This window comes from Arachis hypogaea, chromosome 19 (genome assembly GCF_003086295.3).
Source record: "Arachis hypogaea cultivar Tifrunner chromosome 19, arahy.Tifrunner.gnm2.J5K5, whole genome shotgun sequence".
Classification (NCBI taxonomy): Eukaryota; Viridiplantae; Streptophyta; class Magnoliopsida; order Fabales; family Fabaceae; genus Arachis; species Arachis hypogaea.
In genome coordinates, this window is record NC_092054.1 from 34,976,653 (window position 1) to 35,048,741 (window position 72,089).

At 39.1% G+C, this 72,089-nt stretch overlaps 1 protein-coding gene and 1 non-coding gene across 2 annotated transcripts; one reads left to right on the plus strand and one right to left on the minus strand.

The window, feature by feature from the left end:
- Positions 1-11,717: 11,717 nt before the first annotated feature.
- On the minus strand, positions 11,718-11,825 carry LOC112781628 (small nucleolar RNA R71). Its single transcript, XR_003192393.1, has one exon. It is a non-coding gene; the product is annotated as a small nucleolar RNA R71 (small nucleolar RNA).
- A 22,766-nt stretch (positions 11,826-34,591) lies between these two features.
- LOC112778238 (uncharacterized) lies at positions 34,592-35,605 on the plus strand. The gene has a single exon (XM_025822576.1). The coding sequence runs from the start codon at positions 34,592-34,594 to the stop codon at positions 35,603-35,605; it is 1,014 nt and encodes a 337-aa protein (XP_025678361.1).
- Positions 35,606-72,089: the final 36,484 nt, after the last annotated feature.

Sequence of the window (72,089 nt, forward strand, 5' to 3'; positions counted from 1 at the left end):
AAATTGGCGGGTTAAGAAATTATTATAAGAGATACGTTACAAGTACAGTTCTTAACCAACAAAAATCTGCTTATCAATTTAGAAGGGTTGTCACAAAATTAGAATTAAAATACTGGGAGTATGAGTCCCAGGTCGTCTCCCAACGAGTTGCAGAAAGATGTGCTATTTTATTAATCAGATGTTTTCTAAAATGGTTTGAGTTGATAAACAGGAAATTAAATTAGAGAATTTATGTAATTTAAATAAAAACCTTGACCGGGAGTAGATTAGTCGGAAGTCCTATCCTTGTTGGAGTTCTTCCAAGATCAATTGATAATTGAAGGTTGTTCTGCTCAGTTATCCCTTACCAGATAAAGGAAAGTCAAGCAAGTTGGAAGTCAGTTTCTATTCACAAGCTCTAATCCTCTTCCTTGGGAAGGACTAGTGTTAGTGACTAGAGGGCGACCCAATGATAAACCCAATTATAATTTTACTCTTGAGCATTCCAACTCAAGGTCCTCCTTTCAATCAACTCCTAATCAAGTTATAGAACTACTCGCTCATTATGAATGTAAACTTCACAAAATAAGAAAGGGAAGTAAAGAAAGACATGATAAATAATAATAATCAAAGAGACCAATTAAAAATAAAAATAGTTCTTGTATTAATAAATTCTAAAAATAATCCAATAGTAACTCTGAATAAATTAAGGATATGAAAGAGTAAGTGACAAGTAAGGAAACAAACTAGAATGATGAAGTCTTGACGGAGGTAATAACTCTTCTCAATATCCCGATCCAAAAAGCAATAAAAATCAAAATCCTAAGAACTATGAATGTGTAGAGAGAAAACCTAGAGGAGGAGTAAAATCAGATCTAAAACTAGAATTATGCGGAATGAATGTCGTTCCCTCGTCTCTGCATGTTTCCTGGCCCTAATCTGCTTTTCTGGGCCGAAAACTGGCTAAAAACAGGGCCCAAAATCGCCCCTAGTGAATTCTGTAGATTCTGCAGATCGCGCACGTCATGCAATCGCGTCATCCAGCATTTTGCCTTGCCATGCGTGCACGTCGTCCACGCATTCGCGTCACTTGTGCAGTTTCCAATCCATGCGCTCACATCAGGCACACGAGCGCGTTACTGCAATTTCCCCTGTTTCACGCGGTCACGTGAGCCATGCGTCCGCATTGCTTCTCGTTGGTCATCTCCTTAATTTCTTGTGTTCCTTTCATTTTTGCAAGCCTTCTTTCCAATCTCCAAGTCATTCATGCCCTATAAAGCCTGAAACACTTAACACACGGATCACGACATCAAATGGAATAAAGGAGAATTAAAATACAAAATTAAAAGTCTCTAGGAAGCAAGTTTTCAACCACTGAGTAATTTTTGGGAAGGAATTGTAAATACATGCTAATCATATGAATAAGTGGTAAAGATTTGATAAAACCACACAATTAAACACAATATAGACCATAAAATAATGTTTTATCAGGTCCCTTTCAAGCTCGAAAGGAGTGAGTATCCGGAGATCCGACATGAGATTAGAAGAAAAGGATGGGGAGTTCTCTCCAATCCTATTCAACAAGTCAGAATCTTAATGGTTCAAGAGTTCTATGCAAATGCATGGATCACTAGGAACCATGATCAAAGTATGAACCCAAATCCAAAGAATTAGCTCTCAATGGTTCGGGGGAAATACTTAGATTTCAGTCCGAAAAATGTAAGGTTGCCGTTCAACTTGCTAATGATGCAAGAAAACGCACGCCCCTACACTAGAAGGGTCAACTTTGATCAAAGGTTGGACCAAGTCCTCATGGACATATGTGTGGAAGGAGCTCAATGGAAAAGAGACCCAAGAGGCAAGCCGGTTCAATTGAGAAGACCGGACCTTAAGCCTGTAGCTAGAGGATGGTTGGAGTTCATCCAACGCTCTATCATTCCTACTAGCAACCGATCCGAAGTAACTGTGGATCGGGCCATCATGATCCATAGTATCATGATTGAGGAGAAAGTGGAAGTTCATGAGATTATACCTCAAGAACTCTACAAGGTGGCTGACAAGTCCTCCACTTTGGCAAGGTTAGCCTTTCCTTACCTCATTTGTCACCTCTGCAATTTAGCTGGAATTGACATAGAGGAAGACATCCTCATTGATGAGGACATGTCCATCACTAAGAAAAGGATGGAGCAAACAAGAGAGCCTACTCATGGACTTCAATAAGAGCATGAGGAAATTTCTCATAATGAAATCCCTGAGATGCCTCAAGGGATGCACTTTCCTCCACAAAACTATTGGGAGCAAATTAACACCTCCCTAGGAGAATTAAGTTCCAACATGGGACAACTAAGGGTGGAGCACCAAGAGCACTCCATCATTCTCCATGAGATTAGAGAAGATCAAAGAGCTATGGGGGAGGAGCAACAAAGGCAAGGAAGAGACATAGAGGAGCTCAAGAGCACCATTGGTTCTTCAAGAGGAAGAAGACGCCACCCTCACTAAGGTAGACCCGTTCCTTAATCTCCTTGTCTATTTATTCTTTCTGTTTTTGTTCTCTATGTTTTATTTTTATTTATGTTTGTGTCTTCATTACATGATCATTAGTGTCTATGCCTTAAAGCTATGAATGTCCTATGAATCCATCACCTTTCTTAAATGAAAAAAGTTCTAAAAGCAAAAGAACAAGAAGTACATGAATTTCGAATTCATCCTTGAGATTAGTTTAATTATTTTGATGTGGTGGCAATACTTTTTGTTTTCTAAATGAATGCTTGAACAGTGCATATTTTTGATATTGTTGTTCATGAATGTTAAAATTGTTGGCTCTTGAAAGAATAATGAAAAAGGAGAAATGTTATTGATAATCTGAAAAATCTTAAAATTGATTCTTGAAGCAAGAAAAAGCAGTGAAGAACAAGGCTTGCGAAAAAAAAGTGGCAAAAATAAAAGAAAAAAGAAAGAAAAAGAAAAAGCAAGCAGAAAAAGCCAAGAGCTCTTTAAACCAAAAGGCAAGAGCAAAAAGCCAGTAACCCTTTAAACTAAAAGGCAAGGGTAAAAAAAAAGATCCAAGGCTTTGAGCATTAATGGATAGGAGGGCCCAAAGGAATAAAATCCTGGCCTAAGCGGCTAAACCAAGCTGTCCCTAACCATGTGCTTGTGGCGTGAAGGTGTCAAGTTAAAAGCTTGAGACTGAGTGGTTAAAGTCATGATCCAAAGCAAAAAAAAGTGTGCTTAAGAACCCTGGACACCTCTAATTGGGGACTCTAGCAAAGCTGAGTCACAATCTGAAAAGGTTCACCCAGTTATGTGTTTGTGGCATTTAGGTATCCGGTAGTTAAAAGCTTGAGACTGAGTGGTTAAAGTCGTGATCCAAAGCAAAAAAAAGTGTGCTTAAGAACCCTGGACACCTCTAATTGGGGACTCTAGCAAAGCTGAGTCACAATCTGAAAAGGTTCACCCAGTTATGTGTTTGTGGCATTTATGTATCCGGTGGTAATACTGGAAAACAACGTGCTTAGGGCCACGGCAAAGACTCATAAGGTACCTGTGTTCAAGAATCAACATACTGAACTAGGAGAATCAATAACATTATCTAAATTCTGAGTTTTTATAGATGCCAATCATTCTGAACTTCAAAGGATAAAGTGAGATGCCAAAACTGTTCAGAGGCAAAAAGCTACAAGCCCCGCTCATCTAATTGGAGCTAAATTTCATTGATATTTTGGAATTTATAAGTATATTCTCTTCTTTTTATCCTATTTGATTTTCAGCTACTTAGGGACAAGCAACAATTTAAGTTTGGTGTTGTGATGAGCGGATAATTTATACACTTTTTGGCATTGTTTTTAGGTAGTTTTTAGTAGGATCTAGCTAATTTTTAGTATTTTTTTTATTATTTTTCAAGCAAAATTCACATTTATGGACTTTACTATGAGTTTGTGTGTTTTTCTATGATTTCAGGTATTTTTTGGCTGAAATTGAGGGACCTGAGCAGATATCTGATTCACAGGCTGAAAAAGGACTGCAGATGTTGTTGGATTCTGACCTCCCTGCACTCGAAATGGATTTTCTAGAGCTACAGAAACCCAATTGGCACGCTCTTAATTGCGTTGGAAAGTAGACATCCTGCGCTTTCCAGAAATATATAATAGTTTATACTTTGCTCGAGTTTTGACGATGCAAACTGGCGTTTAAACGCCAACTTCCTGCCCTATTCTGGCGTCAAACGCCAGAACTGAGTTACAAGCTGGAGTTAAACGCCCAAACTGGCACCAAAGCTGGCGTTTAACTCCAAGAAGAGTCTCTACACATGAAAGCTTCAATGCTCAGCCCAAGCACACACCAAGTGGGCCCGGAAGTGGATTTCTGCATCATTTACTTATTTTCTGTAACCATAGGTTACTAGTTTAGTATAAAAACTACTTTTAGTGATTTATTTGGGGATCTTTGGATGTTTAGTCCTTAGACTTTTATGCTTTTGTACACGTTCAGAGGCTGGCCATTCGGCCATGCTTAGATCTTTTTCACTTATGTTTTATCAGCGGTGGAGTTTCTACACCCCATAGATCAAGGTGTGGAGCTCTGCTGTTCCTCATGAATTAATCCAAAGTACTATTGTCTTTCTATTTAATTCAAGCTTATTCTTATTCTAAGATATTTATTCGCACCCAAGAACATGATGAATGTGATGATCAAGTGACACTCATCACCATTCTCACTTATGAACGTGTGCCTGACAAACACTTCCGTTCCGTTCTACATGAAAACAAGCTTGAATGCATATCTCTTAGCCTCCATTCTGAAAGATCGGAGTCTTCGTGGTATAAGCTAGAATCAATTGGTAGCATTCTTAAGATCCGGAAAGTCTAAACCTTGTCTGTGGTATTCTGAGTAGGATCTGGGATGGGATGACTGTGACGAGCTTCAAACTCACGAGTGTTGGGCGTAGTGACAGACGCAAAAGGATCAATGGATCATATTCTAACATGAGTGAGAATCGACAGATGATTAGCCATGCGGTGACAGCGAATTTGGACCATTTTTACTGAGAGGACGGACGGTAGCCATTGACAACGGTGATCTCCCAACATACAGCTTGCCATAGAAAGGAGTATGAATGATTGAATAAAGGCATTAGGAAGCAGAGGTTTAGAAGGAAAGCATCTCCATACGCTTATCTGAAATTTTCACCAATGAATTACATAAGTATCTCTATCTTATTTTATATTCTATTTATCTTTTAATTACCAAAACCTCATAACCATTTGAATCTTCCTGACTGAGATTTACAAGGATGACCATAGCTTGCTTCAAGCTGACAATCTCCGTGGGATCGACCCTTACTCACGTAAGGTTTATTACTTGGACGACCCAGTGCACTTGCTGGTTAGTTGTGCGGAGTTGTGAAAAGGAGTTGAGATTACAATCATGCGTACCAAGTTTTTGGCGCCGTTGAGATCATAATTTCGTGCACCACTTGTGCATATCTTGCTATTTCAACCCGCTATGATTTTCAATTGATGCCTTTTACATTCTATGTTAAGGCATTCTTTAACGAAAAGAAACAAATGATTGGACAATATTGTTAATTGTAAGTGGCCAATGTACAATTTTGGAATTGATATTTGAATTGTAAATCATTTGTTATTTGTTGGAAATTTAGAAAATTATGTGCACAATTGATCAATTGTTAAAATTCAGTTTAGATTACAAAGGTGAGTTTGACTATAACTTTGCTTTGCTTAAAGATTTTGTCTTTATGATAAAGATATTTTGCTTCTTGATTTAAAAAAAAATAGAAGATGAAGAATACTTTGGAATTTTAAACTTAGTCTATGAAAGTGAATTTTTTTTTTAGAAAAGAAAATTTAGCTTATTTCTTTATAATAATACTGTTCCGAGGGTTACCTAAAACTGTAGGTCGATCTCGGACGAGATCTGCGGTGGTGGTCGGAGCTGTCGTGTCCGACCTATTGGACCTGGTGCTGCTGCTGATCCTTGGTCACCGGAGGGTGGTAGTACCTGCAAGAGACTCCGATGCTTAAGTTAGCATGGGCTTTGAGCAGTTTTGTAGTAGAATCAGAGTATGAGTTATACCTGGGTTCTCCAGTGTATTTATAGTAGTGTAGGCTGACCTTTTCGGATAAGATAAGTTAGTTATCTTATCTTATCTTCTGTGTGAAGTCATCTTATCTTTAAGGGGAACCGCCCTAAACTTTCTAGGCTTTAGTTGCCTTTAGATTGGGCTATGTCCCTTTATTTGGGCCTGCTTGGCCTCCATGTAGTGATTTGGCCGAGCTCTTTGAGAAGAGGTCGGGAATTCCAGACTTAAAGAGGTCGGTCGACTTTGTCTGTTAATCAGCCCAGGTCGTACAGCTCGACCCAGGACATGAACAGTGCCCCTGCTTGAGCGTGGTCTTCCTTTTGAGGTCGAGCCTTTTTTGGACTTTGATCTCTTTTAGAGAAGTTGAGCTCGAGCATTTTTGTCGATCTCGTTGTAGAACTCCTACTAGTGGCTTGAATGCGGAACATTTCCTCTTTTAATTGTTGCGCGTGTTTTTGTTTCTCTTCTGATCCTCCCCAGCCGACCTCTGGTGCTGCCTCTCCTTCTACTGCCGGTCCTCTCCCCAAGAAGCAAAGGACTGTTGAGCCTTTCAATCTGGATGCCCCTGACTTTGATGCTGTGGGGTTTGTGGATAACCAGATCGCTCCTTACGGTCGACTTCCCATGGATGACGTGTCTATTCTGCACCACCTGGATTTTATCACCAGTAGTAGTATGCGGATGGCGCATATGGGTGCGACTTTGTTCGCTCAATCCAAGATTCTCTTGTTCATACGAAAAAGGCCTTCATGCAGGAAGCCAAGTCAGAGTTTAACAGGATCAAGGGGTTGAAGGATGAGCTAGACGCCAAAGTGGCCAAGCTGGAGCTGGATGTAGAAAAGGAGAAATCCAGGGCTGTTGCTGCAGAGGCTGCTGCGAATCTGGCCGAGGAGATGGCCAAGAAGTCGAAGAAGAGTTATACTTGAACTTATGGCGAGTTACTGGAGACTAGGGAGAGGCTTGACTCAGCCCGTACTGACTATGTTGAGCTTCAGGGCCATCTTGTAGGAAGCGTGACAGATGCGTATGAGAACCTAAAAGCTCAGGTCCGAGTTCTTGCTCCCGAGCTCGACCTGAGTCTTTTTTGTTTGGATAACATTGTTAAAAATGGTAAGATTGTTCCTGTGCCGGATGAAGATGAAGAGGAAGGTCCTCCCCTAGAGCCGCCGATCAAAGCTTCTACTGCCGCGACTTCTTCAACTGCTGCTACTGAGGTCGGCCACCTCGAGTCCGACCCCGACATCGAAATCTTAAATAGGGAGGATGGTACTATGGATGCAACTCCTATTAAGATCATTCCTCCCTCTACGACTCAGGATGTTACTGCTGGGGAGAGTTTGAACCCTTGATGACTTTTCTTTGATGTATTTTTGTATAGCCTGGTCTGTAGGCTTTTAAACTCTGCTTTATTGTAATTGAGCCCTAGTGTGGCCTTGAAATTTTAGTTGCTTTTCTTAGCAACTTTATTTAGGAAAAAACAAATGCTTTTGAACTCCTGAGGTCGACCTTCGGGTGGCTGATGAGCGGATAATTTATACGCTTTTTGGCATTATTTTTAGTATGTTTTTAGTAGGATCTAGTTACTTTTAGAGATGTTTTCATTAGTTTTTATGTTAAATTCACATTTCTGGACTTTACTATGAGATTGTGTGTTTTTCTGTGATTTCAGGTATTTTCTGGCTGAAATTGAGGGACTTGAGCAGAAATCAGATTCAGAGGTTGAAGAAGGACTGCTGATGCTGTTGGATTCTGACTTCTCTGCACTCAAAGTGGATTTTCTGGAGCTACAGAACTCAAAATGGCGCGCTTCCAATTGAGTTGGAAAGTAGACATCCAGAGCTTTCCAGCAATGTATAATAATCTATACTTTGGCCAAGTTTAGACGACGTAAACTGGTGTTCAACGCCAGCTCTCTGCCCAATTCTGGCGTCCAGCGCCAGAAAAGGATCCAAAACCAGAGTTGAACGCCCAAACTGGCACAAATACTGGCGTTCAACTCCACAAATGGCCTCTGCACGTGGAAAGTTAAGGCTCAGCCCAAGCACACACCAAGTGGGCCCCGGAAGTGGATTTATGCATCAATTACTTACTTATGTAAACCCTAGTGACTAGTTTATTATAAATAGGACCTCTTACTATTGTATTAGACATCTTTGATCAGTTGTATGCTATCTTAGATCACAATTGAGGGCTGGCCTCTCGGCCATGCCTGGACCTTCACTTATGTATTTTCAACAGTAGAGTTTCTACACTCCATAGATTAAGGTGTGGAGCTCTGCTGTTCCTCAAAGATTAATGCAAAGTACTACTGTTTTCTATTCAATTCATCTTATTTCGCTTCTAAGATATCCATTCGCACCCAAGAACGTGATGAAGGTGATGATTATGTGTGACGCTCATCACCATTCTCCCCTATGAACACGTGCCTGACAAACACTTCTGTTCTACATGAAATAAGCTAGAATGAATATCTCTTAGATCTCCTAACCAGAATCTTCGTGGCGTAAGCTAGAATGATGGCGGCATTCAAGAGAATCCGGAAGGTCTAAACCTTGTCTGTGGTATTCTGAGTAGGATTCAATGATTGAATGACTGTGACGAGCTTCAAACTCGCGAGTGCTGGGCGTTAGTGACAGACGCAAAAGGAGGGTGAATCCTATTCCAGCATGATCGAGAACCGACAGATGATTAGCCGTGCTGTGACAGAGCATGTGAGCATATTTTTCACTGAGAGGAGGGGATGTAGCCACTGACAACGGTGATGCCCTTGCATAAAGCCAGCCATGGAAAGGAGTAAGACTGATTGGATGAAGATAGCAGGAAAGCAAAGGTTTAGAGGAACGAAAGCATCTCTATTCGCTTATCTGAAACTCTCACCAATGATTTACATAAATACCTCTATCCCTATTCTATTATATATTATTCGAAAACACCATTATCAATTTATATCTGCCTAACTGAGATTTGCAAGGTGACCATAGCTTGCTTCATACCAACAATCTCCGTGGGATTCGACCCTTACTCACGTAAGGTATTACTTGGACGACCCAGTGCACTTGCTGGTTAGTTGTATCGAAGTTGTGAACCATGGTATTGGCACCATGTTCTTGGCGCCATTGCCAGGGAAAGAAAGAGCCATGAATTTTACATAATCAAAATGTAATTACGATTGCGCGTACCAAGTTGCTCACGTTGCCAGGGATTGTTTGAGCCTGGACATCACAATTTCGTGCACCAAGTTTTTGGCGCCGTTGCCAGGGATTGTTCGAGTTTGGACAACTGACGGTTCATCTTGTTGCTTAGATTAGGTAATTTTCTTTTCGTTTTGTTTTCAAAAATTTTTCAAAAATTCTTTCAAAAATTTTCCCATTTGTTTTCGAAAAAAAAATTTTTTTATTATTCAAAATTTTTAAGAATGAATTCTAGTGTTTAATGAAGCATGTAAAGCCTGGCTGGCTGTAAAGCCATGTCTAAATTTATTTGGACTGAGGCTTGCAATTTGTTATCAAGAGCAATATACTCTGGTGTTAAATGCTGAAGGTTGGCTGGCCATTGGCCATGTCTAGTGTTTTGGACTGGAGCTTTCTTTGAAAGCTTGGCTGGCTAGTGAGCCATGTCTAATTCCTAGACTGAAGCTTTAGACTAAGAATGCAAGTTTCCTGGAATTCATATTAAAAATTTTGGAATCCTTATTTTTCTTTTTTCAATTAATTTTTCAAAAAAAATCCAAAAAAATTAGAAAGTCATAAAAATCAAAAATATTTCTCTGTTTCTTGTTTGAGTCTTGAGTCATGTTATAAGTTTGGTGTCACTTGCATGTGCATCTTGCATTTTTTCGAAAATTTCCATGCATTCATAGTGTTCATCATGATCTTCAAGTTGTTCTTGGTAAGTCTTCTTATTTGATCTTGATGATTTCATGTTTTGTGTCTTTTCTTGTTTTACATGTGCATTTTTCGTTTCTTAGAGTCTAAACATGAAGGATTTCTAAGTTTGGTGTCTTACATATTTTCTTTGCATCAAAAATTTTTTAAAAATATGTTCTTGATGTTCATCTTGACATTCAAAGTGTTCTTGGTGTTCATCTTGACATTCATATCATTCATGCATGCATTCATGGTTTTGATTCAAAATTTTCATTCATTGAGTCTTTTTGTTTTTCTCTCTCATCATAAAAATTCAAAAATCAAAAAAATATCTTTCCCTTTTTCTCTCATCAAATTCGAAAATTTGGATTGACTTTTTCAAAAATTTTTAAATCAAATTTTCAATTTGAAAATCTTATCTTTTTCAAAATCTTTTTCAAAAATCAAATCTTTTTCAAAATTCTTAGTTATTTTCGAAAATTTCAAAAATATTTTTCAAAAATCTTTTTCCTATTTTTATACCAAATTTTCGAAAATAACATAATCAATTAATGTTTTGATTCAAAAATTTGAAGTTTGTTACTTGCTTGTTAAGAAAGATTCAAACTTTAAGTTCTAGGATCATATCTTGTGATTTTTTTGTGAATCAAGTCATTAATTGTGATTTTAAAAATCAAGTCTTTTTCAAAAAAACTAATTTCTATCATATCTTTTCAAAAATATCTTCTCATATTATCTTTTTCAAAAATTTGATTTCAAAATATCTTTTCTAACTTCCTAACTTCTCACCTTTTCAAAATTTGTTTCAACTAACTAACTAACTTTTTGTTTGTTTCTTAACTTTTTCAAAACTACCTAACTAACTCTCTCTCTCTAATTTTCGAAAATATCTTCCCTCTTTTTCAAAAATTTCTTTTTAATTAACTAATTATTTTTATTTTTATTTTTGATTTTAAAAATTTTCGAAAAATACTAACATTTTTCAAAAACCATTTTCGAAAATCACTAACTCTTTTTCAAAAATATTTTTCGAAAATTCTCTCTCTCATCTCCTTCTATTTATTTATTCATTCACTAACATCTCATCTCACATCTCTGCCATCCTCACAGTTGTGTTTCTTTCTTTACATCATACTCTTTGTCTCCCTCTTTTCTTCCACTCACAAAGGGATCCCTATACTGTGGTATAAAGGATCCATATTATCATTATTATTTTTCTGTGCCCTCTTCTTTGTCATATGAGTAGGAGCAAGGATAAGAACATTCTTGCGGAAGCAGATCCAGAACCTGAAAGGACTCTGAAAAGGAAACTAAGAGAAGCTAAAATACAACAATCCAGAGATAACCTTTCAGAAATTTTCGAACAGGAAAAGGAGATGGCAGTCGAAAATAATAATAATGTAAGGAAGATGCTTGGTGACTTTACTGCACCTAATTCCAATTTACATGGAAGAAGCATCTCCATTCCTGCCATTGGAGCAAACAACTTTGAGCTGAAACCTCAATTAGTTTCTCTGATGCAGCAGAACTGCAAGTTTCATGGACTTCCATCTGAAGATCCTTTTCAGTTTTTAACTGAATTCTTGCAGATATGTGATACTGTTAAGACTAATGGAGTAGATCCTGAAGTCTACAGGCTCATGCTTTTCCCCTTTGCTGTAAGAGACAGAGCTAGATTATGGTTGGATTCTCAACCCAAAGACAGCCTGAACTCTTGGGATAAGCTGGTCACGGCTTTCTTAGCCAAGTACTTTCCTCCTCAAAATCTGAGCAAGCTTAGAGCTGATGTTCAAACCTTCAGACAGAAAGAAGGTGAATCTCTCTATGAAGCTTGGGAAAGATACAAACAGTTGACCAAAAAGTGTCCTTCTGACATGCTTTCAGAATGGACCATCCTGGATATATTCTATGATGGTCTATCTGAGCTATCAAAGATGTCACTGGACACTTCTGCAGGTGGATCCATTCACCTAAAGAAAACGCCTGCAGAAGCTCAAGAACTCATTGACATGGTTGCTAATAACCAGTTCATGTACACTTCTGAAAGGAATCCTGTGAGTAATGGGACGCCTATGAAGAAGGGAGTTCTTGAAGTTGATACTCTGAATGCCATATTGGCTCAGAATAAAATATTGAGTCAGCAAGTCAATATGATCTCTCAGAGTCTGCATGGAATGCAAGCTGCATCCAACAGTACTCAAGAGGCTTTTTATGAAGAAGAAGCTTATGATCCTGAGAACCCTGCAATAGCAGAGGTGAATTACTTAGGTGAACCTTATGGAAACACCTATAACTCATCATGGAGAAATCATCCAAATTTCTCATGGAAGGATCAAAAGCCTCAACAAGGCTTTAATAATGGTGGAAGAAACAGGTTTAACAATAATAAACCTTTTCCATCATCCACTCAGCAATAGACAGAGAACTCTGAACAAAACACTTCTAATTTGGCAAACTTAGTCTCTGATCTGTCTAAGGCCATTGTAAGTTTCATGAATGAAACAAGATCTTCCATTAGAAATCTAGAAGCACAAGTGGGCCAGCTGAGTAAAAGGATCACTGAAATCCCTCCCAGTACTCTCCCAAGCAATACAGAAGAGAATCCAAAAGGAGAGTGCAAGGCCATTGACATAAGCACCATGGCCGAACCTGTGAGGAGAGGAGAGGACGTGAATCCCAAGGAGGAAGACCTCCTGGGACGTCCAGTGATCAATAAGGAGCTTCCCTCTGAGGAACCAAAGGACTCTGAGGCTCATCTAGAGACCATAGAGATTCCATTGAACCTTCTTATGCTCTTCATAAGCTCTGATGAGTATTCCTCTTCTGAAGAGAATGAGGATATTACTAAAGAGCAAACTACCAAGTTCCTTGGTGCAATCATGAAGCTGAATGCCAAATTATTTGGCATTGATGCTTGGGAAGTTGAACCTCCCTTGTTCATCAATGAACTAAGTGATCTGGATCAACTGACATTGCCTCAGAAGAGACAGGATCCTGGAAAGTTCATAATATCTTGTACCATAGGCACCATGATCTTTAAGGCCCTGTGTGACCTTGGTTCAGGAATAAACCTCATGCCCCTCTCTGTAATAGAGAAACTGGGAATCTATGGGGTGCAAGCTGCTAAAATCTCATTAGAGATGGCAGACAGTTCAAGAAAACAGGCTTATGGACAAGTAGAGGACGTGTTAGTAAAGGTTGAAGGCCTTTACATCCCTGCTGATTTCATAGTCCTGGATACTGGAAAGGAAGAGGATGAATCCATCATCCTAGGAAGACCTTTCCTGGCCACAGCAAGAGCTGTGATTGATGTTGACAGAGGTGAAATAGTCCTTCAATGGAATGAGGACTCCCTTGTGTTTAAAACTCAAGGATCTCCCTCTGCAACCATGGAGAGGAAGCAGAAAAAGCTTCTCTCAAAGCAGAGTCAACCAGAGCCCCCACAGTCAAACTCTAAGTTTGGTGTTGGAAGGCCACAACCAAACTCTAAGTTTAGTGTTGAACTCCTATATCCAAACTCTAAGTTTGGTGTTGGAGAGTTTCAACAAAGCTCTGCACATCTGTGAGGCTCCATGAGAGCCCACTGTCAAGCTATTGACATTAAAGAAGCGCTTGTTGGGAGGCAACCCAATGTTTATTCATCTAACTCTATTATTCTTGTTTTTCATGTTTTCTTAGGTCCATGATCATGTGGAGTCACAAAATAAATATAAAAATTGAAAACGGAGTCAAAAACAGCAGAAAAAAAATCACACCCTGGAGGAGCATCTGTCTGGCGTTCAGTGCCAGAACAGAGCATGGTGCTGGCGCTGAATGCCCAAAATGGGCAGCTTCTGGGCGCTGAACGCCAGAACAGGCATGGTTCTGGCGTTCAACGCCAGAAATGGCACACAAATGGGCGTTGAACGCCCAAAATGGCCACCAACCTGGCGCTGAACGCCCAGAGTTGTGTGCAAAGGCATTTTTACATGCCTAATGGGTGCAGGGATGTAAATCCTTGAACACCTCAGGATCTGTGGACCCCACAGGATCCACTCAGGATCTGTGGACCCCACAGGATCCCCACTTACCTCCACTCACTTCTTCTCACCACTCTCTTTCACACAACCCCATAAACTCTCTTCCCCATCACCTCTTCACCACTCACATCCATCCACTCTCCCCCATAAACCTACCTCAGAAACTCCACCTACCTTTAAAATTCAAAACCAATTTCCCACCCAAACCCACCCATATGGCCGAAACCTTTCCCCCTTCCCTTCCCTATATAAAGCCCTCCATTCTTCATCAAATTCACACAACACACCCCTCTACACCCTTCTTGGCCGAACCACGTCACCCTCTCCCTCTCCTCCATTTCTTCTTCTTCTTCATCTATTCTTTCTTTTATTGCTCGAGGGCGAGCAATATTCTAAGTTTGGTGTGGTAAAAGCATAAGCTTTTTGTTTTTCCATTACCATTGATGGCACCTAAGACCGGAGAATCCTCTAGAAAGGGGAAAGGGAAGACAAAAGCTTCCACATCCGAGTCATGGGAGATGGAAAGGTTCAACTCCAAAGCCCATCAAGACCACTTCTATGATGTTGTGGCCAAGAAGAAGGTGATCCCTGAGGTCCCTTTCAAACTCAAAAGAAATGAGTATCCGAAGATCCGACATGAAATTCAAAGAAGAGGTTGGGAAGTTCTAACAAATCCCATCCAACAAGTCGGCATCCTAATGGTTCAAGAGTTCTATGCTAATGAATGGATCACCAAGAACCATGATCAAAGTAAGAACCCGAATCCAAAGAACTATGTTACAATGGTTCGGGGGAAATACTTGGATTTTAGTCCGGAAAATATAAGGTTGGCGTTCAACTTGCCAAACATGGAAGAGAACGCACGCCCCTACACAAGGAGAGTCAACTTTGATCAAAGGTTGGACCAAATCCTTATGGACATATGTGTAGAAAGAGCTCAATGGAAGGTTGACTCCAAAGGCAAGCCGGTTCAACTAAGAAGATTGGACCTCAAGCCTGTAGCTAGAGGATGGTTGGAGTTCATTCAATGCTCAATCATTCCCACTAGCAATCGGTCTGAAGTTACTATAGACCGGGCCATCATGATCCATAGCATCATGATTAGAGAAGAGGTGGAAGTTCATGAGATTATACCTCGAGAACTCTACAAGGTGGCTGACAAGTCCTCCACTATGGCAAGGTTAGCCTTTCCTCACCTCATCTGCCACCTATGCAATTCGGCTGTGATTGACATAGAGGGAGATATCCTCATTAAAGAGGACAAGCCCATCACTAAGAAGAAGATGGAGCAAGCAAGAGAGCCCAGTCATGGAGCTCAAGAGGCGCAAGAAGCTCATTTCCATGAGATCCCTGAGATGCCTCAAATGCACTTTCCTCCACAAAATTATTGGGAGCAAATCAACACCTCCCTAGGAGAATTGAGTTCCAATATGGGACAACTAAGGGTGGAACATCAAGAACACTCTATCATGCTTCATGAAATAAGAGAAGATCAAAAAGCAATGAGGGAGGAGCAACAAAGACAAGGAAGAGACATAGAAGAGCTCAAGGACATCATTGGTTCCTCAAGAAGGAAACGCCACCATCACTAAGGTGGATTCATTCCTTGTTCTTATTTCTTCTGTTTTTCGTATTCTATGTTATGTGCTTATCTATGTTTGTGTCTTCATTACATGATCATTAGTAGTTAGTAACTTTGTCTTAAAGTTATAAATGTCCTATGAATCCATCACCTCTCTTAAATGAAAAATGTTTTAATTCAAAAGAACAAGAAGTACATGAGTTTCGAATTTATCCTTGAACTTAGCTTAATTATATTGATGTGGTGACAATGCTTCTTGTTTTCTGAATGAATGCTTGAACAGTGCATATGTCTTTTGAAGTTGTTTTTTAAGAATGTTAAATATGTTGGCTCTTGAAAGAATGATGACTAGGAGACATGTTATTTGATAATCTGAAAAATCATAAAAATGATTCTTGAAGCAAGAAAAAGCAGCAAAGAACAAAGCTTGCAGAAAAAAATAATAATAAAATAGGCGAAAAAAAAATTTTAGCAAGAAAGAAAAAGCAAGCAGAAAAAGCCAAAAGCTCTTAAAACCAAGAGGCAAGAGCAAAAAGCCAATAACCCTTAAAACCAAAAGGCAAGGGCAAATAAAAAGGATCCCAAGGCTTTGAGCATCAGTGGATAGGAGGGCGTAAAGGAATAAAATCCTGGTCTAAGCGGCTAAACCAAGCTGTCCCTAACCATGTGCTTGTGGCGTGTAGGTGTCAAGTGAAAACTTGAGACTGAGCGGTTAAAGTCAAGGTCCAAAGCAAAAAAAGAGTGTGCTTAAGAACCCTGGATACCTCTAATTGGGGACTTTAGCAAAGCTGAGTCACAATCTGAAAAGGTTCACCCAATTATGTGTCTGTGGCATTTATGTATCCGGTAGTAATACTGGAAAACAAAGTGCTTAGGGCCATGGCCAAGACTCATAAAGAAGCTGTGTTCAAGAATCATCATACTGAACTAGGAGAATCAATAACACTATCCGAAATCTGAAGTTCCTATAGATGCCAATCATTCTGAACCTCAATGGATAAAGTGAGATGCCAAAACTATTCAAGAGGCAAAAAGCTATAAGTCCCGCTCATATGATTGAAGCTCTGTTTCATTGATAGTTTGGAATTTATAGTATATTCTCTTCTTTTTATCCTATTTGATTTTCAGTTGCTTGGGGACAAGCAACAATTTAAGTTTGGTGTTGTGATAAGTGGATAATTTATACGCTTTTTGGCATTGTTTTTAGTATGTTTTTAGTAGGATCTAGTTACTTTTAGGGATGTTTTCATTAGTTTTTATGTTAAATTCACATTTCTGGACTTTACTATGAGATTGTGTGTTTTTCTGTGATTTCAGGTATTTTCTGGCTGAAATTGAGGGACTTGAGCAGAAATCAGATTCAGAGGTTGAAGAAGGACTGCTGATGCTGTTGGATTCTGACCTCCCTACACTCAAAGTGGATTTTCTGGAGCTACAGAACTCGAAATGGCGCGCTTCCAATTGCGTTGGAAAGTAGACATCCAAAGCTTTCCAGTATAAAATGTATAATAGTCCATACTTTGGCCAAGTTTAGACGACGCAAACTGGCGTTCAACGCCAGCTCTCTGCCCAATTCTGGCGTCCAGCGCCAGAAAAGGATCCAAAACCAGAGTTGAACGCCCAAACTGGCACAAATACTGGCGTTCAACTCCACAAATGGCCTCTGCACGTGGAAAGTTAAGGCTCAGCCCAAGCACACACTAAGTGGGCCCCGGAAGTGGATTTATGCATCAATTACTTACTTATGTAAACCCTAGTGACTAGTTTATTATAAATAGGACCTCTTACTATTGTATTAGACATCTTTGATCAGTTGTATGCTATCTTAGATCACAATTGAGGGCTGGCCTCTCGGCCATGCCTGGACCTTCACTTATGTATTTTCAACGGTAGAGTTTCTACACTCCATAGATTAAGGTGTGGAGCTCTGCTGTTCCTCAAAGATTAATGCAAAGTACTACTGTTTTCTATTCAATTCATCTTATTTCGCTTCTAAGATATCCATTCGCACCCAAGAACGTGATGAAGGTGATGATTATGTGTGACGCTCATCACCATTCTCCCCTATGAACACGTGCCTGACAAACACTTCTGTTCTACATGAAATAAGCTAGAATGAATATCTCTTAGATCTCCTAACCAGAATCTTCGTGGCGTAAGCTAGAATGATGGCGGCATTCAAGAGAATCCGGAAGGTCTAAACCTTGTCTGTGGTATTCTGAGTAGGATTCAATGATTGAATGACTGTGATGAGCTTCAAACTCGCGAGTGCTGGGCGTTAGTGACAGACGCAAAAGGAGGGTGAATCCTATTCCAGCATGATCGAGAACCGACAGATGATTAGCCGTGCTGTGACAGAGCATGTGAGCATATTTTTCACTGAGAGGAGGGGATGTAGCCACTGACAACGGTGATGCCCTTGCATAAAGCCAGCCATGGAAAGGAGTAAGACTGATTGGATGAAGATAGCAGGAAAGCAAAGGTTTAGAGGAACGAAAGCATCTCTATTCGCTTATCTGAAACTCTCACCAATGATTTACATAAATACCTCTATCCCTATTCTATTATATATTATTCGAAAACACCATTATCAATTTATATCTGCCTAACTGAGATTTGCAAGGTGACCATAGCTTGCTTCATACCAACAATCTCCGTGGGATTCGACCCTTACTCACGTAAGGTATTACTTGGACGACCCAGTGCACTTGCTGGTTAGTTGTATCGAAGTTGTGAACCATGGTATTGGCACCATGTTCTTGGCGCCATTGCCAGGGAAAGAAAGAGCCATGAATTTTACATAATCAAAGTGTAATTACGATTGCGCGTACCAAGTTGCTCACGTTGCCAGGGATTGTTTGAGCCTGGACATCACAATTTCGTGCACCAGTGGCCTTCTGATTTTTTATTGTAGTAGCTTTTTGGTATGTTTGTTTACAACCTTTGATGCTTCCAGGAATCTTTAGAGTGTTGGACTTTGCTATCCGACCTCTTTTGATTGCCTTTTGTGTTTGTTCGCTTCCCGCTTTAGTAGGAGTGACCTTTGAGGCTAGCTTTGTTCGATGACTTGCTAGTATTCTCATGGAACCCTTTTAGTCTGAACAATTTTGATAGCTTTTTATGAGGTCGTGGCTTTCTAGGACAAATTTTGTCCTTTCTAGCGCACGCCTTTTGTTAGTCTGACTTCTCTTGTCGATTCTTTCTCGAGTTATTTTTAGTAATCCATTTTTAATCAGGGTTGGCCAGGCCTCTTTCTATGGATTACTTTTTATAACTATTGTCGCTTTAATGTCGATTGGTCCGACTTCTTCATGTCAGTCCGTTCTAAGTTATTTCTAGCAATCCATTTTTTCTCAAACCTCGTCAGGCCTCTTTCTATGGATTACTTTTTATAACTTTTGTAGCTTTCATGTTGATTGATCTGACTTCTTCATGTCTGTCCGTTCTAAGTTATTTCTAGCAATCCATTTTTTCTCATACCTCGTCAGGCCTCTTTCTATGGATTATTTTTTATAACTTTTGTCGCTTTTATGTCGTTTGGTCCGACTTCTTCATGTCGGTCCATCCTAAGTTATTTTTAGCAATCCATTTTTTCTCAGACCTCGTTAGGCCTCTTTCTATGGATTACTTTTTATAACTTCATGCATTAACCTGTTTTGATCGCTTTTTCACCTTGCCGATTTTGTAGAAATCTGGCGGTGAGTTTGGTTCTCACTTGGTCAACCTTGTCGAAGTCGGGCGGTGAATTTGGTTTTCACCTTGCCGATCTTTGTAGAAATTTGGACGATGAATTCGATTTTCATCGTGGTCGGGCGATGAGTTTGGTTTTCACCTTGCCGACCTGTAGCTTTATAATCGGGCGATGAATTTTAGCGTTCAGATTAATACGTCTTGGTAGAGAAACTTTGTAGAGAATCTGAAAAGCTTTATTCCAATAGAAAGTAGACATATAGGTAAACAAAATATACACATGTGGGTGCTTACCCTTCTAAGTCAGGCACTTTTGCGGATCTTGGCTTGGTGCCTCATTAAAAAACCTTTTTCAGGAAAAAGAGTGCACCTTGACCTAAGATCTTTCATCACCTTCTAACTATAATACCTTCTTAGGTTGCAGTCGTGCCATGACCTTGGTAGCTCTCACCCCTCGAGTTCGGACACCCTGTAGTAGCCTTTTCCTAGTACCTCTGTAACTCCGTATGGTCCTTTCCAGTTAGCTGCTAGCTTCCCCTCTCCCAGTCGACTTGTTCCGATATCATTTCGGATTAGGATGTGGTCATTATTGGCGAAGCTTCGCTGTAATACCTTCTGATTGTATCTTGAGGCCATTTGACGTTTTAGCGCCTCCTCCCTGATCCGAGCTCTTTCTCGGATTTCTGGAAGCAGGTCGAGCTCTTCCCTTTGGAGTTGGGAGTTAGCCTCTTCACTGTAGTGGATCATTTTGGGTGATTCTTCTTTGACCTCCACTGGGATCATTGCCTCCATTCCGTAAGCCAATCGGAAGGGTGACTCCTTTGTGGTGGAGTGTGGAGTTGTTCGATATGCCCAGAGGACTTGTGGAAGTTCTTCAGCCCAGGCTCCCTTTGCGTCCTATAGTCTCTATTTTAACCTGGCTAGTATGACTTTGTTGGCAGCTTCTGCTTGCCCATTAGCCTGGGGGTGTTCTACAGATGTGAATTGGTGCTTTATTTTCAAGTCAGCTACCAACTTTCTGAAACCTGTGTCTGTGAATTGAGTGCCATTGTCTGTGGTGATGGAGTGAGGAACCCTAAACCTTATGACAATGTTTCTATATAAGAATTTTCGACTTCTTTGAGCAGTGGCATTAGCTAGGGGCTCTGACTCAATCCATTTTGTGAAGTAATCAACCCCTACAATGAGGAACTTGACCTGTCTTAATCCTTGGGGGATGATCCGAGGAGGTCGAGTCCCCATTTCGTGAACGGCCAAGGTGATGTTATGCTAATGAGCTCCTCAGGTGGGGAGATGTGGAAGTTAGCATGTTTCTGATATGGTGGACATGTCTTTACGAGCTCTGTTGCTTCCTTTTGCAAAGTCGGCCAAAAGAATCCGGCTCAGAGTACTTTTTTGGAGAGAGCTCGTGCTCCAACATGGTTGCCACATATGCCACTGTGTATTTCTTCCAAGACCTCCTTTGTGTTGGAGGTCGGCACACATTTTAATAGGGGTGTCGAGATCCCTCTTTTGTATAAGATGTTGTTTATGATGGTGTAGTATTGTGCTTCTCGTCTCAACCTCTTCGCCTCGTTCTTATCTGCAGGGAGTGTCTCTGACTTGAGGTAATTGATTATGGGGGTCATCCATCCTTGATCCTGACCTGATATGGCTAGGAACTTTTCTTCCTCTGAGATTGATGGATTTTGCAGTATTTCCTGGATGAGGCTTCTATTATTGCCCCCTGGTTTGGTGCTGGCTAATTTTGAGAGTGTATCAGCTCGAGCGTTCTGTTCCCAACGTATATGGCGGACCTCATATTCCCCGAGTTGTTCGAGCTGTTCCTTGGTTTTGTCCAGGTACTTTTTCATGGTAGGGTCTTTAGCTTGGTAGCTCCCTGCTATTTGCGAGGTGACTACTTGCGAATCACTGAAGATGAAAAGCTTTTGAACTCCCACTTCCTTAGCCAGTCTCAAACCAGCTAGTAATGCCTCGTATTCGGCCTGGTTGTTTGAAGCAGGGAACTCGAATTTTAGGGAGAGTTCGATTTGGGTTCTCTGATCGTTTTCTATTATCACACCTACACCACTCCCGGTTTTGTTTGAAGAGCCGTCTACATAGAGATTCCATTTTGTAGGAGTTCCCGGGGTGTCAGTGTACTCAGCAATGAAATCGGCCAAATACTAGGACTTGATGGCTGTCCGAGCTTCATATTGCAGGTCGAACTCAGATAGCTCGACTGCCCATTGTAGAATTCTTCCAGCTAAGTTTGTCTTCTGTAGAATTCCTTTCATGGGTTGGTTAGTCCGAACCTTGATGGTGTGAGCTTGAAAATATGGGCGAAGTCGTCGAGAAGTTAGTATGAGAGCGTAGGCGAACTATTCTATCTTCTAATAGTTTAGTTCAACAACTTATATGGCTTTGCTGATGAAGTAGATGGGTTGTTGCCTACTTTTGTCTTCTCTGACTAGCGCTGAGGCTATTGCCCGACTTCCTACTGCGAGGTATAATATGATTGCTTCTCCTTCCCGTGGTTGAGTAAGAATCGGTGCTTGTCCCAGGAATTTTTTGAAATCCTGGAAGGCTTGCTCACACTCTATGGTCCATTCAAATCTCTTTCCCTTCCTTAGTGTGGTGTAAAAGGGGAGAGATCTTATGGCCGATCCGGCTAGAAATCTGGACAAGGCTGCCAATCTTCCATTGAGTTGTTGTATTTCTTTGACACAGGTCGGACTTTTCATGTTGAGTATAGCTCGGCATTTATCTAGGTTTGCCTCGATTCTTCGTTGTGTTAGCAAGAAACCCAGGAATTTATCGGCTTCTACTGCGAAGGTGCATTTTGCGGGATTAAGTCGCATGCCATGCTTTCTGATGGTATCGAACACTTTGGCGAGGTCAGACAGTAATGATTCCTCACTTTGTGTTTTTACCAACATGTCGTCCACATATACCTCCATGAGTTTCCTGATATGGTCGGCAAAGACCTTATTCATTAATCTTTGGTAGGTAGCTCCTGCATTTTTGAGTCCGAATGGCATGACGACATAACAGTAATTTGCTTTTGGGGTTAGGAATGAGGTTTTTTCTTGATCAGGTGGGTACATTGGGATTTGATTATATCCCGAGTAAAGGTACTTGTATCCAGAGGAGGCATCTACTAGAGTGTCTATGCTTGGGAGTGGATAGGGATCTTTTGGACAGGCTTTATTAAAGTCGGTGTAATAAGTGCACATCTGCCATTTCCCATTTGATTTCTTCACCAATACAACATTGGCTAACCATAGTGGGTACTTGACTTCTCTTATGAATCCTGCCTCCAGTAGAGCTTTGATAAACCACTATTTCATGGTTTATCTTGTGCTCAATTGAGTGGTTTTTATTAACTCTTTACCCACTCATTCATACTATATGCATGGTTTTACATTTGCCTTCCTAATTATGTGCTTTGATTGAAAGCATGCTTCTTTGGCCTTGAGTTCCCTATGTTTAATCCTCTCTTATTACCATTAGATGCTTTGATATGTGTGTTAAGTGATTTCAGAGATTACAGGACAGGAATGGCTCAGAGGATGGAGAGGAAGCATGCAAAAGTGGAAGGAATACAAGAAGTTGGAGAAATTGCTAAGCTGTCAAGCCTGACCTCTTCGTACTCAAATGGCTATAACTTTAGCTACAGAGATCCAAATGGTGCGGTTCTAGTTGCATTGGAAAGCTAACGTCTGGGGCTTCGATTTGATATATAACATACCATAGTTGCTCTGACGCTAGGTGATGCGAACGCGTGCTCCACGCGAACGCGTTGCAGTGGCGAAAATCAACGTGGCAGATTTCTTCTCCATCAATTTCTGGGCTGTTTTCGACCCAGTTTGCGGCCCAGAAAACATAGATTAGAGGCTATAAAGTGGAAGAATCCATTCATTCATAAGAATCAGCTCATAATTCATAATTTTAGGATTAGATATAGTTTTAGAGAGAGAGGTTATCTCCTCTCTCTTAGGATTTAGTTTTAGGATTTAGGATTATTTCTTCTTCATCATAGGTTCAATGTTCCTTTAATTTAAATTCTCTTTTACTTTTATTTTTTCTAGTGCTTTGACCTGTCTATTTCTCTGTTTAAGTATTTATGTTGCCAAATTGTCTTATAAACCTTTTCATGTTAGGATCTTCTTTATTTAATATAATTTGAGGTATTTCAGGCTTATGATTGCTCTCTTTAATTTATTGATGCTCTCGATTTATCCAAATTATTTTCATTCAAGTAGAATTTCTTCCCTTTTGGCTTTGGTTAAGTAATTGGTAACACTTGAGTTGTCAAATAAAGCAGTGGTTGAAATTGGGAGTTGCTAATTGAATTAAATTCCAATAACTCTAGTCCTTTCTTAGGAATTGACTAGGACCTGAGGATCAAATTAATTAGTCTACTTGACTTTCCTTTGCTTTATTAAAGGTTAACTAAGTGGGATTACAATCCAATTCTCATCACAATTGATAAGGATAGGACTTCCAGTTCTTATACCTTGCCAAGAGTTTTATTATTTATTTAAATTAATTCCTTACAATTTACTTTCTTGCCATTTACTATTCTTGCTTTTTATCTTATACATTAAAACCCCAAAAAAATATATCTTTTTCCATAACCAATAATAAATCATACTTCCCTGCAATTCCTTGAGAAAACGACCCGAGGTTAAATACTTCGGTTATCAATTTCAAAGGGGTCTGTTACTTGTGACAACCAAAACTTTTGTAAGAAAGGAATTCTTGTCGGTCTAGAAGCTATACTTACAATGCGAATTTATTGTGAAAATTCTAGATCGCGCGAGAGTTTCGTTCTTCAAGCTTGTACCTGTTCTTCCACAGCTTGGGATCTCTCTGGTCCGAGCTTCCGGCGCTTCTGTTGTACTGGCCGAGATCCTGGGTATATTGCCAGTTTGTGGCACATTAGTTTGGGATCTATGCCTGGCATGTCCGCGGCCTTCCATGCAAAGAGGTCGGCATTATCCCTTAGGAACCGTATCAGAGACTCCTTTATGTCTCTTTTCAAAGTCGCCCCAATATTTGTTGTTTTATCTGGGATATCTCCGATCTGGACTTCCTCGATCTCGCCCTCCGGTTGTGGGCGAAGTTTTTCCTAACCTCAAACTCCTCCGAGTTTGATACTGTTAATTTCCTCTCCTTTGCCTCTAAGGTTCAGACTTTCGTTGTAACAGCGTCGCGCAATTTTCTGGTCACTTTTTATCGTGGTTATCCCTCTGGGGTTGGAAAATTCATGCATAGATGTAGAGTTGACACTACTGCGGCAAGCTGATTTAGCGTTGTCCGACCTATTAGGGCATTGTAGGCCGAGCTCACGTCGACCACGATGTAGTCTATGTTGAGTGTCCTTGACCGGATTCCCTTTCCAAAGGTTGTGTGTAGTGAAATATATCCAAGAGGCTGGATTGGAGTGTCTCCTAGTCCGAACAAGCTGTTCGGATATACTCTGAGCTATTTTTCTTGTAGGCCGAGTTTGTCGAAGGCGGATTTGAACAAGATATCCGCCGAGCTCTCTTGGTCCACCAGTGTGCGGTGGAAGTTGGCATTGGCCAATATGATAGTAATGACCATGGGATCGTCGTGTCCCGGGATGATGCCGGCCGCGTCTTCTTGGGTAAAAGTAATAGTAGGGAGGTCGGGTGATCCTTCTCCTCCCCCAACATGATATACTTCCTTAAGGTGCCTTTTGCGGGATGATTTGGAGATTCCTCCTCCTGCGAATCCTCCATTTATCATGTGAATGTCCCTCTCTTACCCATTTTTCTATGACATTCTTCAAGTCGAAGCACTCATTTGTAGGATGTCCATAGATTCGGTGGTACTCACAGTATTCTGTCCGATTTCCCCCTCCTTTTTTGCTTTTGATTGGATGAGGTGGTGGAATCTTCTCGGTATGGCATACTTCTCAGAAAATGTCCACAAGAGACACCCGAAGAGGGGTGTAATTGTGGTATTTTTTAGGCTTCTCTCCGTGTTGATCTTCTTTTTTCTTGGAATCTTTATCCTTATCCCAGGAGGAGTAGGAGAATCCGGATTTTGAGGTCTCTCCTAACCGAGAATTTTCTTCCATGTTGATATACTTCTCTGCTCGTTCTTGCACTTCATTTAAAGATGTTGGGTGTTTCTTTGATATAGAGTGACTAAAAGGTCCTTCTCGCAGGCCATTGATGAAACCCATGATGGCTGCTTCTATTGGTAGGCTTTGTATGTCCAAGCATGCTTTGTTGAATCTTTCCATGTAAGACCGAAGATTCTCCTGATCTCCTTGTTTGATTCCTAACAGACTTAGGGCGTGTTTGGCTTTGTCCCTTTGAATGGAGAATCTGGCAAGAAACTTCTTGGCTAAGTCATCGAAACTTGTGATGGATCTGGGAGGCAGATTGTCGAACCATTTAATAGCTAGCTTTGTCAGGGTTGTTGGGAAGGCTTTGCAACAAATAGCATCTGAGGCATTGGTGAGATACATTCTGCTTCTGAAATTGTTGAGATGATAGCTTGGATCGGAGGTACCATCGTATGGGGTCATGTTAGGAGCTTTAAAATCCTTTGGAACCTTAGCTTTCATAATTTTTTTGGTGAAGGGATCTTGATCCTTGTGGGGGCTGTCGCCATGACCAGATTGAGCTGTTTTAGCTTTGAGATCAGCTTCAAGCTTTAGGAGCTTATCTTCTAGCTCTCGACATCATCTAGTTTATCTTCAGAGGTCCCTCTCGGCTTCACGTTGGTGTTCTGCCTCCTGTTCGAGCTGCTTAAGCCGATCTTATTGTTCTCGGAGGGCTTCTAAAATTTCTGAGTTTGGAGACTGCTTCTCTCCATTTTGTTGAGGTATATCTTTGGGCATGGTATCCGCATTTTTGTTTGGCGTTCTGTCCACCAAACCAGAGTTGTGGTCGTTGTCATGGTCATCTGCCATGGTGATGGGATGACTTCCAGGTTCCCCGGCAACGGTGCCAATGTTTCGAGGGTTACCTGAAACTGTAGGTCGATCTCGGACGAGATCTACGGTGGTGGTCGAAGCTGTCGTGTCCGACCTGTTGGACCTGGTGGTGCTGCTAATCCTTGGTCACCGGAGGGTGGTGATACTTGCAAGAGACTCCGATGCTTAAGTTAGCATGGGCTTTGAGCAGGTTTTTAGTAGAATCAGAGTATGAGTTATACCTGGGTGCTCCAGTGTATTTATAGTAGTGTAGGCTGACCTTTTCGGATAAGATAAGTTAGTTATCTTATCTTATCTTCTGTGTGAAGTCATCTTATCTCTAAGGGGAACCGCCCTTATCTTTCTAGGCTTTAGTTGCCTTTAGATTAGGCTATGTCCCTTTATTTGGGCCTGCTTGGGCTCCCTATAGCGATTTGGTCGAGCTCTTTGAGAAGAAGTCTGGAATTCCAGACCTGAAGAGGTCGGTCAACTTTGTCTGTTAATCGTACAGCTCGACCCAGGACATGAACAAATACCATTTTGTGTAAGAAAATTGGAAATAACTACGCATTGAACTTCAATGCTGAAGTACCAGAGGCTATACTGATAAATAGAAGCCTTTTGTATTTATAAACTAATCATAATCACAATCGGATTACCTATTGTAGCACCTTGGTAAATGTTTATTGTGGATGGGAGCACCATAAATTTGGGTTTGTGGGATACTAATGGTGAGTTAGTTCACTATTTATCAAGTTTTATTTTTGGAAGGTCTTGGTTTTTCTCAATTTTTTTAAATATGTCAAGAACATCACAATAGATTAAGACCTTTAAGTAATTGTGGACCTATGAAAATTAAATGTGATTATTATGCTCAACTATGCCTTTTAAATATTTTCTTTGGTTTAGAGAATGTATCCAATTATTTTAAATTTGGATGAATGAAGAAAACAATAAAATTGCCTGTAAATTTATCGGATTTTTCCTTTAGAGTTTCAATTTTTGTTGTGTTATGGATTCTCTTAATTGGTCGTTTTTGTTATGGGTAAGTGTTCTTATACTTGATAATTGATGAGGATAACATTTGATATTATCAATAACAATTGATTAAAATTGAATCTTAGGTTCTACCAGAGCTGTTAACTAAAGTAGTTTAGTTACAAATGATCTTAATTTGTTTATTATTTGCTCCTGTTAGTTGTCTATCACTATGTTATCATGCTATAACTTTATTGCAATTTACTTCTCCTGTTTTAAGATTATGAACTACACGGTGTTGATTGAACAAAAGTGGAATTTGAGGATAATCAAGTTTTTTTGGATCTCTTTGAGATAATATTTTCTACTTATACGTTTAACCTATTTCATATTTTTAGTTTCTGTAACACCCTACCACACAGAGTCTTATGCTTAAGTCATAAGACAGAGGTGGTGAGGTATTACGACCTCTAAAAATAAAATTTAGTACATATAGTATTGTGGAGAATGATTATAACTAGGAGCCTTTGAAGAAAAGGGATAAAACAAAACCGTTTAAATAGAAAAGCGCAACATTCCGATCGATAACGTATCAAACAGATAAAGAGATAACTAAAGCGAAACCAAAACAAGAGAGTGCCAAAAATACAAATATCAAAACTCAAGATCCGGTTGTGAAGATAACCGATCCGAGCATAAGAGTATACATATGTATCTATAAACATAAAGTAGGAAACCCAAGGGAAACCCCAAGGACAAGCTAACAAAACCTGTTCTCCAAAACCACCTTTAAGAGGAGTCAAAACAGTATATTTATATACATTATTTAGTGGAGATAGTAACTATCTATATAAAACCAAAATAAAGTCCCAAGAAACAAGATCTTCGCTTATCCAGAAGTCTCCAGCATGCCTCCGCGAGAAACCTCACATCCTGCATCTGAAAACCACAAAATCCGCATAGGTGAGAACCAGAGGTTCTCAGTATGGTAACAGTGCCCACATATCTAACATGTAATGTCCTGGAAAAGCCGAAGGCAATCCTAGAACTTCCAACAGATAATTCAAAGCTTATAAACAGACTAAACCATAAGTGGCAACTGACTAAGGATCTTCAGTCTAACTAATACTTTCATTTCCAATTCCTGCAGACCTCCCAACCGCCAGCAGTAATATAATATGGCAAACATAATTATAGCAGACAAGAAGATATACAGGTAGGAAGCAGATATAACATTTAGACAATTAGCAGGTAATATGCAGTCAATTAGGCAATTCCAAACAATTCACATAGTATGCATATGATGAATGCCTGTCCTAATGGCTGATGATATCATCTGTTGGTTATATAGCCAACTCGACAAGTCCTGGTAGCTAACCATTGGACTGTCCCTCTGTCGTGCATCCCCAACTCGAGTTATACTCAATCATAAATCATAATTCATATCCGACACCCTCATTGGTGTATATACACGGGGGCGAGCTCATCCGGAACTTTCACAGTGTCCAGCCACACTTACGACATAGGGTCAGCAGAGTATTAAGTCTCCACCTGGAGCACATGGTGGCTAGCCATTGCTTTCTCCCAAGGAAACTCATATCTCAAATAGTGAAAGTGCAACATTCATATTTCAGTCAATAAGCATATATGCAATCATATTCAGCCATAATTCAATAATGGCTCATAATACGGCAATAATTCAGCCATCCGGCTCATAATTCAATCCATAACCAGCCAATTCATTAACAATTATAGCCCTTCGGCTCATGGCATATAAGCCACTTCCACCACCATCATCTGTATCTCATACAATTCTCTTTGATCATCATTGATCATTAATTCTCCCCTTTGTTCATCCACAAGTTATCATATTTACTAGCCCTTCTCATTGCCAGGCATATCATCAAGTTTTAAAACATAAGGGGTGAGATCGGACGCTTAAAAGTATGAAATTTGGCTTTGAAATCTCAAAAATCAACTTTGGGTGAAAACAAGGTCAAGCGTGCGCGTCGCCCACGGGCACGCGTGGAATGCAGCAAAACACAGTGACGCGTACGCGTCCCCCCACCCGCACGCATGGATGGGAGAAAAGCCCAGTGATGCCTACGCGTCAGCCATGCGTACACGTGGGTGTGTTTTGTGCCCCAAGCACAAAACCAGCACAACTCAGGCACAACTCTTTGGAATTTTGCTGTGCCAATCGTATTCGCTCATCGACGTGTATGAGTGGGCCACGCGCACGCGTGGGTAGTGAATATTTGAAAACGACGCGTGCGCGTCAGCCACACCTACGTGTGGGAGTGCTTTCTACCAAAAATTTTTCTAAGTTAAAAAGCTGCAGAATTCACAGTTTCAAACCCCAATCTTCCGACAGGCATAACTCCTCCGTTTCAAATCATTTTTCACCCGTTCTTCGAATGGCATAAACATCCCGGATCCAATTTCATTTCTAAAAAATTTTGCACAAATTGGGGATTGGGAGTCCAAGTTATGCTCCGTCAAAGTATGCCCAAAAACCACATTTTCTTACAAAACCACAAAGTGCCATTTTCAAACAAACCAATTCCAACCCTTTTTTAAATCAACCAAAACATACCAAAAACCACTTCAAGCCTCCTCAACTCAAATGTTAACATCTTTTATCAAAATTATAGACCATCAACCCACCATGTTAACCAGTTTCATCAAATAATCTAATTTCAAACACAATATCATGTCATATGTATTTTCCTCATTCCAATTTCCAACACAACATTTCCAATCAACCGTCAATACATACAATCCTTACCATCCTCACTCTCAACATGCATATCTCTTATGTATCACACCATCACATCATCAATATTCATAATCACATATATGACCACACAATTGATTTCAACCATTCAACAACATCAACCATTCAAATCCTATCTTAGGGCCTCCAGCCTAAGTTTTCACACCACTTTATATTTTAGATACAGGAAACTGAGACCATACCTTAGCCGCTTTTCCGTTTAACCCGAAACACCTCTAAATCACTTTTTCACAAGCTCACTAAGCTTCAACACCTCCAAGAATAGATTTTTAGCACACCAAAGCCATTTTCCAAGCTTTCCAAAATCTCAATCAAGCTTCAATATTTACATATACACTACCTAAGCCACAAATATCACATTCAAACATAACAACTCAATACCCAACATCATAAACCAACAAATTCCACTAGGGTTGAGAATCTTACAACACCCAAGAGTCAAGGAGACAAGGTTACTCTTCTTCAAGCTAGTTGGGTCCTATAACATCAAAGAGCCCAAAATCTCAACATTTTTCCCATTAAATTTGAATTTAAGGGATGAGAAACTGAACCAAAATCATGGCTTACGTCAAGAACAAAGTAGTGGGTTTTGTAGAGCTCGTCGCGGTGAACGCATGACCGTAAACGGTGTGGCAATCAAAGCTTCAGATCAGAAGTTATGGTGGTTTAAAGATCAAACAAGGATAGAACTTTGGAGAAGTGTTCTTCCCACTTTCATTCTCATTTCAGCGTGTTTTTGATGGTTTAGAGGAGAGAGAGTGCTATTTTTTAAGGTTTTAGGTTTAGCTTGGTTGGGCTAAGGGCCCAATATAGGTCCGGTTGGCCCGGATTGGCCTGTTCGGTCCAATCTTGGGCCGATTTCTGTAAAATTGGTATCAAAATTCTCGTCTCAATTTCCTCTATCATATTAAGCCATAAAAATCACATTTTTGGCTTTCTAGAATAAATTATCATTTATGTGCTAATTATTCGTTAATTAACCGGGTTTTACATTCTACCCACTGATGAACCCCAATTTTAGGGTTTATTTTGTGTAGAATTTGGAGGGTGTTATCAACATTCTATCACAATTATCCATGTAAAATGCATAGTTTTGTGTTTTCTTCCCAATTTCGCTTAATGGTTGAAAGCATACTTTTTAGGCCTTAATTATGCTATATTTTTATCTCCCTCTATTACCATTCGATGCCGTGATCTATTTGTTGAGTGATTTCAGAATTTATAGGGACAAGAATGGTCTAAAAGAGAGGAAGGAAGCATGCATAAGTGGAAGAAGCATGAAAAATGGAGCTTTGGAGCATTGGCGTCGACGCGCACGCGTGGCCAAAGCGCAAGCGTGGGAGCTTGGATTTGAGATTGGCGCACAAACGTGGACGCAAACGCGTGGATCACAAAAACCCAGACAACGCGTACGCGTGACCCACGCGTATGCGTGACGCTCGACACGTGACTTCCTTAATAAAACCGTGACAGGCGATTTCTAAAGAGCTCCAGGCCCAGTTTTAAGCTGAATTTTGGAGGAAAAAGACCTTAAGAACCAAGGATTGAAGGGGATTCACACATTACACACTTTGGAGTTAGTTTTGGAAGTTTATGTTTCTAGAGAGAGAAACTCTAACTTCTCTCTAGGTTTTGGCTTTCTCAATTTCAATTTCACTTGGATCCATTGGTTAGATCTGAATTTGATTCAATTTTACATTGCTCTAGTTTGTAAATCTCACTCTTCTACTCTCAATTTATTATTCTTATTACTCTAGCATTGTAGATCTTGGATTTGGATCTTGTTACTTTGATTTCTATTAATGCATTAAGGAATTTCATGTTCATTATTGTTAATTGCTTGACTGTTGTTAATTGCTTGTATTAGATAGCTTGAATTCAATTTCTCTTTTCAATTTTACAATGTCTTTCATTATTGCTCACCAAATGTTTGAGAAAATATCAACTATAGCTATGGAATAGAATTTCACTCTTGGCTTAGGGGTTGGATAATTGGAGACACTTGAATTGTCAAAGCTTTTTGTTGATTGATAATTGGAAATTGCTAATTGATTTGAATGACACTAACTCTAGTCTTTCCTTAGGATTTTACTAGGACTTGTGGGCTCAAATTGATTATCTCTACTTGACTTTTCTTCATAGTTAGAGGTTAACTAAGTGGAGCAAGAACCAATTCTTATCACAATTGTTGGAGGCAATGAGGATAGGAATTCTAATTCCCAACCCTAGCCAAGGCTTTTACATTGATTGATTGACATTCACTCTTGTTTAGTTCAATTTCTTGTGTCCCTTAGCCTACTTGTCAATTGTTCATTGCTTTTATGCAAGCTTGTTTACATTTCTCGTATTCAACCTCAAACACCAAGAGAACTCCTAACCAATGATGTGCATCTTAAGGCAACTCTTAGGGAGAACGACTCGGGACTAATACTCTTGGTTATTGATTTTGAATTGTGGACACACATTTTCTATGTTTGATGCGTTATAGCTTGTTGGTTTAGACTATACTCACGACAGAATTTATTGATAGAATTCTATACCGACAAAATATCGCGCATCAAAATGGCGCCGTTGCCGGGGAATTGCATATGTGTGCCATGTTGTTGATTAGTGTAAATATGTTGAGATGTGAATACTTGCATTGTTTCTTGATTGTTTGCTAGCTCAATTGTTAGTTAGGATTAATCTTTGTTTAGTGCCTCTTGTTGTCATGAGCTCTATGCTTCTTTCATTGAATGACGCGTTCACTACCGGATCCGAGCTTAGCTAATTTTGATCCCGAAATTGAGAGAACTTTACTCCATATTACGCAAGCTCGGAGACTGTTAGCCTTTAGAGGTGGTGAAAGGGTTCCTACTAATTCACCAACCTTATCCGAGGTTGAATCAAAAACGTCATTTGAGGAAGAAACCATCTACTCTTCCATCGATACTACTAATACCTCTTCCATTGATCTAGGTACTGATACCATGGCCCCTCCAAGAAGAGTCACTCTTAAGGAGGCCGGTGCTCCAGACTTTGCTCTTCAACCGCTTCAAGTGCGTCATCCGGAGTTGAATGTTAATTTTGAGCTCAAAACTGCCTTGATTAATCTTCTACCCAAGTTTCACGGACTCTTCGCTCAAGATCCTATTAGACACCTTAGAGACTTTCAAGGTGTATGTTTAATAACTAGGCCAGAGGGTTCCGATGAGGTTGCTATTTGGCTATTTACTTTTCTATTCTCTCTTGAAGGAAGAGCCAAAGAGTAGTTCTACAATTCACCCGATGAAATTGTTAGTGATTGAAATTTGCTTAGAAGGGAGTTCTTAGATAAATTCTTTCCTCCCGAGGTGACGGATAGATTGAGGAAAGAAATTTCATGCATTGTCCAAGGTGAAATGGAAACTCCATACGAGTATTGGGAACAATCTCGAAGGCTTCTTGACTCATGCCCTCACCATATAATCGACACTGTAGTGTTGATTAGCTATTTTTGCCAAGGAATGAAACCACAAGACAAGATCCTCTTGGATGCCTCAAGCAACGGTTCCTTGACAAAGTATAGAATGGCGGAGGAAGCATGGCAACTAATCACCGATTTGGCTGAGTCCACCCAACATGCTAGACAAAGAAACCATCATCCAAGAGCCATAAATGAAGTTTCTACTAGTGGTGAGACCGCCGCCCTTACTAAGACCTTGAGAGAAATGACAAATATTCTCAAGCAACTTCAGCTCAATCAACAACAACCTCCACCTCCTCAACAACAACAAAGTCAATAGTTGGTCCCCCAAAGAGTGTGCGGAATTTGCTGTTGTTACACCTATTACACCGATAAATGCCCAAACCTCCAAGAGGATAATACCTTGGCGGCTACCAATGCCTACTACAATCGTCCAAACCAAGGTTATCATCAACAAGGAGGCAACTATAATCAATGGGGTAATTTTAGTCAAGATTGGCAAGATAATTCTAACCAAGGATGGAGGGACAACTATAATTAAGGAGGAAGGGACAACGGTGGGAACCAAAGATGGAACAACAACAATCAACAAAACCAGTACCAACAAAATCCTCCATACCAAAACCAAAACCAAGGAAGAGCCTACCAAACCTACCAACCACCTCATCAAAGGCAAGCACCTCAACTCAACCAACCACAACCCCTCCTTCCCCAAATCACTTATCCATCTTCTTCCTCCAACCAAGATGAGATACTCCGCTCCATCCTCCAAGGACAAAAAGAGCTTCAAACCACACTTACCTCAAGCCTTACCGGTCTTACCTCTACCATCCAAGCCCTTCTTTTCCTTATGGAACCGCCCTCTACCTCTACCACGCAACCCTCAAGCTCTAGTGCCTTACCCTCTCAACCTCTACCCAACCCCAAGGGTGGTATCAATACCATCACCTTGAGGTCTGGCACCAAATTGCAAGAGAAGAGTCATGAAGAGCCAAGTCTAATAGAGGTCACTCAAGATGAGGATGTGGTTGAGATAGAAGAAGTCAAAGAGGAGGATGAAACCCAATAGGTAGTTGAAGAAGTGATTGCTCAACCAAGGGGTGGAATTCCTAAGGATGGAAATGTCTTGCAAGAAGCTACTCCAATTCCATTTCCCACATTGGCAAGGAAGACCAAGAAGCAAGTTGAGTTGGATCCCAAAATGGTGGAGATATTCAAGAAAGTTGAGGTAACCATTCCTCTCTTTGATACTATCCGCCAAGTACCTAAATATGCCAAGTTTCTAAAGGACTTATGCATGAACAAGGAGAAAATTCAAGATTTAGAGACGATTCCATTGGGGAGCTCAATTTCCATTTTAATGGGTGATATACCGGAAAAGTGTGGCGACCCCGGTCCTTGCCTAGTAACTTGCACCATAGATGGGGTACAATTTGTCGACTGTATATGTGACCTTGGTGCTTGTGTGAGCATCATGCCCTTGTCTGTTTATGAGGTCTTAAAGCTTTCACCGTTGAAACGATCGGCCACCCGGTTTGTTTTGGCGGACAAAAGCATATTTTCTGTAGTGGGTATCACGGAGGATGTTCTAGTGAGTATAAAGGGGTTGGTCTTCCTAATTGATTTCCATATTCTTAAGATTCCCCCTAGTGACTCCAGAAGGACATCATCTATCTTGCTTGGAAAACCGTTCTTGAAGACCTCCTGGTTCAAATTGGATGCGTTTTCGGGTACTTACTCGTTTGAGATTGATGGAAGAGAAGTGAGCTTTAATCTTGATGAAGCCATGAGACATCCACCGGAGGACCACTCTATTTTCCGGTATGATTTTATTGATAATGCGGTGGCCGAAGTCCACCAAGAAGATTTTGATGGAAAGAGTATGATTCAAGGCCCAAATGTGGAGAGTTCCCATGTATGTGAAGAAGATGCCTTTTCACCTCCAATGTCACCAGATGACAAAGCGCCAAGTCATCAAAAAAATGTAGATTTGAAACAACTCCCATCCCACCTAAAATATGCCTTCCTTGAAGATGACCAAAAGCTCCCGGTAATTGTTGCAAAGGAGCTCACCTTCCATCAAAAGGAGAGGTTTCTAAATGTCTTGAGGAGGAACAAGAAGGCCATCGGGTGGAGCTTGGCAGATATAGTTGGAATTAGCCCCCAAGTGTGTGAACATCGAATTTTCCTAGAAGAAGGAGCCAAACCTGTTTGACAACCTCAAAGGCATCTAAATCCTACCATTCTAGAGGTTGTGAAGAAGGAGGTCACCCGGTTATTAGAAGAAGACATTATTTATCCGATTTCAGATAGCGAGTGGGTGAGCCCTATCCAAGTGGTTCCAAAGAAATTTGGTGTTACTACAATCAAGAATGAGAATGGGGAGCTTATAGCCACAAGGGTCCAAAACTCATGGAGGGTGTGTATTGACTATCGGCGCTTAAAGTTGGCCACTAGGAAGGATCACTTTCTGTTGCCCTTCATCGATCAAAAGCTTGATAGCCGCCTATGTGGTAAATTTCATTACTGTTTCTTAGATGGCTATTCTGGTTATTTTCAAATCCACATTGCTGCAGAAGACCAAGAGAAAACCACTTTCACATGCCCTTTCGGAACGTATGCGTATAAAAGAATGCTGTTTGGCTTGTGCAACACACCGGCTACGTTTTAAAGGTGTATGATGAGTATATTTACGGATCTTTTGGAGCATTGCATGGAGGTGTTTATGGATGATTTTAGTGTTTATGGGGACTCCTTTGACCTTTGCTTGGACAATCTTGCAAAAGTATTAGAGAGGTGTACTAAATCAAACCTTGTGTTAAATTTTGAGAAATGCCATTTTATTGTAAGACAAGGTATTGTTTTAGGGCATATTGTCTCTAATGATGGGATCTCTGTTGATCCGACAAAGGTCAATGTTATTTCTAGTTTGCCTTACCCCTCTTCTGTGAGGGAAGTCCGTGCATTTATTGGACATGCAGGTTTTTACCGGTGTTTCATTAAGGACTTTAGTAATGTGGCACTACCTCTCTCTCGATTGTTGCAAAAGGATGTGGAATTTTATTTGAGTGAAGAGTGCATGGAGGCATTTGACAAGCTCAAGATCGCTTTGACCCGAGCTCCTATAGTGAGAGGGCCGGACTGGACTAGGCCATTCGAGATCATGTGTGACGCCTCAAACTATGCGGTAGGAGCGGCGCTAGCTCAGTGCGAGGGTAAAATTCCTTATGTCATTGCCTATGCCTCTAAGACTTTAGATGAAGCGCAGTCCAACTATACTACCACCGAGAAGGAATTGTTAGCAATTGTCTTTGCCTTGGAAAAATTCCGGGCTTATCTACTTGGCTCTAAGGTGGAAGTATATTCGGATTATGCAGCATTGAAATATTTGTTGGCCAAGAAAGAATCCAAACCTAGGTTGATCCGATGGGTGTTGCTATTGCAAGAGTTTGATCTAGAGATCAAATATAGGAGTGGTTCGCAAAACTTAGTGGCGGACCACTTGAGTCGCCTTGAGCACACAAAGGGTGATCCCACTCCTATCAATGATACATTTCTTCTTGAGGGCTTGCTAGCAATATCCGAGGTGATCCCTTGGTATGAACCTATTGCCAATTACTTGGTTGCTCGCACCTTTCCTCCCAATTTTTTTCTCAACATCAGAAGGATAAGCTCAAAAGTGAATCCAAATATTATGTATGGGATGACCCATACTTATGGAGATGTGGTGCCGATCAAGTAATTCGAAGGTGTATACCGCAATTCGAGTTTCAATCCATTTTGGAGGCTTGCCACTCTTCCCAGGGTGATGGCCATTTTGGTGCTCAAAGGACGGCTCGGAAGGTCTTGGATTGTGGATTTTGGTGGCCTACACTTTTCAAAGATGCATCTCTTTTTTGTAGCTCTTTTCCACAATGCCTTAGGTTTGGAAATATCTCCAAAAAGAATGAGATATCCCAACAAACAATGTTGTTTTGTGAAATTTTTTATGTTTGGGGTATTAACTTCATGGGACCTTTTCCAAATTCTAATGGTTTCGTGTATATTCTGCTAGCTGTTGACTATGTTTCCAAGTGAGTGGAGGCGATTCCTACCCAAATAGATGATGCTAATGTGGTTCTTTCTTTTGTTTGTAATAACATCATTTGCCACTTTGGATCACCACGAGCAATCGTGAGTGATCAAGGCTCGCATTTTTGTAACAAAAGGATGGCAGGTTTAATGAAGAAGTATGGCATCATCCATAAAGTGGCCACGGCATACCACCCTCAAACGAATGGCCAAGCCGAAGCCTCCAATCGAGAAATCAAGCGTATATTGGAAAAGATTGTAAAGCCTTACAGGAGGGATTGGAGTTCTAAGCTCGGCGATGCGCTTTGGGCCTACCAGACGGCTTACAAGACGCCGATTGGTATGAGCCCGTTTTGGTTGGTTTATGGAAAGGCTTGCCATCTCCCGGTGGAGGTGGAACATAAAGCGTATTGAGTCGTAAAGGAATGCAATTCAGGCTTTGGGGTTTGAGTCGAAAGGAAGTTACAGTTGGTGGAGCTTGAGTTCCTCCGATTGGAAGCCTATGAGAATTCAAGGCTCTACAAGGGGAGAATGAAAGCGGTGCATGATAGAAACATCAAAAGAAGAGAGTTTCGGGCTAGAGAGTTGGTCCTCCTTTATAATTCTAGGTTGAGATTGATGCCTGGTAAGTTAAGATCAAGGTGGGAAGGTCCTTATAGAGTGGAGAAAGCTGAACCATATGGGATCTACCACCTTCGCCACCCTTCAAGCCCCAATATCTTCAAGGTTAATGGTCATCGTCTAAAGCTATACCATAGAGAGAAGATGAAAAGCAACAAAGAGGTTAAGGTATTCCTCCTTGAGGACGCACCCGAAGGCAAAGAGAATTGAGCTCATGACCATCCAACTTAAGGACATTAAAGAAAAGTGCTAGGTGGGAGACACCCCACCATGGTATGATCTTCCTTTGTTTATAGTTTCTTGCATATAGTTTGTAGAGTCTTTGTGCCTTTTGTGATTGCTTGATTTGTGAGTTTGTTCATAGTAGGGTTGATTTTGCTTGATTTTTGTTAAATTGCACATGAGGTGCTCATTGATAGTGGTTTGATCGATTTGGAATGTTTGAAGAAATGCTTGATTTTGAGTGTTACATGAAGTTTTGGATGTTTTTGAACCGTTTAGCATGCATTACTACCAATTTATGCCATAATTGATCCTCCTCATGTGTATGAAAAAAAAGGGGGCGATCCACGCGCAAGCGTGCTCTACGCGTACGCGTCGGCGCAATTTCAGAACTCCTGGTATAAAAACCAGAGAGTTGTGCCTACTGTGTGCCCATTTTGTGCCCAAGGAACAATTGCAACCCACGAGTAAGTGTGGGCGACACTTACGCGTCCCTTGTCTTTTCGCACACCCACGCGTAAGCGTGGGCGACGCATACACGTCGGTTGCGAATTTTGAATTCTCTGGTACAAAAACCAGAGACTTCTGCCAACTTTGTGCCTATTTTGTGCCAATGCACCCACGCGTGAGCGTGGGCGACGCGTACGCGTCGCTCGCCAATCTTGTAATCCACGCGTATGCGTGATAGACGCGTACACGTTGATGGTGCTGCACCCCACTCCTGGTACAAAAACCAGAGAGTTGGGCCTACTTTGTGCCGACTCTGTGCCCATGGCACAACTCTACCCATGCGTGCGCGTCACCTAATGCATACGCGTCCCCTCTTTTTTTTTGTAACCCCACGCGTATGCGTGGGGGACGCTTATGCGTCACTTCCCTTCTCCATCCTTCCACACGTACGCGTGGAGCGCGCGCACGCGTCATACCCCTGACGCAACTAGAACTAAGCGCGCCCTGTTTTTGAGTTCCTCTTCACTTCATTCTTCCATTTCCTCTTCTTCCTTCTCCCATCACCCTACCACCCTTGTCTCCGGCCACTCCACCGGCGACCATCTCCGCCAGCAACCACTACCTCCGGCGACCCCATACTTTCTCTCTCCTCTCTTTTCCTTTCTCTCTCCTCTCATATTTTCCCACCTACACTTCACCTTGCTTTCTTTCTCTACTCAAGGTTTTACTCCTATTCCTTCTTCCTTTTTGTCTCTTATTCTAAATTTTCTTTCTCTCATTAGTTGCATTCAACTTTTCTTTTTCTTTTCTTCCTAGTTGCATTTTTATTGATTGGTTCTTGCTTGTTTGCTTTCTTTCTTTTCATATTCTCTATGGATGTTGAACTTTGAGTTTTCTCTTGCTTTGATGAATCGTTTTGATATCTCTTGATCCCTTTGTGACTATGTGGTGTTGCTTTGTTGTTTGGTATTCAATTTGGAGTATTATGTGATTGAATTCTTCCTACTTGCTCATTGTTTGAATATTGCATACCAAGTATTTGTTGAAAGGCACCTACACCATGTTAGCTCAATTTTGACTTTGTACTCTCAATTTGGTGCTTCTTCTTCTTTCACTTGCTCCATCTAAATGCATTGAGCCTATTTTGCTTCTTGTTTACCATTCTTATACTCATTCCCCATGACTTGCTTCTTCATTATTATTGATGCTTGAGTTTATCCTTCTCATGCCTTATTGCATGCTTCACTCACTCTTGCATCCCATGCTAAGTATTATGACCCAAGATTTTATTATTGGCTTGTTCACATGTTATAGTTGTCATGTCCTCAAGACACACTATTCCTTTTGGGCTTTATTTTTTTTCACTTGCATGTTATTTTCTAAGTGTTGATTATTTGGGTTTTAATGTTTTTCTTTTCCTTTCTTTTTCAGGATGGCCACCAGAAAAGGTAAGGAGAAGGCGTCTAAGAAACCAGCCACAAAAAGGGCACCCCAAAAATCAACCTCCAAGGCACACCCTACATTAGGAGCTAAACCCCTCTCAAAGAAGGCGAGGACGGTTGTTCATATTGATGAACAAGAGAAGGGCAATCAGGCAAGGGACCCCACAAGGTTTTCTAACTGCTTCTATGAGCTCATGTTCCCCGCCATGGTTGAGAGGAACTATCATTCCGAGCATCTACCCGCCCCTCCGAACAACATTGCTCAATATGTGATGCCCCGCATTGAGCGGCGGCAATGGGGATTTATAATGCGAAGACCACAGGAGGCCAACCTTTCTTGGGTGGTGGAGTTCTACTCCAATTACCACTTCCCTTTTCTTCAGTCAGTTTATGTGTGCCAGAAGCAAGTCCCGGTTTCGGAAGAGGCTATTCAGCGAGTGCTTAATGTTTTACCGATACCGGAGGAGATAGATGGTTACCAAGCAGTCCTGTGGCAGCGGAATGAATTTGGGTTTGATTGGGACTTGATTCTTCCGGTTATTGCCTAACTAGAGACATTTTGGACCCAAGAGAGACTCAGGATGCGGCTCAAGTGCATTGACGCATGCTACCTTACTGTGGAAGCTCGAGCGTGGGCCCAAATCTTATCTTACTACGTACTTCCTAGCTCCCGTAAGTCATCCATCACGGAGAACCTCGCCCTCCTTGTTTGGTGCATACTCACGGAGAGGCCAGTCAACATCCCTCTCCACATCCGAAAAGTGGGTCGAGCCCATGCCAAGGGTAATCTACCATTTCCCGCTTTGGTATCAGATTTAGTTGCTGCTGCTGGTGTCCCTTCCGAGGCTAAGGACATGAAGGCTATAATTCCGGCAAAGGGCGATATTGTCCCAAGCGGGAAATATCTTCAGCCTCCTATGGACACCACAAGCCTTGACATAGCTCCTCTTTCCACCATTCCTACCACTTCATCCACACCACCAAAGTCAACCCATCAATTTCTTGTATAGCTCCATGAGAAGATCGATCGATATGAGCGGCGAAACAAACGCCAATTTGCTTATATGAAGAAGATTTGGGGTTGTGTCAACCCGCCTATGGAAGAGTCGAGCATTTCCACATCTGCTTCGGACTACAGTAAAGCAAGCACTCACTCAAGACACGGATGGTGGAAATGGCAACCCAAATCCCCCTTTGCGTATCTCTATTGGCACAGAGGACCGTGCAAACTTCTAAGTGTGGGGAGGTCGGTTACCGACTTTCGTAGGTATTCTTTTCTTTTCAACACCTATGATTATGATTTTTCTTTCATTAGTTAGAATAGATTGCATAGTTAGTTTTTGTATTTGAACACTTTTCTGCATGTTAGGACTACTTGGTTAGGGTGATAACGTCCTTTCCAAGAAATCAAGTTTAGGGCACCCTACCAATTTGAAAAATTTTTGTGTCAATCTTGTTTGAAAAATGTATACTGGAACATGGTTTTTGAGCTAAGAACACAAGCATGTGAGATTTGAGCCTAATTGTGTGGTTACATGTTATAATCACTTATTTCCATTCATGTGTGCATTGTTCTCTTTCTATGATTGTGATCTTTGATTTATTCGATTCTTTATGTCCATTGTTCTATGTAGACATGCATTTATATGATTGAGGCCATCATTTCATTTAGCCCACTTACCCAAATAGCCTACCTTCCATCAACCATTGTTAGCCAATTTTGAGCTTATTTTAATACCCCTTTGTTCTTAATATTAGCACATTACAAGCCTTTAAGCGAAAAACAATAATCGTCCTTATTTGAATCTTTGATTAGCTTAGGCTAGTGAGTGTGTGTCATTCAAGTGTGGGGAAACTTGGGATATTGGTTGAGGAAAAAGGGTATTTATAATTTTCATTGAAGATCTTGGGAATTGGATACATATTCGTGCATTAAATGTGAAGCCATATGCGTTGATGCTCTTGTATATTTTTGTAGTTCGAAAAGAAAGAAAAGAAGAAAAAAATATACAAAGGGAAAATAGAAAAAAATAAATAAAAAAAGAGAAGAAAAAGAAAAAGAAAGAAATAAAAAGGGGACAAAATGCCCCAAAGTAAGGTTCAATAATAATCGATGCATATGGAAAATGATAAGAAAAGGAAATGCATGAGTATGTGATATCATCAATGCGTATGCGTGGATCGCAAAAACCCAGACGATGCGTACGCGTGACCCACGCGTACGCGTGACGCTCGGCACGTGACTTCTTTAATGAAATTGTGATTGTCGATTTCTGAAGAGCTCCAGGCCCAGTTTTGAGCTGAATTTTGGAGGGAAAAGACTTAAGAACCAAGGATTGAAGGGGATTCACACATTACACACTTTGGAGTTAGTTTTGGAAGTTTACGTTTCTAGAGAGAGAAACTCTAACTTCTCTCTCAGTTTTGGCTTTCTCAATTTCAATTTCACTTGGATCCTTTGGTTAGATCTGAATTTGATTCAATTTTACATTGCTCTATTTTGTAGATCTCACTCTTCTACTCTAAATTTAGTGTTCTTGTTACTCTAGCATTGTAGATCTTGGATTTGGATCTTGTTACTTTGATTTCTATTAATGCATTGAGAAATTTCATGTTCATTATTGTTAATTGCTTGACTATTGTTAATTGCTTGTATTAGATAGCTTGAATTCAATTTCTCTTCTCAATTTCACCATGTCTTTCATTATTGCTCACCAAATGTTTGAGAAAATGTCAACTATAGCTATGGAATAGAATTTCACTCTTGGCTTAGGGGTTGGATAATTGGAGACACTTGAATTGTCAAAATCTTTTGTTGATTGATAATTGAAAATTGCTAATTGATTTGAACGACACTAACTCTAGTCTTTCCTTAGGATTTGACTAGGACGTATGGACTTAAATTGATTATCTCTACTTGACTTTCCTTCATAGTTAGAGGTTAACTAAGTAGAGCAACAACCAATTCTTATCACAATTGTTGGAGGCAATGAGGATAGGAATTCCAATTCCCAACCCTAGCCAAGGCTTTTACATTGATTGATTGACATTCACTCTTGTTTAATTCAATTTCTTGTGTCCCTTAGCCTACTTGTCAATTGTTCATTGCTTTTATGCAAGCTTGTTTACATTTCTCGTGTTCAACCTCAAACACCAAGAGAACTCCTAACCAATGATGTGCATCTTAGGGCAACTCCTAGGGAGAATGACTCAGGACTAATACTCTCGGTTATTGATTTTGAATTGTGGACACACATTTTCTATGTTTGATGCGTTATAGCTTGTTGGTTTAGACTATACTCATGACGGAATTTATTGATAGAATTCTATACCGAAAAATATCGCGCATCACCCACCTAATTGGGAATTTTGCCCACAAAATTCGAATTCAATTACCTGAGAATAATTGCGAATAGTCAGGTTGCATCTCCGACTCAGGTTCCCAAATGTGCTCCTCAACATCAGCTCGACTCCATGCCACTTTGACTCACGAAACTTATTTTCCATGCAAACGTTTGATACTTGTATCGTTAATTCTGACCGGAGTCACTGGAAGCGTCAAATCTTCTTTTAATTGAACCGATTCAGGTTCTAACACATGGCTAACATCCGGAGTATACTTCCGAAGCTGCGACACGTGAAATACGTCGTGCAGGTTCGAAAGGTAGGGTGGTAGAGCCATTCGATGCGCCACCGGTCCAACCCTCTCCAGGATCTGAAACGGACCGATGTATCGAGGATTTAACTTTGCTTTAATTGCTCTACCTACTCCTATGGTTGGAGTAACTTTAAGGAAAACATGGTCTCCTTCCTCAAATTCCAAGGGCTTCCGCCTTTGATCGGCATAGCTTTTCTGACGATTCTGCGCAGTGAATATCCTATCTCGGATTTTCTTCACTTGTTCGGTAGTTCCAGCTATCATCTTCGGCCCCAACAAGCTTTTCTCCCCAGCTTCATACCAACATAGCAGAGATTGACATTTCCTCCCATACAAGGCCTCATACGGAGCCATTCCGATGCTTGCATGGTAACTATTATTGCATGTAAACTCCACTAGTGGCATATACTGATCCCAACTTGCCGGCTAATCCAGAACACAAGCCCTCAACATATCTTCTAAGGTTTGGATCGTCCTCTCGGATTGACCATCTGTTTAAGGATGGTAAGCTGTGCTCAAGCTTAATCGGGTCCCGAAAGCTTTTTGAAATGCATCCCAAAACCTCAAAGTGAAACGAGGATCTCTATCAGAGATTATAGTAGCAGGTACACCATGAAGTCTCACAATTTCCTTTATGTATAACCGTGCTAACTCCTTAAAGGTGTAATTCATCCGAATGGGTAAAAAGTGAGTTGACTTCGTTTGTCGGTCCACGATCACCCAGACAGCATCAAAACCGGCCCTAGTCCTTGGCAATCCCAACACAAAGTTCATCGCAATGCTTTTCCACTTCCATTGCGGAACCTCTAAATGTTGCAACATCCCGGAAGGTCTTTGGTGTTCGATCTTTACTTTCTGGCAGGTTAAACACTTTGAAACATATTCCGCCACATCATTCTTCATAACCGGCCACCAAAATATTGCCTTTAGATTATGGTACATCTTAGTACTCCCCGAGTGAATAAAGAATCCGCTTTTGTGTGCTTCCTTTAAGATATCTTGTCGCAAAGTGCCAACATCCGGCACAATGATCCTATCCTTGAATCTCCATAGCCCATCCTGATCCTCTGACACTCTCCACCGCTTTCCTTGCTCAATAGCTGGCAACACCTTCGGTAACACGTCGTCGTTTTCATGAGCCTCTAGGAGTTCAGATTTAAAGTCACTTGAGATCTGAAATCGACTCAAACATAGAGTCCTAGACACTTCTTGAACACCAATCTTCAGACTCGAATTCCTTGAGTAACTTCTCTTCTTGAAGCATCATCCAAGCAGCATACAACGACTTCCGACTTAACGCATCCGCCACTACATTAGCTTTCCCCGGATGGTAATTCAACTCAAAGTCGTAGTCCTTCAGTAACTCCATCCACCTCCTCTGCCGCATATTGAGCTCTTTCTGATCAAAGAGGTATTTCAAGCTCTTGTGATCAGAGAAGATTGAAACTTAACCCCATAGAGATAATGCCTCCACACCTTCAAGGCAAACACAACCGCAGCAAGTTCCAAATCATGCGTAGGGTAGTTAACTTCATGAAGTCTCAACTGTCGTTAGGCATACGCCACCACATTACGATGCTGCATCAGCACACACCCTAGACCCTTCAGTGAAGCATCACAGTGCACTTCAAATGATTCATTTGGCTCAGGTAGCACCAACACAGGCGCAGTGGTCAACTTTTGCTTCAACGCCTGAAAGCTCTCCTCACACTCAGGAGTCCAAACAAATGGCGTATCCATGCGGGTTAACTTTGTCAACGGCAATGCTATTTGCAAAAAGCCCTTGATAAATCTCCGGTAGTAGCCAGCTAAGCCCAGAAAACTCCTTATCTCAGTTACTGAGGTTGGTTGCCTCCATTCCATCACTACTTCCACCTTAGAAGGATCTATAGCTATCCCCTGTTTACTCACCATGTGACCCAGAAACTTCACCTCACTCTTTCAGAATTCACATTTAGACAGTTTCGCATAGAGTTTCTTTTCCTTTAGTATCTGCAACACGGTCCTCAAGTGCTCTGCATGTTCTTCCTCAGTCTTGGAATAAATCAGTATGTCATCAATGAAAACAACAACAAATTTATCCAGAAACGGACGAAAAACTCTGTTCATGTAATCCATAAATACTGCAGGATCGTTTGTCAACCCAAAAAACATCACAATGTCCTCGTAATGACCATAACGAGTCCTAAAAGTGGTTTTAGGGATGTCCTCATCTCTCACTCATATCTAGTGATAATCGGATCGCAAGTCGATATTAGAGAAAACCCCATCTCCTTGTAACTGATCCAGGAGATCGTCAATCCTTGGCAGTGGGTACTTATTGATGACAAGTCATCTTAGCCTAGTTTCACTAGTCTTTTTCTTTTGTTTTCATTTAGTTTTATGCACTTTCTTGCATTATAAATTAACCATTTGAATTGGAATTGCATGGTTTCCTTAAATCAATCAACCACCTTTTAATTGATACAAAATCATGAGGTTCAAGCTAACTTTAGTTGATAATTAATTGATTTATAAACCTTGTGAATTTTGTGATACTTTGATTGGTTGTTTTGATTACTTGTAGGTGAAGAAAGGAAACAAAAGGTGTGCCAACATTATGGAAGAAGGTTGCAAGAATGGGTTTGAGAAAATGGAATTCACGTTTGAGCTAACGTTTGCCTCAAACGTCAACTCAAACGTGAGTAGCAGTTGAAGAACACCCTGGGGAAAAGCCAACGTTTGTGCCAACGTTTGCCTCAAACGTTGAGGTCAAACGTTGGCTGAAGAATGAAGCTCCTGGAAAGCAACGTTTGAGCCAACATTTGCCTCAAACGTGAGGTCAAACGTTGGCTCCAAAAGAGAAGAGAAATGGCATCCCTGGAGGCAGCAACGTTTGAGCCAACGTTTGCCTCAAACGTGAGGTCAAACGTTGGCTCCAAAAAGAAGAGAGTTGGAGCTCCTGGGCACAGCAACGTTTGAGCCAACGTTTGCCTCAAACGTGAGGTCAAACGTTGGCGCCAAACAGCATGAAGGGGCACACTTCCAACAAGAATAACTTGAGTTGTAGATGTCCAATTGAGGTGATTCCAAGTGGGTTAGAAAGCTGACATTCAGAGCTTTCCAACCATATATAATAGTCTCTATTGGGCACAAAATTTGCAACGCGAAAAGAGGACAAGGTAGCCCCCAAGAAGCATACAAAAAGGGAGGTCCACGTTTGAGCTCACGTTTGACCTCAAACGTTGAGCCAAACGTGGAAGACAACACACAGCCTAGCTGCATAATGCCTCACTCAAGTAATGTTTGAGTCAACGTTTGCCTCAAACGTTGGCTCAAACGTGAATGGTTCATGGCCTGGTTCACTAATGGATTTCATCCCAACACCAAGAGCAATCAACAGAGGCTACTAGCAACCCAATTCCATCAAGGCTAAAGGCCCAATTCAAGGCTTAATGATCATTTGAAGAAAGTGTATAAATAGCTTAGGATTTGAAGTTTTAGGGAGTTTTTTTGTTTAGAGTTTTCTTTAAGAGTTTTCATAGTATTCACAGTAGAGAACCTTTGGGTTTTGAGCTATTTGGGGATTTAGAGTCTGGGGTGTTGAAGAATTGAGGAAATTCTGTCTCAATCTCACCTTGAGATCTCTTTTTGTTTCTTTCACTGCATCATTGGAGAATTGAGATTTGAATCCAAGTTTTCTTCTGTTTTGATTTTTAATCTTTTGCAATTGAATTCTAAATTTGGATCTAAGAAGGCAGTGAGATCTAGACTTGGTTATCTAGTCTCTTGAGTCCTGAGATCTACATCTTTCAATTTCAATTTCCTTGTTACATTGCTACACCAAGTTTATTTTCATTTGCATTTAAGATCCGGTTCAATTAGATCCATCTTCTACGTTTCTATTTGTTGAGATTTACTGCTCTTTTGTTTAATTTTTGCAATCCCACATCCCTGATCCATTTACAATTCAAGCCATTTACATTTCTTGCATTCTAAGATTCTGCAATTTACATTTCTTGCGTTCTAAGCTTCTGCCATTTATTTTCTTGTTCTTTAATATTCAGCACTTTTATTTTCTGTTCTCTTTAATTTCCTGCAATTTACTCCTCTCCCTTTACTTTTCATGCAATTTAATTTCTGTTAATCACAAATCAATCAATCAACTCTTGATCTGCTTGACTAAATCAACCACTAAACTAAAATTGCTCAATCCTTCAATCCCTGTGGGATCGACCTCACTCACGTGAGTTATTATTACTTGATGCGACCCGGTGCACTTGCCGGTGAGTTTTGTGTCGGATCGTTTTCCGCACATCACTTATTCTTTATTGTGACCTTGTTCAGTTGCCTATAATCCACACAAAGTCGCATACTCCCATCTTTTTTTTCTTTACCAGTAACACTGGTGCACCCAACGGAGAAACACTTGGTCGGATAAAGTTCTTACCCAACAGATCCTCTAGCTGAGACTTTAGCTCGGCCATTTTCAGCGGTGACATCCTATAAGGAACACTTGAGATTGGTCCAGCCCCAGGCAACAACTCGATAGTAAACTCAACCTCTCGATTAGGTGAAAATTCATCAATATCATCAGAAAACACCTCCGAAAACTCACACATAACCAGAATTTATTCCAATCTTTGATCATCACCCGAAACACCCGCAGTTAACAACAAGATACCCTGACATTCGGCCCCAGAACAATTCACCATCATAGAGTTCAAGTAATAACTATTCAACACAACCAGCCTTTTTGTATCTTCCAGCATAAAGTACACCGACTTTGCATAACAGTCGAGCAAAACATGGTTCTTAGATAACCAGTCCAAACCCAATATAAGATCAAGACCGGTCATCGGCAAACAGATTTAGTCATGGACAAAATCAAGTTACTGGACCCTAAATGAAACATGCGGGCATCCTAGCCTAGTTATCATGGCTTCATGGGTGGCATTATACACCTTTAGGTCATAACCTAAGACTACAATCTTCAATCCTAACTCACTAGCTTTTTCGAATGCAATGAATGAATGTATTGCTCCCGAATCAAATAAAGCATTTAAAATTTGACCAGCAATTTCACAGTTACCTCGAATAAGTGTCTTGGATCCCTCGGCACCAACAGCCGAGGTGGTGAACACCCAGCCAGATTGCTGTGTTTTCCCTGCACCTTGCTTCTGCTTCTCCGGATAGTTTGCGGCTTTATGCCCCGCTTTGCCACAAGAATAGCACAAGCCCCATCCGGCCTTGCACGGGGCTCCCAGATGGTGACTTCCGCACCTAGCACAAGCTTGCTCATTCTGAGGCTGCTTCCGAAACCTTTTCCCTTGGGAGTTGTTGTTGTTGGGCCTCCTGAAAGAGGCTCCCCGCTTGAAAGGCGGACCTCTAGGAGCAAGGCTCTTCCCTCGATTCTGTGAGAATGGTCCCCTATGGCTTCCTCTCTCAGCAGCTGCCTTTTTCACACATTTTTTAGCAACTCTGCTCTTGTTTACCAACTCTGAGAAAGTTCTGATCTCCATTGGCCCCACTGAGCTAAAGATGTCGCTGCGGAGTCCTTTTTCATACTTAATGCACTTCCATTCCTCAAAGTCTCCCGGAGCTCCCTGACACATATGGGAAAACCTGAATAGCTCCTCAAACTTGTCAGTATACTCAGATATGGACATAGCACCCTACTTCAGCTGCAGTAACTCGAGTTCCTCGGCCGTCCTTGCAGAATTCGGAAAGTACTTTTTATAGAACTCCTCCTGGAAGGCATCCCAGGTGATAGGGTCATCACCCTGCTGCAGAAGACGTCGGACTCCTTGCCACCAATGTGATGCTTCCCCAGTGAGCAGATAGGTAGCAAATTTAACACACTGCCCTTCAGGTACCATCTGCGCTTGCAATGCTCGATCCATAGCTTGAAACCAGGTATCAGCTTCAGTCGGGCTAGTGGTCCCCTTGAACTTAGGTGGATTAACCTTCAGGAAGGTTGCCAGTGTCATCGGGCCCTGAGCTCCACTTCCGTCATTGCCATGGTTGTTCATCTATTGTCCAAGAGCCGCAGTAGTGGCCTGCATAACAGTAGCCATATTCTCCAACACCGCCATAAAATCTACCGTGTTATTTGGGTTGGCTCTCGGTCCTTGAGTACTAGTACGACCTCTCCCACGACCTCGACCGCGTCCACGAGGCGCCATCTGGTTCCTATACACACCAAACAATCGATATCAAGTTGATCAGTCTCAATATCGAAAGTCTAGTGCTTCAAAGTCCCAAATGCATGCTCATGAACGTTTATGCCAGGTATATCAGTTAGATATTCTAATAGCACATAACATACACACAGAGAATGCACAGAAGCATAGTCAGTCCGTCCCTCAGGCTCTATAGGAACAAACTGCTCTGATACCATAATGTAACACCCTACCACATAGAGTCTTATGCTTAAGTAATAAGATAGAGGTGGCGAGGTATTACGACCTCTAAAAATAAAATTTAATACATATAGTATTGTGAAGAATGATTATAACTAGGAGCCTTTGAAGAAAAGGGGATAAAACAAAACCGTTTAAATAGAAAAGCGCAACACTTCGATCGATAACGAATCGAAACAGATAAAGAGATAACTAAAGCGAAACCAAAACAAGAGAGTGCCAAAATTACGAATATCAAAACTCAAGATCCGGTTGCGAAGATAATCGATCTGAGCATAAGAGTATACATATGTATCTGTAAACATAAAGTAGGAAACCTAAGGGAAACCCCAAGGACAGGCTAACAAAACCTGTTCTCCAAAACCACCTCTAAGAGGAGTCAAAACAGTATATTTATATACAATATTTAGTGGAGATAGTAACTATCTATAATAAAACCAAAATAAAGTCCCAAGAAACAAGATCTTTGCTTATCCAGAAGTCTCCAGCATGCCTCAGCGAGAAGCCTCACGTCCTGAATCTGAAAACTACAAAATCTGTATGGGTGAGAACCGGAGGTTCTCAGTATGGTAACAGTGCTCACATATCGAACATGTAATGTCCTCGGAAAGCCGAAGGCAATCATAGAACTTCCAACAGATAATTCAAAGCTTATAAACAGACTAAACTATAAGTGGCAACTGACTAAGGATCTTCAGTCTAACTAATACTTCCCTTTCCGATTCTTGCAGACCCCCCAATCGCCAGCAGTAATATAATATGGCAAACATAATTATATCAGACAAGAAGATATACAAGTAGGAAGCAGATATAACATTTAGACAATTAGCAGGTAATATGCAGTCAATTAGGCAATTCCAAACAATTCACATAGTATGCATATGATGAATGCCTGTCCTAATGGATGAAGATATCATCTGTCAGTTATATAGCCAACCCGACAAGTCTTGGTAGCTAACCATTGGACTGTCCCTCTGTCGTGCATCCTCAACTCGAGTTATACTCAATCATAAATCATAATTCATATCCAACACCCTCACTGGTGCATATACACGGAGGCGAGCTCATCCGGAACTTTCACAGTGTCCGGCCACACTTAGGACATAGGGTCAGTAGAGTATCGAGTCTCCACCTGGAGCACAAGGTGGCTAGCCATTGCTTTCTCCCAGGGAAACTCGTATCTCAGATAGTGGAAGTACAACATTCACATTTTATTCAATAAGCATATATCCAATCATATTTAGCCATAATTCAATAATGGCTCAGCCATAATACGGCAATAATTCATCCATCCAGCTCATAATTCAATCCATAACCAGCCAATTCATTAACAATTACAGCCATTCGACTCATGGCATATAAGGCACTTCCACCACCATCCTCCGTATCTCATACAATTCTCTTTGATCATCATTGTTCATTAATTCTCCCCTTTCTTCATCCATAAGTTACCACATTTACTAGCCCTTCTCATTGCTAGGCATATCATCAAGTTTTAAGACATAAGGGATGAGATCGGAGGCTTAAAAGAATGAAATTTGGCTTTGAAATCTCAAAAATCAACTTTGGGGTGAAAATAGGGTCATGCGTGCGTGTCGCCCATCCGCACGCGTGGAACACAGCAAAACACAGTGACGCGTACGCGTCCCTTCATGCACACGCGTGCATGGGATAAAAGCCCAGTGACGCCAACGCGTCAGCCACGCGTACGCGTGGGTGCGTTTTGTGTCCCAGGCACAAAACCAGCACAACTCAGGCACAACTCTCTGGAATTTGGCTGGGCCAATCGAATTCACTCTTCGACGCGTACGCGTGGGTAGTGAATATTTGAAAACGATGCGTGCGCGTCGGCGACGCCTACGCGTGGGAATACTTTTTGCCAAAAATTTTTCTAAGTTAAAAAGCTGCAGAATTCACAATTTCAAACCCAAATCTTCCGACGGACATAACTCCTCTATTTTAAATCATTTTTCACCTGTTCTTCGAATGGCATAAACATCCTGTATCCAATTTCATTTCTAAATAAATTTTGCACAAATCGGGGATCAGGAGTCCATGTTATGCTCCGTCAAAGTATGCCCAAAAACTACATTTTCTTACAAAACCACAAAGTGCCGTTTTCAAACAAACCAATTCCAACCCTTTTTGGAATCAACAAAAACATACCAAAAACCACTTCAAGCCTCCTCAACTCAAATGTTAACATCTTTTATCAAAATTATAGACCATCAACCCACCATGTTAACCAATTTCATCAAATAATCCAATTTCAAACACAATATCATGCCATATGTATTTTCCTCATTCCAATTTCCAACACACCATTTCCAATCAACCATCAATACATACAATCCTTACCATTCTCACTCTCAACATGGTTTCACCCATAATTCAACCTCAATCAATCATTAATCATTAATCATATATCAAAACATGCATATCTCTCATGCATCACACCATCACATCATCAATATTCATAATCACATATATGACTACACAATTGATTTCAACCATTCAACAACATCAACCATTCAAATCCTATCTTAGGGCCTCCAGCCTAAGTTTTCACACCACATTACATTTTAGATATAGGAAACCGAGACCATACCTTAGTTGCTTTTCCATTTAACCCAAAACACCTCCAAATCACTTTTTCACAAGCTCACCAAGCTTCAACACCTCCAAGAACAGATTTTTAGCACATCAAAGCCATTTTCCAAGCTTTCCAAAACCTCAATCATGATTCAATATTTACATACACACTACCTAAGCCACAAATATCACATTCAAACACAACTCAATACCCAACATGATAAACCAACAAGGTTCACTAGGGTTGAGAATCTTACCACACTCAAGGGTCAAGGAGACAAGGTTACTCTTCTCCTTCAAGCAAGTTGGGTCTTATAATATGAAAGAGCCCAAAATCTCAACATTTTCCCCATTAAATTCGAATTTAAGGGATGAGAAACTGAACCAAAATCGTGGCTTACCTCAAGAACAAAGTAGTAGTTTTTGTAGAGCTCGTTGCAGTGAACGCGTGGCTGCAAACAGTGCGGCAATCAAAGCTCCGAATCAAAAGTTATGGTGGTTTGAAGATCAAACAAGGGTAGAACTTTGGAGAAGTGTTCTTCCCCCTTTCATTCTCATTTCAACGTGTTTTTGAGGGTTTAGAGGAGAGAGAGTGCTATTTTTTAGGCTTTTAAGTTTAGCTTGGTTGGGCCAAGGGCCCAATATGGGTCCAGTTGGCCCGGTTTGGCCCGTTCGGTCCAATCTTGGGCCGATTTTTACAAATTTGGTATCGAAATTCTCGTCTCAATCTCCTCTATCATATTAAGCCATAAAATCACATTTTTAGCTTTCTAGAATAAATTTTTATTTATGGACTAATTAGTCGTTAATTAACTGGGTTTTACAGTTTTTTTTTCTTGAAAAATGGGACATTGATTATTATATTCTATTCTGAACTTATTGCTCTTATAAAAAGCTGAGTACTTTTCTTTCTTTTTTCTTTTATTAAAAAATGTGTTAAGATCCAAATATCAGGTGTTCTTCAGAATAATACAATTATATGAGTAGTGACGCTAAATTAAAATACTTAAAATAATGAGACTTTTTGAATAAAAAATTTTCATTTTGTGTTTGGGATCATCTAACAAGTTAAAATCATGACAAGCTCTGAATATTAAGAAAACAATAATTGAATACAATTTTTGTTTAGAGACATGTAATTTATGAATTTGATAGAGATATATAAATCATTACTTTTATTTTATCTTTTTGTACAAGTAGTACTTGATATAGATCTTTTTTCCCTTCACAAAATTGAGAAAGTATAAATAAGGTTTAGTCAAAGAGAGTAGGTCAGTTAAGGAGAGTAGGTGAGTCAATGGGAGTGGGTAATATACATTTCTAAAATAATTATCTCTTGATTATATTGTTGAATCTTAATATTCAAGCAAATAACTACTCTATTTTATACCAAATATTGTCATCAATAGATACTAAGTTGCTACATAAAAATTGACTTCATTTATTGTTATTTTCAAATTTGTTTATTTTTTGCCGTAGTAGAGTATTGGACTTCACTTTTTTTATTTAGTTGGTGATTTTGTACTTTGAATCTATTTGTAGCCTTTTTTTTTTAAATAATTCAATACATTGTTAAGTTAGAACTGAACCTCTTACTTATTCAGTGAAACAACTTTTGAGCCAAAAGTTTGTTCTTATTTCTCCTTATTTTTGAGAATTCTTTGATGGATTTACACTTTGATTTCGTTGCATGTTTAATGAGGTTCAATAACCAATATATTTGGTTTGCCACAAAACATTTAATTTTATTTTGTAATTTCATAGATTCTAATGACTCTTTTGATTTCGAAGTGTTTCTTTGTTCATTCATTACTTGCAGATGTTGGTTTGATTTTATGAATTTTGGAGGGATGGAGGTAAGATGCTGTAAGTACATTATAAAGATATGGCAGGTGAGGAGGTATCAAACAATTTCAGGTTCATGAAGAAATAATGGGATGGTTTAGCACCAAGCATGTTGAACTATTAAACTGATTTGTTTTAATGAAAAAATTGTAACACTAGAGACAAATTATGTAGTTGTGGAATTTCGCCAGCCTCTATAGATGTCCAATGTATGGTAAAGAGCCAGAGAATGTATGCCGTCTTTTCTTTAGTTGTGACGTAGCATCGAGTTTTTGGGGCGATGTACTATATAATATGGGTCTGCATTGAAGATTAGCTAAGGAATGCTTTAAGTCATGGATTGCGGCACCAATTCCAGCAAGATATAAGTAGCAGTAGGTGTCTAACTTCTTTGAAATCACATGGTGTATTTGAAAGCATAGAAACTGCAAAATGTTTCAAAGCAAAAATCTAAATACACAAGTTTTGAAATGGGAGATAAAGTATTGGAGGCAAGCTTGGGTGTCGAATAAAGAAGAGCACATGAGAGGAGAATTTAAAATTCAATGATATAATGACTTGAGGAGTAGATGAAATAGGTACATATGCTTTGTCTTCCTCTGGTCTTGATTATTATTATAGGATGGTTTTATCTTCTTTGCTTGATTTAGAATAGTAGTTTCTTTAAGTTGTTGGTCTAGTTAGCAAGATAGTAGTGAGCTCATGTTTTGCTTTAAGCCTTTGTAACTACTACAGACCTCATGTCTCTGATGGATTTAGTGGGTGATTTCTTATTTAAAAAAAAGATGCAAGCAAGACAAGCTATTAACTCTAAGGTTACAGTAATAGGGGCAGAAGGTAATTTTTTGGGGGGTTAAATTTCTATTTTTATTTTTTTATTGAACATTTTTATTGTTTTAACTGCCATTACTAATGCTATTGCCATTGATGATTATTATTAGTTTGGGAGAAATTATGTGTGATTTTTTATTATAGAGGATAGGGTACGACTTTAGAGGTTATTGTTATTACTTCTAATCAGGTACAAAAGTTGCACCAAGGAACAGGGGAGTTGCTGCTACTACTGCCTAAGGTTTTCAAAAATTATTTTTCTTTTTTACTCAATTTATAGGATTGCAGAGATTTTATATATTAAGACAAAGTTCATTGAGATATTATTTATCAATTTTGAGTTCTTTTATAATTTTTCAACAAAGACTTTTTGTTTTATCAATGAGAGTTTTTGACATATATTTTTGCTCATTATGTTAGCCAATTCCGTTATATTAAAATTTGTAATTATTAAAATTGTGGTGAAGCTGTGTTGATTTTTCTGTTTTGAAGAAAAATTGATTTGATCAAACTTGGACAATACTCATAAAAAGAAAGAGAGTTAGTTAATTAATTAGTACAGAAATTATACAATACAAAATAAAATAGAAAACTATTTTGTCTCTTTTTAGGTGAAGTATCTTTTTCTTTTTTATTCATGTTCTCTCTTAACAAATATTTTTTTAAGCATTTATAACATCCAAACATAAAGAAAACATTCACACCCTAATTTATTAATCTTCTATTCAATTTTAATGAGTTAAAATCTTCAAATTTTCATAAAATCTTAGAACATTGCCTAGAAGAGCAAGTAACTGAATTTAACGCCATGTGTGATGTGTTTAATAAGTAACAAATTTTAGAGAGATTTTTTAGTATGTTATTTTTTTTCATTTAATATTATAACTGATAAATAAAGAAAAAATTATATTTATACGTAAAAATTATACAAAATAAATTATTATTTCTAAAATTATATACTAACTTGAGTAATTCGTTTATAATTTTTAATCCCTTTAAAAATTTAAAAATCACATTATATCACTCAACAACCTATTAAAAATTACAAACAATTCAAAGTCTCAAACCGTATATTACTATCTCTTTTTTTTTTTACCAAATAGTATATTAAAAAAGGTTATTTTTTATGCATCTCAATCATCGTGGAGTATTTCATTGATGTGTCACTTACAACATTTAGGAATAAATCATAAAAGAGAAAGTAGAAAGGAAGAAACAAAAGGTAAATGAACTTTTCTTTTTGGTGTCAAATTAATAGGTAATGATTGAGAGATTTGTGTGAGTGATTTGAGATTGGATCAAAAGAAGTCTATCACTCATCTGTATTTGAGAGGAGCATAAAATTATTGTTCTGTAAGATGCAATAATTTTTCAAAAATTTTACCAAATCATTTCGCCTACAAATAAAATGAAGGATCATCCAGCTAGGGCACAACAAGTTTTAGAAAAAGTATTCAAACTATGATATTTTAAAGTTGATGTATTTATTTTTTTGAGTCAATATAAATTACACATTTTTTTAATAAATAAACAATTAAATCTTTTTTGAGAATTAAATCGAATAGAGAAATTTATCTAATAGATATCTTTTACCCGTGCAACTAGTAGCTAGTTAAGTTAAATTAATGTAAAATATATTGGGATTCACAACAATAAGGATCAAAAGCAATATAACAAAACTATTAACACCAAAACGTTTATGAAGCTTATTTGTTGTCGTTAAAGATACTTTGACATAGTATTGTATGGTTTATGAAATTTTAAGACATTTTCAAGAAGAAGATCACGCAACAAATGGATAAGACAATTACTCCATTTGTTAGGTGTATAAGAAAAAGTATTATGGGTGAGAAAAGGAATAAGTTATGCACATTATAGTCATAGAGAATACATTATTATCCATCACATCTACAAAAAATTAGCTTAAACTCATTCTCAAAATTACCAGGTACACAAATCTCATGAATATATCATTTGGTTTATAGTTCTATTTGGATTAGGTGATGCAGGAAGAAAAAAATTGTAAAAAATGTATATTATTGACATAACAAAAAATGGAATGGAAGATCTTTTAAATCAATCATTATATATAAAAAATATTATACTAATGATGAAATTGGTCTCTCAATCAATCATACAATGAGTTATGTACAAATATGAATAGGAGAAAATCAACAAATTTTTCTACAAAATCGTCAAATAATTACCACTCTATGAAAATGAAAAAGGTTATTTTTCAATAAAGGGAGAACTAAAACCATTTTAGCCTTTTAAGGCTTGTTGGGTAGTAGTCAGTCTAGGGGAACAAACTAGCAATTTGGGACATGATAATGAAAACAAACATTTGACTATGGAAAATATGAATACAAATATCCAGACAACGACTGTGTGAGAGAGTTTAACTATAATGAGGGAATCCTTTTGATGATGTAATGGTGAAAGCTCTCACATAAAGCATCCTCTCAAATGGTGCAGAGGCATACATAGTGTATTAAATTTTTTTTGTATAACTATTTTGTGTTCAAAATGACTTTTATAAGAAAAACAAAATAAGAGTTACAGTATACTAAGCATCAAACTTTTGAAAAATTAGCAAAGTTAACTAAGATATCTAAAAGAAAAAAGAACATTGAGATTAGTTAGGGAAAACCAGTGCAATAAACGTTGTTTTTAGAAAGGTTAGGTTCATGTTATGCTTTCATTTGATATAAAATTGTGCAACTATATCAAACAAAATATGGTGCTCAATTTATCAATTCATTTATTTGACAAAGATTATGTTCCTATATACTCTGAACGCCATAATAAATTTATAAAGTTATTATTAGCAATTATTTTTACATATGTTTTGAATTGTTATTACCTACCATATTCAATCATGTTTAGGTGAATTCACCAATACAGACTACATATTCATATGATTGCAAGAAACTTGCAAGAAATTTCAAAAGAAATGCAAGAAAAATTAGTTTCTCACGAAGTTTAACATTCAACACAACAAGTGTTGAAAATATGGAAGTTAGTTCACATGCTCAAAGTATTCGTCTTGTTGGTTAATCAAATTAACTAGAGAGATTGCTCAAAATTTTGTATTACGATACGTTACATTTATAACCACAATATTGGCTTGACATTAATATTAAAATCTGTATAACTATACATAACAAAGATATCTCAAAGACAAAGTGCATTGAGATTTCGTAATAAAGAACAATACAATAATGACCATTGTACAACAAGTAAAACTCTAGGTATCAACGAAACCTACATATTATCATGTTTTGACATTAAATCAATAAAAAATTGCCAGAAAAAGTGACATTAACATAGAGAATTCTGTTTTAACATGACTAGTAACAAAAAATGAAGGTATTAAAGAATTTTTTTTGGATTATAGAGTCTGCACAAATTTTGCAATGATTTATTAAAATTTATCTAAACCAACAACGATAATTATGGAAAAAATCATAGTACTGGAATATGGGAGATGCAGTGTATAAATGTGAACACTTCCATGCTCTATTTTGGTACATTAAAAGATCACAAAAATATTATAATACAAATTTTTCTAAATATACAAATTGTATAAGAGGGCAAGTGAAAATTCCCAATTACAAGAAGTTCCAAAGGTGTTGTACGATTTCTTGGTAGATACTAACTCAATGATTGAATATACTATATTAATGCATATTCATCTTGACTAGGAGAAATTTAGATATAAAGTGTACAAAGGGATAAATAAAGCAGTGTGAAGCGAGAAAACAATAATTTTCTCACTTGAAAAGCACATTATACTGTCTTCATCATTTACTAGAGGTCCAATATATATGATACAAAATTAACATAATGTAATGACAATATATAGAGTTGTTGAATATCCAAATTTTTTCCTAATATTTACGTGTAATCCTAACTGGCTAGAGATGGAGGACTTTCTTAAGAAGAAGGAATTCAATGCAAAATATCAATATACATGATTTGTAGAGTTTTCAATGTCAAATTGGATGGGCTCATGAAAGACATAAGAAGAAATAAGATTTAAAAAAAATCATTGTAGGTAAATTACCATTTATCTTGAATAAGTTATAAATTATCCCCCACAAAATTAATTTTAGAACAATAAGTTGTTTGCAAATACATATTTTTTGAAAAACATATAATAGAAATTGTCTTCAATAAATTAACAATTAGATGATGTTCTGAAAATTGCACTGGCTTGATAGTTAGAATGGTTCAATCATGAATTGAGGTTTAACTCGGTTTGCTCGTGTATAAAAAATTGGAAAATTCAAAATCGAACTTGAATAAAAAAACTGGTGAATCGACAGAACTGAAAACTGGCCAATTTTTAGCTCTTTTTTGGAAAAAAATTCAAACATGCCTTTCACTATTGTTCACCAGAGAGGAAGAAAGTAACGACCCCAAAAAAGCGGAGAAGAAGAAAAAACAACAATGGAAGTTTCCTCTCCTTAGTCTCTTTGAGCGAGTTTTCCATCACCTTCCTTGTTTCCAGATATTTTTAGGCAAAGCAAGAAGAAAAGAAAACAATGAAAATGGCCAAAAAAATCTAGTAGGATGAGAGAGGAAGTAAAGTCAAAAACAGAAAAAAGGGTTGAATTGGAGCAGAAGAAAAAAAATAGAACATAGTGAAAGACTGGAAGTAGCGGTTGTGACATGTTGACGGAGGAAAAATGTCGGTAAAGATTTTCGCAAAAATATCGCATTGCAAATGTAGTTCTAAACCGACAATTAAACCTCAATCAACGTTTAGATTGTTTGTCACAAATAGAAACCCAATAAAAATTAACCAAAGTATTCAAATCTCGGGTTGTCTCTCAAGGAATTGCAGGGAAGTGTAGTTTATTATTGGTTATGGGAAAGTATATTTTTGGGGTTTTTGAAATAAGGAATAAGAAAGTAAAATGGCAAGAAAATAAACTAATAACTAAGAAATCTCTTAGCAAGGAAAGAGAATTAGAATTCCTATCCTTATTATCGTCGTCAATTGTGATGGTAAATGTAAATTGCCTTCACTTAGTTAACTTCTAACCAATGGAGGAAGGTCAAGTACATACAATCAACTTGAGTTCACAAGTCCTAGTTAACTCATAGTGAGAGACTAGCTTTGGTGAAGTTCAAGCTAACCGGCAATCTTCAATCACCAATCAACAAAAGACTTTTGATAACTCAAGAGTCTCTAAATAATTAATCCAAGTCAAGAATATAAAAATCTAAATTAAAATCCACCCAATCATTTTATCAAACACTTAGAATGCACAAAATAAAAGCATAGAAAATTAATAAGAGATAATAAAATCTATGATACTGACGAACAGAACTCTCGCGCGATCTAGAATTTTCACAAATAAATTCCGTTGTAAGTATAGCTTCTAGACCGACAAGAATTCCTTTCGTACAAAAGTTTTGGTTGTCACAAGTAACAAAACCCAATAAAATTTATAACCGAAGTATTTAAACCTCGGGTCGTCTTCTCAAGGAATTGCAGGGCAGTATGATTTATTATTGGTTATGGAAAATTGTATATTTTTAGGTTTTTTGGAAATAAGGGGCAAGTAATTTAAATGACAAGGAAAATAGATTGATAATAATAAAATCTCTTGGCAAGGTATAAGAACTAGAAATTCTATCCTAGTTATCCTTATCAGGTGTGATGAGAACTGGATTTTGCTCCCACTTAGTTAACCCTTACTAAATAGAGGAAAGTCAAGTAGACTAATTAATTTGATCCCTCAAGTCCTAGTCAACTCATATGGAAAGACTAGATTTAGAAGAATCCAAATCAATCCGCAATCCTAATTTCCAATTAACTGTTGAGTTTGATAACTCAAGTGTTACCAATTTCTTAACCAAAGCCAAAGGGAGAAAATCTAAATTAAATTGAAAGCATTATAAATAGAGTAAAACAATCATAAATCTGAAATACCTCAAATTATATTAAATAAAGAAATCAACTCTAACATGAAGTTCATAAGCCAAATTGAAAAGATAAATAACAATTAAAGTAATAGAATAAATAAAAGTAGAAAATAAATTAAAGGAACATTGAACCTGAGAAGAAGTTGAAATCCTAATCCTAAACTTGAGAGAGAGGAGAAAGCTTCTCTCTCTAAAACTACATCTAATCCTAAAATTATCTATTATGAATGTTGTATAAGTTGTCTCTAAGTTGTTGTTTGATTCCTCCATTCTCTGACTTATATTCTGTGTTTCTGGATTTGAAATTGGGCCGAAAAAGGGTCTAGAAATCGCTGGGGGCATTTTCTGCAGATTCGTGTACGTGGCGTCTGTCACGCATTCGCGTGGGTCACGCGTTCGCGTGATCTGGAGTTTCCTTGTCACGCGTACGCGTCATTTGCGTTCTGCTCAAGGCACACGTCTGCGTCAGTCACGCGTTTGCGTCGATGCCATTTCGCGCTAGGCACGCGTCCGCATCATCCATGCATTCGCGTCGCTGCCTTTTCTTAAAAACTCCATTTTTTTGCTTTCCTTCCATTTTTGTATGTTTCCTTTCTGTCCTCTAAGCCATTCCTGCCCTATGAGACCTGAAGATACTTAACACACAAATCACAGCATCTAATGGTAATAAATGATAATTAAAATTAATACTTTTAAAGCATAGGAAACATGTTTTCACACTTATCACTAAATAAGAAAGGAAAAGTAAAACCATGCAATTTATATGAATAAGTGGGTGAAGAATTGATAAAAACATTAAATTTGAGTACAAGATGAATCATAAAATAGGGGTTTATCAATACCCAATTGCAAGACAACAATAACCAATAATTAAAGAAAGAACAATAACATAAAAGTATGAATTGCATTAATTTAAATCCAAGGGAGCAAGAGTTTATCAACAATGATGTAAACAAACGGAAGCAATAATAAAGAAACTAATAGAAGTAAGATGCTAGAACAAACAAGAGTAAAGGAAAACTAAATTAAAGCAAGGTGAAAATCTGAATCTATGAAGAAATAAGACTAAAACCCTAAAACCTAGAGAGAGGAGAGAGCCTCTCTCTCTAGAAACCTACATCTAATACCTAAACTGTGAATGAATGAAAAGTGAATGATTGATCCTTCCTGCTCCACTCTGTAGCCTCTAATATGTATTTTTGGACCTAAAACTGGGTCAAAAGCAGCCCTGAAATCGCCCCTAGTGAATTCGCTTTACTGAGCCACGTGATGCTCGTCACGCGTACGCGTCGCTGAACGAATTTTTGGTCACGACGACGCATACGCGTCGCTTGCCTGTTGCATCGGTCACGCGTACGCGTCGCCCATGCGTACGCGTTGCTACCAGCTTCTCAAAACTTCAATTTCTTGTGTTCCTTCCACTTTTGCACGCTTCCTTTCCATCCTCTAAGCCATTCCCGCCTTATAAGCCCTGAAAGCACTTAACAAACATATCATGGCATCGAATGGTAATAAGATAGGATTAGAAATTAGCGATTTTAAGGCCTAAGAAGCATGTTTTCAATCATAGCACGAAATAAGGAAGGAAACTTAAAAACATGTAATTTACATGAATACGTGTGAGAATAGTTGACAAAATCTACTCAATTCAGTACAAAATAAACCATAAAATAATGGCTCATCAAATCTCTCTACACTTAAACATTAGCATGTCCTCATGCTAAGCTCAAGAGAACCAAAAGAGTGAAGGGAAAATGGTAGGGCTTATGCAATGCAACCTATCTAAATACAAGCTACCTACATGCGTCTAGCTATTCTAATTACTCTATATATATATATATATATATATATATGTGGTCAAAGTGAGTGAAATTTTCAAGAAATCATATATGTACAATCAAGGGCTAAATCAATCATATCAAAGCACATTCTCAATTGAGTTGAGTTATTCAAAAGAGTTCACAACCTGCAAGATAGGCAATGATCAAAGATGGACATATGGAATTGAGCAATTGAACCCTCACCGGATGTGTATATGCATTCTAATCGCTCAAGTGTTTAGGGTTAATCCACTCGAATCTCCTATAATCATGCTTTCTAAAACTTTGTTCTTCATCTAACCAATCAACAAATATTTAGTGTACAAATGCAAATATCATGAGGGTTTTTCAAAGTTGTAATGGGGCTAAAGTAAGGGTGAGGATATATGTATGGCCAAGTGAGTTATCATTTGAATCTTTGACTAACCTAAGTTCTCACCTAACACATACACACACTCTATACAATTCTAAAATCAAGCTTAGCCACCCAAAATCTCACATTTACATATTTTCACACACTCATGTATCAATTATAATTCCATCACATATGCATTCATTTTTTTATTGAACTTCACACTGGGGTAATTTTGTCCCCTACTTATTTATTTCTCTTTTTTTCTTTATATATATATATATATATATATGAAAGCATAATACATCAATGCATATGGTTTCTATAATTTCACACGAGTATACACCCAAATTCTCAATATTTGTCAATTAAAACAAAACACATTCTCATCAACTAAAGTTCTCACATTTCCCTATACTTAGTTGACACACATTAACTATCTTAAGCTAACCAAAGATTCAAATAGGACAATTAATTATTTTTCCGCTTAAGGCTAGTGATGTGGTAATATAAAGAACAAAAGGGGTTAAAAAAGCTCAAAGTTGCAAACAAAGGTAAATGAAATGGTAGGCTATTTGGGATAAGTGAGCTATAATCAAATGATGGCCTCAATCACATAGTTGCATGAATATACACTAAATAATGGACATATAGAATAGAACAAACCAAAGATTACAATCATAGAGAAGAAAATACACAAGAATCAAAATCATGGTTAAATAATGTAACCATATAATTAGGCTCAAAAACTCACAGGTTGTGTGTTCTTAGCTCAAAAACCATATTCCAAACTATATATATACATCATTCAAGTTTCAACAGGTTTTAACTCAAATCAATTTGAATCTTAATGCCCTTTTTAAGAAAAAAAAAAGAAACATTCCTTGAAAATTTCATCAAATTGACTAACATTTATTATATGTATCCTAAATGATATGATGTGATTGTGAAAAGTTAAAAATTCTTAGTTTAATCCTGTTTTCAACCAAATCAATTTCTCATATGCAACGGAATAAACTAAGCTCAATTATGCGCATTTTTTTCAAGCACAACTAATAAACTAAAATACTATCAAACTAAAAAGTGCAAATCAAACTAGAAATCTAAGGTATATACAAGCAAAAGTGCAAAATGCAAAAAAAAAAAAAAACTAAAAAGTACTCAAAACAACTAATATATACAAGAATCCAAAAGTGCAACAAAGTAAAAATGCAAATACTAAAAAGTAAAACAAAAATAAAAGCAAAAGTGTCTGGAATGGTTCACCAAGATATAACTCTGCTGATGATGGCGACCTACCCACACTTAAATGATAGCATTGTCCTCGATGCTCCTCAAATCAAGTCGGGTAAGAGGGGTCAACGCCTGCATCACTACCATCGCCTATGGATGGATGTGTCTTTGGCTCTGTCTGCTACGGCTCTGGCTCTATAGAGGTCTGCAGCTCTGTAGGGATCTCATGCTAAGTCTCCTCCTGCTGAGCCTCCTCCTACTAGGCATCCTCCTCCTCCTCAGACTGGTCGGATAGAGTGTCAGGCTCAGAGGGAATATCCGCGCGGTCAAAAGTTACAATCAACTTCAAGTGTGCATAACATCGCTTGTTACAATGCTCAGACTGCTCATAACGTCTCAACAGCCGCCACTCCATCCGATCCATGCGCTCAAAGAGGCGCTGCACAAGATGGTAGGCCGGCTGTGATGTAGATGATGGTATTGCTGGTATAGAAGATGCTGAAGGTCCTGCTGAAGGTGCTGCTGAAGATGTGGCTGCTTCAGTACGAGTAGTAGTAGGTGCTCTGTGGCCTAGAGGTCCAAACCGATGGCCGTGCGGAATAACCTTCTTACGATCGGCAATCGATGGTCTCTCATCCTGGGGCTCCCAAGGCACCTCAGCTCGGTGAGCCATCTGAGTGATCAAATATGGGAATGCCAAGGTGCCTCTGACATGTACTCGAGACATATACTTCCTGATGAGTCTTGGAAGGTACAGGTCCCTTCCTTCCAAGACACACCAGATAAGAAGGATCATAGCTGCTGGCACCTCCGACTCGTGAGTGTAAGACATGACATAATTGCTCAGTATCTATTGCCACACCTTAGCCTCGTCATTAAGATAATCAATCTTGATACCCCGTGGGATTTTCTTCGACTTTCCCATAGCCCACAGAACATTAGGATGAATGGCTATAGTACGCAGGACGGCATACCAATCAAAACTCATAAATATAATAGCTTCCTTGGCCTTCTGAAAACCATCTGTATCATCTGTTTTAGGCCGGAAGTGGAGGATATCTTGTATTGCCTCCTTTGTGACCAAGATCGGTTTGCCCCGAAGCTGAACTACATCAAGGGTCGTCCGATAATAGTTGGAATAGAACTCACAGACCCATGATGTGTTCACATCTGCCAGCTCCCTATCCAGAAATACCCAACCTCTCTGCTCAATCTGATGTTCAGTATACTTCCTCATCGCGGTTAGTATTCTAAGCTTCCTTTCCAAGTAGAGTTTTCATTTTTCCAGAAATACTGAAAACTTGAGTTCACAGTAAAGGTTAGCAAATCTAATTGAGTCGGAAGCAGGCACAAGTTGATCAGCTTTTTCTTTATCGATAAATTTCTTTTCACACCAAAATTCATCCGATATAGCAATGGATGACTGTGTTTTCTTCCTTTTACTGGAGCTGGTCTTAGCCTTGCCTTTTCCTTTCCTATCAGACATCCTGAAAAATGGAATTTCCAGGGCACAGATTATCAAATCAAAGCAGAGAAATAGAAAGGCAAACAATATACAAATAAGACAAACAGAAGATAGGCAATAGAGGGGGTAAAGCTCAAACATGAAGTGAGTCAAAAAGAGATAAATCCTTGGAATGAAAGAAAGGTAGGATTGAAAAAATCAATCATAAATCACAATCCAAGAATCTATACAATGAAATTCAGAATGTTTGTTTGTTAAGAAACAACAAGTATCATGCCTCGAAAGAAATTAAAAGAGTTAGTTTGAAAAGGGTGAAAACTAAAAAGAAAAGTTAGAAAGTCAATTAAGTCAAAAGTTAGAAAAATGGGTTAAAATTAGTGGCATGGTAATGTAGTTCTTAACCAAAAGAAGTTCACAAAATTTAAGAACAAGCAAGCTCACATCCATGCATACAATGCAAGTCATTGATGATGAAATATGTGATGCAAGAAGCACAAAAAGAATTTAAAGCATCAACAATGCATTTGATCACTAAATTTATAAGAATTGGTGTGGAAGAAAGTAAAATGAGCACTTGGTGTAACCCAAAAGAGTATTGAACTCAACTTCCATCCAAAAGGGCTTACACCGGTGAAAAGCACCAATCATTACAAATATAGAGAACCTCAATTAAAAGAAAACAAGTTCAAGTCAAATGGCAAAGTTACTGCAATAGCTTCATTGGCCAAGGAAATTAAAAATTGAACTTGAACTAAGAAGATGGGAAGGTTTGACTTAAACTTGAAAGAATTAAAATACAAAAGAGGTTCACTTTGATTTGGTTAATCAAGGTCCTATTTGACACAGAAATCCATCAAATAGTTCTTTGATTCTGTCAATCACAAATCAAATGAAAAGGGAACCAAAAGAAATGCGGAAATGCGAGCCAATCAACCCATGAATTGAGTTTGGTATAAGCCAAATGAATCTCAAATCAAAAAGTACCAATCAATTCATAAGTTGTAAGTTAAAAATAGTACAATTTCCATAAAATTTTGGCAGCAAACTAGCAGTAATTTGAGCGTTCCGGGATAAAGAAACAACAAAATCAATAATCCATATGAATCCAACATATATCAACAGCATGAAGAACAAGAAATTCATATGAATTAGCCCTCAATATACAGAATTAATACAACAGCAACCATACAGCTTATATGAATTCAAAATAACTCAACCGTAAGCATAATGCACGAATTCATAGAAACTGAAGTAGTAAACTAAATTGAGTAGCACATAAGCATCAACTAGAATATATGTATGAACAAGAACAAGAACCAACATCATCATACTCATGAAGCAATAAAACGTACACCAATTCAGACAGCATGAATAGCAAACAATCATATCTAAATCCACTATCCACGCCAGATTTTCTAACCACATGCAATCTAACTAATCTAATTAAATAGAAATTAAACAAAACGAACTATACTGCTTAAACAGAATATAACAGAACGCAAAAAAGAAAAGAAGAAAAAACAGGGAAAACCTGGGAGGGTTTCAAACGCAGAAATGGAAACTGGAAAGGGAGAAGAGGACGAGCTGACAATGCCGCCACAGGAGCAACAAGAACGGTGGTCCACGGTGGTAGCAGAAGAACAGAGCCAAACAGCGAGTGGCTCAGGGAGAAGGTTCTCCGAATTAGGGGAGCTGAGCGAAATGCACAGAGACACGGAGTTGGAAGAGTAGTGGTGGTAGTCAGAGAGGACACCGGCGGCAATGGTATGGCCGCGGCGGAGCTGGGGGCAGGGAGAAGGAGAGGAAGAAAGAGGGAAGAAAGGTAAGAAAGAGGTTGGCGGCCGGCGGTAAAGGGGTCGCCAGCGGTGATGGGTGGTAGTGAGAGGCAAAAGCTTGATGGAGGTTATAGAGGCGGTAATGGAGTTTCTGGATCTTGGAGGGAGAAGGGAAAGAGACGTTGAGAGTGAAAGGGTGGAAGGGGATGCGAATGAAGCTAGGGTTCTCGCGTCAGGGGGTTAATGAATTCAAATCCACGCGTACGTGTGGGTTACGCTTGAGCGTGGAAGAGAAAAATAGGCATCGACGCGTGAATGGAGAGAAAGGAAAGTGACGTGTCCATGTAACGCACGCATACGCGTGGGGCAGGATTGTGCTTCACGCACAATTTTGGCACACTTGTCGCATAACTTAGTACTGGGGCAGCATTTAGGTAGACGCGTGCACATCGGTCATGCCCACTGCACGCGTGGAAGGCCAGAAATAAAAATGACGCGTACGCGTCAGCGAGGCTCACGCGTAGGTTGGATTGTGCGCCTAGCACCTCACCTGCATGGTTTCAGCGCAACTCTCTGGTTTTTATACCAGAGGTTGCAGTATTCAATCTAACGCGTGCGCGTCGGCGAGGTGTACGCATGTGACACTTTTTTTTTGAACCAACAAGATATCAAATTAATGGCAAACATTATTAAACAAGTGAAACCACAACTTAATCCAAATAAACCCACTAAAATTTAAAATTCAACTTATTATTAATATAAATAAAAGAGAAAATAGGAAGAATTTACCATGGTGGGGTGTCTCCCACCTAGCACTTTTAGTTAAAGTCCTTAAGTTGGACATTTGGTGAGCTCCTTGTCATGGTGGCTTGTGCTTGAACTCATCTTGAAACTTCCACCAACGCTTGGACTTCCAATAAGCTCCAACATTTCCAAGTGAATTCACCAAGCCTTGATGAAGTTCTTCACAAGCTTTGAGCTCCCAAAGTTGATCCTGTTATATGCTGGGATCCCAAATCTTGTTTCTACACCCGTCTTTAAGTGGATCATCATTGTTCCAACCGGGTGGCAAGCAATCCAAATTCTCAATGAAGTACCAAACTCTTCTCTTAGATCCAACCAATTGATCACTAGCCCAACCCCTGCATCTAGCTATTGAAATCTCAACCTTGATGAGTCTTGATTTGCAACTCCAACCACTAATCATCCTTCTTTTACGCTTCATTCCACAAAGCCTCCTAAGTTGGCCATCCGTTTCAAGAATACCACACTCAAGTGGGACAATAAAACTAAGAGAGACGAATTTTACCCACTCAAATGAAAGAGTAGACAGCAACCTAGGTAGAGAAGTCTCCAATGATCTTGACAAAGCATATCCAACTCCGTCCAACCTTGCTGAAGGGCTTCCATCTTTACATCATTCTCAAACATAATCAGAGAAGGTTCTTCATACTCAAGGGGTTCATTTGCGGATGCAAATTCATCACTAGGAGGACTTGATTCATGATCATCATCACCAAGTGAACTTGCCTTGTGATCTATTCCATCCAATTCTTCATAGGGAATATGCCTTGGAAGTTATGCACCTTCTTCCTTAACCTCTTTTTCAAGTCCAATGGGGGATGATTCAATTGTAGCTAGAAATTCATCAATTATTGAATCCATCTCTTAATCAACCTCCATAAAGTCTTCAACCATGATATGCCTTGGAGGTTGTACACCCTCCTCAACATCAAATTCAAACTTCTTGGAACGAGGCTCTATGACTTGAGGTTCCCATGGACTCTCAAAATCTCCCAAGTCTTCAACCACTTCTTCCTCTTCAACAATTACGGCTTCCTCCAATTGTTCTAGTACAAAATCACATTCCTCATTTTCCACCGAAGCTTCTAATCTCTCCTTCATACTACACTCCTCATTAAATTCTCCACATGCAGCCATAGGAGTACTTTGAGTGTCGAAGGGTAGGGAGACTAAATTATTTACTACCTCGGTCAAGGTGGCTACGAATTCTAGTGTCTTCCTTTGAGTTTCACGTTGCTCATGAAGAAGAAGGGAAATGGTGTCATCCGTTGTAGATTGGAGTAGATATGAGGGTTCGTTACTTGGGAGGAAGGATTCATGATAGGAAGGTGGTTCATCTTGATAAGGATATGGTGATGGTGTATATTGAGGTGGTGGTTTGATGAGCGATATTTTATACGCTTTTTGGGGTTAATTTCATGTAGTTTTTAGTATGTTTTAGTTAGTTTTTTGTATATTTTTATTAGTTTCTAGGAAAAATTTATATTTCTGGATTTTACTATGAGTTTGTGTATTTTTCTGTGATTTCAGGTATTTTCTGGATGAAATTGAGGGAGCTGAGCAAAAATCTGATTCAGGCTGAAAAAGGACTGCAGATGTTGTTGGATTCTGACCTCCATGCACTCGAAATGGATTTTTCGGAGCTACAGAAGTTCAAATGGCACGCTCTCAATTGCGTTGGAAAGTAGACATCCAGGGCTTTCCAGAAATATATAATAGTTCATACTTTGCTCAAGGATAAATGACGTAAACAGGCGTTCAACGCCAGTTTCATGTTGCATTCTTGCGTTAAACGCAAGAAACAGGTTACAAGTTGGAGTTAAACGCCAAAAATAGGTTACAACCTGGCGTTTAACTCCATAAATAGCCTAGGCACGTGTAAAGCTCAAGTCTCAGCCCCAGTACACACCAAGTGGGCCCCAGAAGTGGATTTCTACACTATCTATCATAGCTTATTCATTTTCTGTAAACCTAGGTTAATAGTTTAGTATTTAAACAACTTTTAGAGATTTATTTTGAATCTCATGACATTTTTAGATCTGAACTTTGTACTCTTTGATGGCATGAGTCTCTAAACTCCATTGTTGGGGGTGAGGAGCTCTGCTGTGTCTCGATGACTTAATGCAATTATTTCTGTTTTCTATTCAAAAACGCTTGTTTCTATCTAAGATGTTCATTCGCACTTCAATATGATGGATGTGATGACCCGTGACATTCATCACCATTCTCAACCTATGAACGCATGACTGACAACCACCTCCATTCTACCTTCGATTGAATGAGTATCTCTTGGATTCCTTAATCAGAATCTTCGTGGTATAAGCTAGAATGCATTGGCAGCATTCTTGAGAATCTGGAAAGTCTAAACCTTGTATGTGGTATTCCGAGTAGGATTCAGGGATTGAATGACTGTGGCGAGCTTCAAACTCACAAGGGTTGGGCGTAGTGACAGACGCAAAAGGATCAATGGATCCTATTCCAGCATGAGTGAGAACCGACAGATGATTAACCGTGCGATGACAGCGCACCTGGACCATTTTCATTGAGAGGACGGATGGTAGCCATTGACAACGGTGATCCACCAACACACAGCTTGCCATAGGAGGAACCTTGCGTGCGTGAAGAAGAAGACAGGGGGAAAGCAGACATTTAGAAGACAAAGCATCTCCAAAACTCCATCATATTCTCCATTACTGCATAACAAGTATTTATTTCATGCTCTTTTATTTTTCACAATTCAGACTGATAATCATAATTAATCTCCTGACTAAGATTTACAAGATAACCATAGACTGCTTCAATCCAACAATCTCCGTGGGATTGACCCTTACTCACGTAAGGTATTACTTGGACGACCCAGTGCACTTGCTGGTTAGTGGTACGGAGTTGTGAAAAGTGTGAATCACAATTTCGTGCACCAAGTTTTTTACGCCGTTGCCGGGGATTGTTCGAGTTTGGACAACTGACGGTTTATTTTGTTGCTTAGATTAGGAAAAATTTTTCTTTCTGGTTTAGAGTCTTCTATTATTGTTTTTTGTTGAAATTTCTTTTTTCTTTTTAATTTTTTTTCGAAAATTTTATAAACTGATAATTGAGTTTTTCTGTTTGAGTTTAGTTTCATATTTTAAGTTTGGTGTCAATTGCATGTTTTTATTTTCTTTTAAATTTTCGAATTTGTGT

Bases quoted from the DNA above. Each gene is read 5' to 3' on its own strand.
- LOC112778238 (XM_025822576.1), top strand. From the start codon at position 34,592: ATGGTGGAGATATTCAAGAAAGTTGAGGTAACCATTCCTCTCTTTGAT.